This window comes from Lathyrus oleraceus, chromosome 6, assembly GCF_024323335.1.
Source record: "Lathyrus oleraceus cultivar Zhongwan6 chromosome 6, CAAS_Psat_ZW6_1.0, whole genome shotgun sequence".
NCBI classification, from domain to species: domain Eukaryota; kingdom Viridiplantae; phylum Streptophyta; class Magnoliopsida; order Fabales; family Fabaceae; genus Lathyrus; species Lathyrus oleraceus.
Window position 1 is genome coordinate 326,374,004 of NC_066584.1, and position 72,089 is coordinate 326,446,092.

The 72,089-nt window shown below is 37.1% G+C and overlaps 1 protein-coding gene across 2 annotated transcripts; it reads left to right on the forward strand.

Moving 5' to 3' along the window:
* Positions 1 to 12,107: 12,107 nt before the first annotated feature.
* LOC127098168 (PWWP domain-containing protein 1) lies at positions 12,108 to 37,988 on the forward strand. 2 transcript variants are annotated; one of them, XM_051036677.1, is made up of 5 exons: positions 12,108 to 12,305; positions 12,390 to 12,620; positions 12,695 to 13,639; positions 17,857 to 18,168; positions 35,963 to 37,988. In XM_051036677.1, the coding sequence occupies exons 2-5, from the start codon at positions 12,440 to 12,442 to the stop codon at positions 37,837 to 37,839; spliced, it is 3,315 nt and encodes a 1,104-aa protein (XP_050892634.1). In that variant the 5' UTR covers positions 12,108 to 12,305; positions 12,390 to 12,439; the 3' UTR covers positions 37,840 to 37,988. The 2 variants fall into 2 exon arrangements, with proteins under 2 accessions (XP_050892634.1, XP_050892635.1); XM_051036678.1 differs by having other exon boundaries at positions 12,110 to 12,305; positions 17,881 to 18,168.
* The last annotated feature ends 34,101 nt before the right edge of the window (positions 37,989 to 72,089 follow it).

The window sequence follows — 72,089 nt, forward strand, 5'->3', positions numbered from 1 at the left end:
TTATTTTTTCTCTTCACTTTAGAGTGCGCTTTTGTAATAAAGCGCCCTCTAAGGTGCGCTGTCTATTCCAGTTTTTGGCGTAGTGTAAACTAGGTTCGACTCCTTTTAGCGATTAGGAAGTACTCCAGGCAACAAATATCCCCAATAGAGTCGCCAACTGAAGCTAGCGAAAATATACCCGAACGTATCACATGCTCGAACATACAACAAAGTCACCATCGAACTTTATTTATTACTGAAGGAAAGGGAAAACATCGATAAAACCAAGGGGAAAGAGATATATTGGATAAGGAAGTTGGTTATGCAAGGGGAATGTATTAGCACCCCAAACATCCATGGTACTCCATGGGAACCGTTTTGATTGTTCTCGCTCGAATATGTGTGATATCTAAAGATTACTCGCAAAATAATGGGGAACAGGAAAAGAAATAGATAAAGTGATCGATGAGGACTGAGTCCCTCATGCCTATGTATCTTCATAGTTCAATGAGGAATTCAGAGCTCCGTAGTTCAAAGAACTAGTGGTGGGAGATGAAAAGTATTGTGATAACAATATTGGTCTAAACCAAAGGACAATGTTGTTTAAACTCCAACAAGAGGTGAAAATATGAACCCAAGAGTAAAACTGGTATGAACCAACAAGTGAGGGGTCCAAGACATGGTATCACTGTATTGGAATAACCGAAAAAGAGAGGAATTAGGTATTTGGGTACAAGCCAAACATCTTTTGGTTCCCAATTTGACAGAAATTGAGCGTAAAGAAATAATATGTTTGGATCAAAGAATGGGGTATATCACATGAAGTGAATGAAGGTAAAATATGAATGCATCATGAAAATGAATGGAATGAAGTGACCAGAGTCACATTGAAAGGTTTAAGTAACCAGTGACTGAAAAGGTATAGTTTGAAACCAAAGTCAAGGTATATTGGAATCCATAGGAGAAATGAAATTTGTACCATAGAGGGAAGGTGGCACAAACCACAAGTGAGGGGTCTAAGACATGGTATCACTGTATGGTTGGCCGAAAAAGAAGAATTAAATGTCTGGGGACAATCCAAACATTTATAGGTACAAATGCAGACTTTTCACTAAGTGTCTTAAAAGGGTATATATGTGTGTCCAAAGAACGTGTATCTGATTTCAAAGAAACAATATGTCATTGGAGTGAACAGTTTAATGATTGAAAGATGATAATGGATTATGAAAGATCTGAGTGGTGCCCTAAGGCAGAAGGAGGAATAATTAGAAGTATGCTCACCAAGGATTCACATCCTCGTGCCTACGTATTCTCATTATGCAATGAGAAAATCAGAGCAATCATAGTTTGTGGAACTACGAAAACAAAGAAAGAGATTGAGAGTGATGAAAATTATAACTTGTACCAACATAATGGCAATATGGGAATCCATAAAGGAAAATTTTCTTTGAATCAAAGAGCAAATAGACTTACCAACAAGTGAGGGGCATAAGGCATGGTATCACTGTATTGGAATGATTGGAAATACAGAGAATTAAATATCTGGCAATAAGCCGAACAACTCTTGATTCACAAGGTGGACTATTCATTAGGTCGTCCTAACAGGATGTATATGGAACCCAAAAGAAAGTATTGGTTGGCACAAGGAAAAGGTATATCACTTGCTGGGGAACACACAGTTCGAGATCAAGGAGAAAAATGTATCTTGGATCCATGAAGGAATAAACTATGAACCAGAGAGCAAAAGTAAACCAACAAGTGAAGGGCCCGTGGCATGGTATCACTATAGTGGAATAACAAAAAACAAAGGAATTAAATGTCTGGAAATAATCCAAACAGCTATTGGTTCACAAGGTGTACTATTCATTAGGCGTCCTAAAAGGATGAACATGGAAACCAAGGAAAAGTAGTATTCGATCTCAAAAAGATGGTATTGATTGATGAGTGAAGATTAGGGATTAATAAATAGGGTAGGATCGATAAATAAGTTAGCTCACGAAGAAACTGGGTTCTCCTGCCTACGTACCCTTATAGTGCAATAAGAAAATCAGAGCTTTCGTAATTTAGCTCATTAGGGCTGAAAACAAGGTGATTAAGGAGGCAAGAAGAGATGATTGATTGGTTTAAAGAGTGGAATATACTTGATAGTTATTGGATAAGAACCACACTAAAGTCTATGAGTAAAGATGGATATGATAAGCAACGGGACAAATGTCCCGCACCCTAAGATATCCAGAATGAGTGTAGGAAAGCTCTAGTCTCATTCCTTCTTTACTACTTAAGGCTCGTGAAATATAATTCTCATCCTAACTTTTAAGTTGCTAGATGAGAACCTTTGTTGTTGTTTCTTGCAACGATGAAACGAGGAAGACTTAACTGTTGATTGACGAGAATCACACTAAAGTCTATGAATAAGGGAGAACGCTTTGAATAGCTAGGGGTTACGTCCTGTACGCTAATTCGTTCTAGACAAGGATAAGAGAAACTTTGTCTCATTATTCCTTATTACTTAAGGCTCATAGAGTGTGATACTTCTTATAAATGACAAGTTGTTGGAGATGAGTCTTTGTTATCGCTCCTTGTGTTGATGTTGTTTTGTATGAAGAAGACTTGGTAGTGTATTCGTTTCGTATTGCACTAAAGTCTATGAGTAAGGGTGAACGCTTTGAATAGCTAGGGCATACGCCTCGTACGCAAAGTCATTATAGACAAGGATAAGAGGAACTTTGTCTCATCATTCCTTATTACTTAAGGCTCGTACCATACGATTTGAATCGTATTTACCAAGTGTTAACCTTTGATTTATCTTGTATAACATGCTATTTGATGTGACTGATGATGCTTTGATCGAGAATCTGACTTAAGGCTTCGAGCTCCACAGCTTATCGACAAAGTCTTATTAAGTGACCAATGGTCTTTTGGTCACTCAATTTAGATTGTGGGATTATACAATATCAAAAGATTTAATTAATCAAAATTACTTTTGATCAATTTGAAATCGGGGGTTTTGATGTAATTTGGAAACTAGGTTAGAACCTAATCTAATGGTTAGAGTTGAATCAAACTATCTTAGGGGATCATGTTATAGTTAGTCAAAGTTGGACTAAAAATCTATGTCAAAATTTTCTAAGGGAACATGCAATTATATAGTCAAAATACCAAAATAACCCCTAAGGGGTAAAATGGTCAATTCACAAAAATAACCAATCATGAACACAATTTAATTTCTAATTAAAGTCTAATTATAACCTACAAAATGATTAAATCCTAAGATCTATTTTAACCTAATGTTCAAGAATTAACTAAATTCTAAAATTAACTAAAATCTAATTATTTTCTAATTTCTAATCTAATTAAAACTATATCAAAAACCAATTAGAAAATTATACAAAAATCTAATAAAGTCCTAAATTCTAATTAAAATCTAAAGCCTAATTAAACCTAATGAAAACGCTAAAAAACAACTATCAAAAATATCAACACAAAATAAAATTAAATAAAATGTAATTAAAATGGTGATTAGAATATTGGGCCAAGGGGGTGCAGGCCCTGAATATAGAGTGCAAAATTCAACAATAGGGGCTTTGGACCCAACAGAATAAGCCCAAGTACTAAGAAGTGTAGTTGGATTCAACAAGTATGTTGCTAAGCAAAACATGAGCGTGGAAAGCAAACTATTGAGCTTAATGGTTAAGTCCAACAAAATTTGCAAAGGAAGTGTAAAAATTCAGCAAACTCATTTTGTCTTCTATACACATCAACTTCCAATTTCAATGTCAAAAAGAAACCACCACCGGAGCTCCGACACGACAATGCCGGAGGCGGCAGAGTTGGCCGGAATCAAGAAAAGACACCATTTTCCTACTCCTCTCAACCTCTTCTATACCAATCTCTCATCTATTATAATCATAAGTTAAACAAATTTGGAAATTGAGTCATTGAAGTCAAGAACCCTAAGCACAAACCACCAAACCTTGGGGTTTTGATTCTCTGCTACACAAACTACATTATGGTATCAAAAATTTAGCAAACAAGGAAGGATAAAAAATCGCCGACCTGCAAGACGGAGGATTGTCTTAGAACTTGCTGAAATTTGAAGGTGATGAAGATGAAGAAGATGGAGTGAAAACCAGAGGTATGCTACTTTGAACCTTTAATCTTTTACTTCTACTATGAGCTCCTCCTCTTCAAGAATCAACTCTGAAAAATTCTGAATTGAATTATTGTTGTTGATGTTGATTATGTGAATGTAGGGATGATTGTTGAGTGCAAGAGGTTTAGCTCAATTGATAACACAAACTTAAATGTGAAGCTTGCTCTGATGGTGGTTTGAGCTTTGGTGTAGGGAGAGGAATTATAGAAGATGAAGTGAGAGAGTGAAAGTTGAATTTGCAATGAGTAATTTGAGAGAATTATGATTTTGATTTTCCCCCTTGATTTGATGAGAGTGGTGAGTTTATATAGGTTATAGGTTTGGATCAAATAGAGGTTCATAGTTAGTTTTATGAGGCTTGGGATTGGTTAAATGAGGCTTGGAGTTAGTTAAAATGGTTTGGAATTTGGTTTGGTATTGTTATGAGTAACTCACAAATGTCGATAAGGTTGGTGAATTAAAGTGTTAGGAGCTTGGTTAAATGCATGAGTGATATGGTTAGTTGCTGCATAATTATGTAGAGGTAGCAATGTGTATTAATGCAAGCATTGGAACTGGTTTAGAGTGCAAAGAAAACTGCATCACTACCGAAAAATGCAGCATTTTGGCTCATTGTCCCAGGTTAATCAGTTAACCAATATATGTTAATCGATTAACATCACACATAATGGTATTTTTTGGCTATTGGAAGCATTTTAATCAATTAACCAATATATGTTAACCGAGTAACATCAAGCATAATGGTCTTTTTTGGCTACTGTCCCAGGTTAATCGATTAACCAATATTAGTTAACCGATTAACATCATGCAGAATGGTCTTCTTTGGCTACTGTCCCAGGTTAATCGATGAACCAATATATGTTAATCGATTAACATCACGCATAATGGTCTTTTTTTGCTACTGTCCTAGGTTAATCGATTAGCCAATATATGGTAACCGATTAACATCAAGTAAAAATGATTTTTTTTCTTTGTTTTGATGCATGGGCTCATGTGTGAGGCATAATGGCTTGTCTTTTTTTTCTGGTGTATGATTTTGCAGGATTGGTATGATTAATGCTTGGTGTACTTGTTGATTTTGGTCTATTGAACATTTTGTACTGCAATGACTGTTTGAACTACGTTTTGTACTTGAGTAAATTTGAATCAATCTTGAATCTGATTTCTTTAACTTGAATGAACATTTGTACCATGAATCGAATAAATCAAAGACCAAGATAGCCCCTAGTAACCCTAATCCAATGTCACGATAAAATCAATACAACTACCAACGTATACCACAAATTGGAGTCCCACATGATTTGACCCATTAAGAAGTGAGCCAACCGATATTGTTGTGTCGGTACCACTTTAATGAAACCGTTGAATTAATGATAAAAATACAATTATAAACAAATGTGCTATGATGGATGGATATGCAGATGTAATGGGAAATAAGCCAGACAAAAAAACTGCGAAAGGTAGGGCAAATTTTGGGGTACGACACTCAACACCTTCAAACAATTTCTCTAGGATGTCTCATGCTTCCTTTGTTGAGTATGCATCACTAACTTTCTCAAAGTTGTCTAAATCAATGGATTGATGGGTAATAAAGAGACCTTTATAATCTTTGTTCTTCAAACATTTATGTGCAACCTTTTGTCCATCTGTAGCATCTTCTCTAATTGGTGTCACTCCATTCTTCATAAGATCCCAAATATCCTGATAACAAAAAACAATATTCATCTGCTTATGCCAATTCTTATCATTCTTACCATTCAAGATTGCAAGACTAGTTGAAAAATGCCCGTTCGGATGAGAATTTAATGGGTTATGCTTACCAAAGTCACAACTAGTGCTCTAGATACTAGCTATTGGAATTAAAAAAGAATCAATCTTGGAGATAAGCTGAATCAAGCTTGATTAACAATAACCAATCTTTCTGATTGATCACCTCTATTTTTTTACTCGTCACTTAAGTGATTCAACCACACATTGGTTGCAAGATGATTCTGACGCACAATAATTTGATGAGATGAGATAATTTGAGAGAGAAAGGATAAAATATGAAATTTATGGTTTTGGGAGAAAAACTAAGAATTTTATTGAATAAATTTGAGTTACTATTCGTCGTTATACAAACATATAATATTTCCCTATTTACAACCGGGATTACTTACACCTTAAGTAATCTCTCTAACTACCACAAGTGTTATAAAAAAATACTAAGTTTAACTATATCAAATTTAACTCTTCGACAACTACATACTTCGACTGCTAAAGACTGTATTCGATTACTACTATATCGAATACATTTGACTTTGACTACGTCGAATCTACAACATGCTTAACACAAATAATTACATATAGAACAAAAATGTAGTTCTCTTTTTTCAAACACACAATTTTATATAAAATGTCATAACAACCAAACTTATAAGTTGTAGTAACGATGAAAATGTTATAGTTTAGTTATATATTGTTATGAGCTAAAGAGAAATAGGAAAAGAGAAGAGATAAAATATTATAAGTTCTGCATTATGTTATTCACAATTGTATATTTACAGTATAGTATAAGAAACAAAGGTAATCTCCAACTTAACTATCACCTTCATAATATGGATAACAAAGAAGATCTCATGAAGGACACCAACTGGAAGATCAACAATCACTAACAAACCTCACAAAATATAAAGAATGATAAAATGAGAAATATTACAGAAAAATGAGAAAGACAAAGATAAAAAAGAGTGAAAGGGTGGAGACAAACATACATTTGAATGTGACCGACATGCATGGCGAAAACCCCAAATTGAGAAGATCAATAATCACCAATAAACCTCGCAAAACATAAAGACAAATAAGATGAAAAATATATTAGATAAAGATGAAGATAAAGATTAAAAAAGATAAACGGGTGGATACAAACATACCTTTGAAAGTGACCATCATGCATGGAGAAAAAAACCCAAATTGACGAGAAGATCAAACATGATACAAATGTCGAAAACAACATCAACAAGAATTCGATCAACAATAAACTCAAAATCAATTGGAAACCACGAGTTCTAAGGTGAATAAAATGCAATATTGATGCATGCCTAGATACAACAAAAAATTAGAGGTTTAGGCATTATCTTTAGAAATAACAAGGGGGGAACCATGACAGCTTACACCTGGTTCATAAACGACGACAATAACCCCATGATTGCATAAAAAATGAATTTCAACAAAACCATTGGCATCACTATTGATTGTTGCTTCATAAATGTGACTTTCAAAACAGATAATAAAAATATAACAAAGATGACGAACGATAAAAACTAGAGTTTATTTTTATGAAAGAAATACAAACAATGTTGCCCATGTTTTGGAAAAAATCAATTTCTTTTCCCACGCTTATGGTGTGTGTGGCACCTCTAAAAAGCCAAAAATGGCCTAATATCTTTTCGGAGATGCACATTCGAACACACCAAATCCCATTTTTGTCAAAAATTAGTACGGAGATGCATTTGTGAATATTTATTGGGTGAATTCGAAGATACATCTCCGAAATATTCCATGTATGTTTTTTTTAGCAGAAACACTGTCCTAAATTTGTATTTTTTTTAAAATCCAAAGTCATTTTAATTTGACTAATATTGACATTATTTGATTCAAACATTAATAAACACGAATATCATAGAATAAGGTAATGCATTTATTAAAAAACATCCAATCATATTACAAACATTATTCTCAAAGTATGAAAAAAAATACAAAAACATCCCAAAATACAAATAAAAGCATACTTTACTGCGTATGCCTAATCCTAACCTCTGCCTCCTCCTCTGTCGTTGGTAACCTAAGGCATTCAGTGCCTTGGTAAGAATGGAATGTGCTAGAGCATCTGCATAATTGTCACTTCTCTCAAATAGCCCAGACTATATGCCCTCCAAAGTAATCCGCATAATATTCAGACATATCGACAACACATCAATGACACAGTCATCGCTGATCTGCTCATTCTATAGTATCTCCTCACGAGCAGGCCTAAGTGAACGTCCATGAGCGTTCGGTGTCATGGCAGGGTGTGAGACACTATATAACCAAGTCATGTAATCATATGTATAAGACCACTAACTTGTGGCTAACATACTCTGATACTCCTCTGGTACCATATGGCTCTCGTAGTCCGCATGTATGTCATTAAGATATATATAAACTATGTTGTTAGGAGCAAACACAAAGGAGGATCTCAAAATGATATTCACATGTCCAAATTGACACATATATCATTTTGGCATATACCTGCCCATCAAATTCTCCCCACATGCTAGCCATCCGGAGTAAAATGAAATGGGGTCGAAGGGAACAGTGCCCCGATGAATGCCGTATGGTGTCTAGTCGATGTCATCATGCTGAGTCCGATCAATATACACATGAAACAACCACACAATATCATTCAATTTCCACGGGAAATATAGACGAACATGTGGCCAATCCTCAATATACTTTAACACACAATCAAACCCGTGCATGTGGTGAAAGTGAGATATGGTCCATCCATGAATATGAATAAGAAAAAAAATTAGTAACAAATGTAAAAATAAAGTGGTTTTAATATTAATAGTGGATATGGACATTACTATCAGCAGGGTGCATGAGCCTGCCATTTGCTTCGTCGTCCAAAGAAAACTCTCGCTTAGATTATAGTATAGGTATACCAAACAGACGCCCCCCAGTTCCACTTGTGAATGGCCGATGAGTCGATGAAATACTTAAGGTATGTCACATCGACATAGATTGTACTTTTGTCCAAAAAAATGGATGTGCCAACCAATATTAGGAGGAAACACCTCAAAACACACTCCATGTGGTACCTGTAGCTCATAGTCGCCGACTCTCTCGGCCAACTCCAAGTTTTTTCCCTAAAGATTATCTAAGTAAGAAAATTTGGCATGTGCACCTCTGGTGCTCTCACGCTGCATCATGACATTCATTGGTCCAACTCCCAAATAAATGACAATCATCTCATAGGTTTCATCACGTTTGATCCTGGAATGATCAAGTAACCCCCTAATGGAAAGATGTAAAAGCTAAGCAACATCATCCAATGTGATCATAATTTCAACAACGGAGAAGTGGAAAGACGACGTTTCCTTATGCCATCTATCAACAAAAAACCCTGCTTGCCATGGCTAGTCGTATTGTACCCGAGGCAACACATGCTTGCAAGATCGAAGTACTTGAGGACACTCTATAATAAATGATCCTTGTGTTGATAAAGCTTCAAATTCTTTATATTGTGGTTGGCATACTTCGAACAACTGGACTCATGTTAAAACATAAAAAACAAAACATCACTCGTAGGGCAAGTGTTTAAAACTTATAAATAACAATCGTTAACAAAAATACCTCTCCAGCCCATACATGCCCAATAACACGATCTCTATAGTATATTAGTAAGGAGGTGTCAGATGACCCTTATAAAAAAAGGGTATGCAAGTGGAGGAACATCATCATGTGCAGTAGCAGAAACTTCCTCCCGATCTACGTGATTAGAGAAGACGTGCCATTGAGATAAGGATAATTGTGACAGACGACTCCTAAAAATTGATGCTCCCCCTCACGAGGCATATAGACGGTTCCTCGCCTAACTCTGGCATGCTCATTATGAAGCATAGTCCTTTCATGTTGAACAGACACATGTTGGGTTTCACGACCGAGTCTCAGTCCGTCGTCGTTGTTTGCAGTCATTTCTCATGCGTGCACTAATATAAGGAAAATACATTAATTTGCATCTGAGACAATTTCAAATATGCGTCTTCGAGACCAGTAGGATTTAATTCAGAGACACATCTCCGAAAAAGCTTGTGTCTGCATCAATGGTAGAAAGTGGTACCAGTATTTCCCTAACAACCCAAAATGCAATCAAATCCATAGTGCACGTCTATAACAACCATGTATTACAAATTTAAATATTACATAACACATTTATAACAAACTATTTTACCTAATACATTAATAAAAACTCAAAAGTTAAATGAGAAACTTACTTAAAAAAATGTCGAGGATGAGTGATGATGATTAAATGCTTGAAGTAGAAGTAATGTTTATCCTTGAAGAAGTTTGAAAAATTGACTGAATGTATGTTGCTCATGAGCTTTAATGGTATCTCAATTTTTTTTCCAGAAAATGAAGAAGGAGATGAGGGAGGGTCTGACACATAACATATATACATTAAATACGCTCGAAGATGCATCTCCGAATTTTATTTTAAATTTAAAATTAAAAATTATTTCGGAGATACATCTGCGAACAAATCTTAAAACAAATACGAAGATGCATATCCAAATTAAATGTTAAATAATAAAAAAATAATACATTCAAAGATTTAGATTTTTTTTTTAAAATAACCCTGTTTTTAAAAAAAAATACGAAAATAACCAACTTTTCATTTTTTTCCCCAAAATAACCATGTTTGGGGGAGGAGGCGCCAGATGCATTGGCGCACATGCATTGGGCCTCATGAAGAGGCGCCAATGCATGTGGCGCCTGCATGGCCCTCCAAGAGGAGGCGCCAATACAGTTGGCGTGCAGGCAAAGAGGAGGAGGCGCCAATACAGTTGGCGCCTGCATGGCGTGTGTGTTTATTTTGAAAATAAAATTTATTTTTGCAACCAACAAAAAACAAACACACAACCTTTGGATCAATAGTGAAAGACATTACCATTGCACCAAAGACCCTTCATGTTAATTTATTTCATCATATATTTAATGAGTCATTGTTCAATTGTATTTTTTAAATTGTATTAAAATAAAACACAAAATAATTTTATTAATAAAACACAAAATACATTATATATTAGTAATGTATTTTGAATACATTATAAAATAGGAGTAACATATTTTGGCGCCTGCAGCCAACAATTATTTTGTATTAATATAAAAAATATATTGTTCTTTTTTCATTTTATTAAATTTTATCTCTATTCTTTAATTTTTAAAAATATTATATATTAATATATTATTTTATATTTAATGAGCCATTGTTCAATTGTTTAAAAAATATTATTTAGGACGAAGAAAGTATCTCATTTAAGTTATGCACGATTTTTAAAAAATAATTGATAGTATTTATTTTATTATTAAAATAAATCTGATTTATTATAATGTTTTATTTTTAAAAAATATATTGTTCTTTTTTCATTTTATTAAATTTTATCTCTATTCTTTAATTTTTAAAAATATTATATATTAATATATTCAAATTAATATTCAATTATTTTGTGTTTTATTTTATAATGTATTTATATTTTATTAATTTTTTATATATTAAATATTTAAGTATTATTTGATATAACTTAGACATGTATTAATATATTATATTATTTATAAAAAGTAATATAATATTTAAAAATATATTATATTTAAAATAATATAATTTTTCAATTATATATAAAAAAATTATGAAGTTTTTATATTAATTTTTACACAAAAATTCAAATAAAACTTCATAATATTTATTATAAATACAATTAAAATATTAATACATGTAAATATATAATTTAAAACACAAAATATATGATGAAACAATTGAACAATGACTCATTAAATTTAAAATAATATATTAATATATAATATTTTTAAAAATTAAATAATAGAGATAAAATTTAATAAAATGAAAAAAAAATAATATATTTTTTATATTAATACAAAATAATTGTTGGCTGCAGGCGCCAAAATATGTTACTCCTATTTTATAATGTATTCAAAATACATTACTAATATATAATGTATTTTGTGTTTTATTAATAAAATTATTTTATGTTTTATTTTAATACAATTTAAAAAATACAATTGAACAATGACTCATTAAATATATGATGAAATAAATTAACATGAAGGGTCTTTGGTGCAATGGTAATGTCTTTCTTTTAGATTCCGAAAAAACATATAAAAGTGTGAAAATAGATTGAAAATAAAATAAAATATCCGTTCAAGACATAACACTCATCTCTAATAATAATCTTTGCAAAAAAAAATAAATAGAAAAATGGCGAGGAAGTAGGAATCCCAAATTCAAAAGCATTTATCCGCTATCACTCATTCTCTCCGAGCATGCCTTTTAACTTCTAATTCAACTTTTAGATTCACAAGCTCACTCGTTCTGCTCTCACAGGGAGAAGATTTTCCATCTCACACACATATGGTACGTTTCCGGTTTCTTATTCTTTTTCAGTTTCTCCATTTCCCATCTCCTTCTTTAATCTTCACTCACGACCCACCGTCACAGATACCAAACCGCCGCTAGTTGGTTCGAATCTCCATAACCGTCAAGCTATCATGTCGTCGTCGGAGCTTGGTTCGCCTTGCGACGAACGCATTTTCATGTTGCCAGCGCTCAATTCGACGAAAAAGTCTAGGGTTAGGGTTTTTTCCGAGGACGATGCGAGAATTGCAACCGCAACTTCCGCCGTTGATCGGTTCGACCTAATCAACAACCACGCTGAATCTCACGTGTCAGGTAAAGCAACCTAATTAGTCAGATTTCGTGGTTCTGATGGTAAGTCTTGTTATCTGAACTTGATGATTGTGTAGGTTTTGAGAGAGATAGTGGAATGGCGAGGAATCTAGGACACAATTTCGAAGTTGGGGATTTGGTTTGGGGGAAGGTGAAATCGTACCCGTGGTGGCCTGGATTCATATACAATGAGACTTTTGCATCTTCTTCAGCGCGACTTTCAAAGAAGGAGGGGTTTGTGTTGGTGGCTTTCTTTGGTGATAGTAGTTACCGTTGGTTTGATCCAACTCAACTTATCCCCTTTGATGCGAATTTTGCTGAGAAATCAAAGCAATTAAACTCAAAATCTTTCTCCAATGCAGTGGATGATGCAGTTGATGAAGCAAGTAGGAGAAGTGCTCTTGGCCTAATGTGTAGATGTAGGAACCCTGATAATTTTGCTCCAACCAGTGTTGAAGGGTACTTTTCTGTTCAAGTGCCAGATTATGACTCTGGAATCTATTCTGAAGCTCAAATATGGAAGGCAAAAAATGATTTTAGACCTTCCGAAACACTTGCTTTCATCAAGCTATTGGCTGTTGCTCCACATGGTGGCGATGACAGAAGTTGTAACTTTGCTAAGAGTAAGGCCATTGTTTTTGCTTTTCGACGAGCAGTGTTTGGGCTGCATGATGAGACTCATGCTGAGGCTGTTGGAACGCAGCCATTGTGTCATTCTAATCCTCAGGCCAGTCCCCTTGTTCAACCTGTAATGCATTTCAAATCTCAAAAAAGGAAGGAAAAAAATGGTTTTGGACCCCTTGAAATACTTGCTTTCATGAAGCAATTGGCTATTGCTCGACATTGCGTCGATCGCAAAAGCTGTAACTTTGTTAAGAATAAGGCTGCTGTGCTTGCTCTTCGACAATCAGTGTTTAAAATGCATAGAGAGACTAATGTTGAGGCTGTTGGAGGGCAACCATTGCACCCTTCTAACCCTAAGGCTAATCCTCTTGTTCAACATCTTAATCATCCTGCTAGTGGTATATGCTCTTTATCATTTTCTACTTTAATTTTAGATATCATATGTTTTTTAGTGAATACCCACCTTTTGCCTTTATACTATCACCTATACACTTCTTCAAAGTTTTATTAGGTTTTATTAAATGAGTAGATTAAGATTTAGTCTAACTAACATCAGGCTCGTTAGAGCTTAATGTATACCTAATGTACCGAAGTAGAACCCTATAACAAACTGGAAAACTGTCTAACACAGTTGGAAACAATTGTAACCACCCTACTAAACCGACTTTCACATTTTGGTCCCAAACTTAACCTACTATAGTAAGTCACAAAGAGGATTTATAAATAGATCTAACTTAGTGTAATGATTCATTCAATCTAACAAGCATAATGTTTCATTCAATCTAATAAGCATTATGTTTCTAATAGAATCTAAGAGAATCGTGAGCAACATTGAGAACTCTAACATGATATCAATTTAGCCTCACAACGGTCCAGTGGCATCATCCATTAGCTCTGATGCAATGCACACACCCAAGCGACCATCAACGCCATTGATGTTACTGCATTCTTCTTCCTTACATCCTTCATTTTTTGCTATCTACGGGAAGCTCGATGCTGAGAACTAATATGGTGCCAGTAAGTCGAGCTAGAGACCAAAGCTCACAAGCTCCATCATTATCTTGATAATAATTGCAAATGTAGATTAAAACTCAATCTCCAAAGAATTTGAAGTTTGGAAGCAACATGACCAACTCTTGTGCTTGCTTGGCTTCATATATGCTATGTTGTGTCATAGGATGCAGGCACTTGTAGCAACTCTGGGATAAAGTTCATGCGTATTTTCAATTGCATATTAATGCCAAATTACGCCTTTTGTGCTCTCAACACACACACAAGGCTTGAAAGTTGCTCAAATGTTGAGTTCCTGCAGAAAATTGGTTCAATCATAAGCTTCATTCATGCAATCTCAATCAACCTCAGTCAACCTCACATCGTGAACACTTAGATGTCATACATGAAGGACTACGTACACCGTGAACACTTAGGTTGGTGAGTCAATATCAGTCAACCTCACATCAGGAACACTTAGATGTCATACCTGAAGGACTACCTCAAGATTTTGAGTCCACTATATCCTTGATTAGTGGGAAGTTTGTCTGCGTATCTATAGAAGTTAAAACTCTTCTTCTTGGACATGAAGCATGCCTTGAAAGGTTCAAGGAACTATCCTTGCCTTTAGTCAATCTTCATCTCCCACTCTTCATCACAATACTAAGCCTGTCTCATCAGATTTTGATGACATTAAGTCAAAGAAACTCATTTAATTACTTGGTGAGAGAGGCGACAAGTCTCATTGGGGTTTTCATGGTAGATAACACAGTTGTCGTAGCTCTATTCAGTGTGAAGTATGCCACAAGTTTGACCATGTTGCTTCCATATGTTTCCAGTGGTCGTAGCTCTATTCAGTGTGAAGTATGCCACAAGTTTGACCATGTTGCTTCCATATGTTTCCATTGCTTCAAGAAGGACCACATGCCTCATATAACTCGTCCTCCAAGTTCACAAAGTTCACATAGTAATTCCTATAACTTTCCCTGGTTATCTGATACCACACAAACTTCATCAAAATTCATTTATGCATTGGAAAGTCAATTCAAGCCCATGCCTTGACCTTACAACTTTCGACAATGTTTTGGCCACATGCCTTGTGGAATGCCTCAACCATCTACCTTCTTCATGCTAGTCTACCCTAATTTCATTCAAATTCCTATGATGCCTTTTGAACATGGTTTGAGAAACTTCGAGGTCAATTACTTATGTTTGGTTTGCCTGCTAGCTAATGTGATCCCTCCTTTTTCATCTATTTTAAGCTAGAAACTTATATATACATGTCGGTGTATGTGGATGACATAATTGTCATAGGCAACAACAATAATATAATTCAACAACTAGTCACACAATTAAACTTTGCTTTCTCTTTGAAAGAACTAGGCAACCTTGACCACTTCTTAGGTGTAAAGGTTAAACCCATCACCATGAACTCTTTACTTCTTACACAAGGCAAGTAAGGCAATTACATCAAAGATCTCCTTGCCAAAATCAATATGCAAGAAGCAAAGTCACTCCCCTCTCACAGGGTTGCTGGTTCTAAGCTCTCAAATGATGGTTTTGACCCATTTTCTGATCTCACTCTTTATAGGTCTATTGAAAGTGCCTTACAGTATGTTACAATTACTAAACATGGCATCAGTTTTGTTGTAACCAAAGTGTGTCAATTCATGTCAACAACCCCTTGAGTCACATTGGATTGCAGTCAAAAGGATCCTCAAGTATCTTAAAGGTACCATCATACGAGGACTCCACTTAAAGCCTATCACCAACCATACCTTTCCTCTATTGGCCTATTGTGATGCTGACGGGGGTTCTGATTTTGATGACAGAAGATCAACTTCTGGTGCTTGTGTCTTCATTGGTCCTATAACTTTCTCATGGAGGGCTAAGAAACCACACCATCTCAAAGGCACTAAAGTAGAATTTTGAAGCCTTGCATTTGCTACCTCAAAAATGCTTTGGCTTCAATCACTTATCATTGAGTTGGGTATCCCTTACCCCATTGCCACCATTGTGTGACAATATGAGCACCATTGCCCTTCCTCACAATCCTGTTCTTCATGCCCATATCAAGCACATGAAATTGTACTTATTCTCTGAGAGAAAATGTGCTCAACCAGCAACTCAGAGTCAGTCGAGTACCTGGTCATTCTCACCAAAGCTTTGCTTCCTTCAAGATTTGATGATCTCGGGGTCAAGCTAATTGTGTGTGACTCTACTCAATTCACACCCATTTTAGCTTGTGGGGGATTGTTGAAAGAGTAGATCGATTCTAACTTACAGCAAGCTTATAAGAGCTTACTCTAGGCCTAATGTACTGTAGTAGAACCCTGTACCAAATTGTAACTAATTGACACACAATTAGAAACAGTTGAGCCACCCTAACAAGCTGACTGACGTGTGTCAGTCAGTCCCAAGCTTAACCTGCAATAGTAGCATGTCATAACAAATCTAAGACAAAATAAATCTAGCTCAGTTTAATGATTCATTCAATCAAATGTAATATTTCTCATAGATTTCAGTCATGGGCAACATTGAGAATTCTAACAGGTTCGGTTCGGTTACGAATGTGGCAGATTTGGTTAGATTAGTTTTCAACTGAAAGGTAGCGTATTGAAGTTTTTTATTTTTTATTTTCTTATTTAATCATCTAATCAGTTAGATCTTTATATTCTTGTAAAGATAGGAGGAAATCTTAACTATAGTAAAGAATCTCTCTGTTTTAGCCCACAGAATTTCTGTAATTGTCATGTTGTTTTCAATATTTCCTATACTAATCTTTGGATATAGTTAACAGATTGAAAACAATGTGGTAGTTTTGAATTAGCAGGGGAAACAAAAAACTGAAAACTGAATGTATTAAAATAGGTTGCAAATTTACATTCACATAAGACAAATCAAAACAGGTTTTCTCTTTTGTTCACGTGTTAACTGCTGATGGCTACTTTAATCTTTTATCCTTTCTTAGTTCCTCTATCTCTCTGAGATACCACAACCATGCCATTGGAATCTATACAACTTCATAATTTGGTTAAGTTTCAACTTGAATCAATGAATAAAAAACGGATATAACACATTGTGATCATCTAATCAGTTAGATCTTTATATTCTAGTAAAGATAGGAGAAAATCTCAATTATAGTAAAGAATCTCTGTTTTAGCACACAGAATTTGCTTAACTGTCATGTTGTTTTCAGTATTTCCTATTCAAATCTTTGGATGCACTTTACCAATTGAAAACAATATGGTAGTTTTTAATTACTAGTGGAAACAAAAAATGAAAACTGTATATTTTCTCAAAGCATTTGCAAAAAAGGCTGCGAATTTACATTCTCATAGGATAGATCAAAATAGGTTTTCTCTTTCCTTTTTATATATTCACCAAAAAGGTTGTGAATTTGCATTCATATGGGATATATCAAAATGAGTTTTCTTTTTTCTTCTTGTTCTCGTGTTAACTGCTAAAGGCCACATCCATATACTCATTTAAAACCATACTATTGGAATCTATATAACTTTATAATTTGTTTAAGTTTCAATTTAAATTATAAATAAAAAAAATAAAAAAATGATGCAACACTTTGAGATTATCTTTATTCAATTTTGCCCCACCAATGTTGAAGGGTACTTTTACGTTCACGTGCCAGACTATGACCCTGGAATCTATTCCAAAGCTCAGACCATGAAGGAAAAAAATGGTTTTGGACCTGCCGAAACAGTTGCTTTCATCAAGCAGTTGGCCGTTGCTCCATATGGCGGTGGTCTTCAAAGCTATAGCTTCTCCAAGAACAAGGCTGCTGTGTTTGCTCTTCGACAGGCAGTGTTTAAGTTGGACGATGGGACTTATGTCAAAGCTTTTGAAAATCAGTTACTGTCATCTTCTAGCCCCCAGGCTAATCAGCTTATTCAGCCTCAGTGTTATTCTGCTAGCGGCGGTATATGCTCTTTCCCATCTTCTACTTTATTTTTGGATATCATTATATGTTTTTTTTTTGCAAACTGACTTTTTGCCTTCCTTAGACTTATACGAGTGCCGTTTTTCAAAATTTTCTTCATTATGTCTGGTCCCTTTAATTATCTTCTTTAATCATCTAATAAGTAGTTAAATATTTACATAATAGTAAAGATAGAAGGAAATCTTAATTAGTGTGACGAATCTCTGGTAGCACACACAAGCTGTGTATCTGTCACATTGTGTTCAATAAATGTTTTAAATGTTTCCTTTACAAATCCGTGGATATTAAGTAACAGACTTAAAAAATGTGGCAGTTTTGAATTAAAAGGTGAAAATGAAATCATAATTTCCCCCCTAATTCATTCACTAATGGAATCACGTTGGACACACCAAAATAGACTTTCCTGTTCATTTATGTTCACTTTTAACTTACTAATTCCATCCTAAATGGTAAAAAAACATCCAATGAAAAATCCAAAAATATCCCTATGATTTCGAAAACACATCTTCGGACGCATCTCATGAACATCAAATTCATTCATTTGAGTCACGTCCCAATTCTATGATTACATTTATTCCGGAAATGCATTTTTGGAACCTACCACTTCTTTTGCATTTTCATTCAATTTTTGTTTTTGAATTCTTGTGCTACTGTTCATCGTCATCTCTTCCCTAGACCTCATGCTACTTTATTCATCTTCATTTTCGGGTAAATAATACCAGTATTTTATGGTCAAATGATCCATTAGTTGAAGTTCATTTTTGGTAATGTCCACTAAAAATAAATATTGAAAGGTTTAGTTGTTGGGTTAATTTTTTAAAGATTGAAATGGAAATGTAGAAGCATTTTTGGGAGAGAGATTTGTTGTCATTGTTGTTCTTCGTGCGTGTCACTGCAGTAAATTTGTGAACAAATGGAATAACAAGCTTCAAGAACTCTCAGAAGTTTACTTTCAGATTTTTGAAGGATATTTCCTGAATTTTTTGTGTGGACAAATTAAGGGTGAAACTCACTTACACATAAATTTAATGGATTTAGGACGCGTTCAGAGATGCTTCTCTGAAATTCGGAGGTATTATTGCATTTTTACGAGGGAGTGATAATAATCCATAAGGTGGGTTAAGTATTCCTTGACTGCATTAATCTTAGCATTAATAAAAAAAATAAATGGTGATCATTATTACATCCCATGTAGTGATTACACATTATGGAAACCCTAAAATGTTCACTTTATATTTTGAATTTTAAAATTCAAACGCATCCAATCTACAACAAAATGATTTAATGATTGAGCCATCCCATTTGTCAAAAATTGACCTAGATTCCAATCATCGTATCATAGGTCTAGATTCTAACATTTGGATTAACCCTATGGCATTATTTTACACCCTTTGAAGTAAGTTAGAATTTTTTTGTCATTTTTTTAATAAACCTTACATTATAAGTCATTTATAAATCAATCCCATGATAAATGATACACATTTATAATTCAGTAATAAACTCAAAATAGAAAAATTAATGCATATATATAAATGTCATATTCAATCTAACTACAATCCATAATATAAAGTGTTAAAATATACAAAATATAACTCCATTATATTTAGTGTCCATGTTCATCCAATGTCGTCGATGCTGCAACACATGTGGTGCCTCTGCTAAGATGTTATATAGAGTGGCCATTTGAGGAGTGCCATAATGCTTTGACATATTGGTAACACATCAACAACATGGTGTGCCCTTGCAAGCTTCTCCTCTAAGATCTAATGATGAGTTGGTCTCAAAGGATCTTCCTTTTCATCTTGTGTCATGGAAGAATGTGACATTATAAAACTATTTGATGTAGCCGTATACCTTACTCCATGGACAAGGAGTGGACACACAACATACATCATATGACATATTGCTTCGAAAATCTCATCAACATTCTTGTGGAGTACAACGACAAGAGCAATAACATTCTCTAGTGTCATCTAACTCATGCTGAGCTTTTTTCGGCTCAACTCTCAAATAAGTCACCATCATATCCAATGCCTCATGTTTGTTGATTCTTGAGTAGTTTAACAATTTTCCCTAGACCATAAGATATAAGAGGCATGAGACATCATCAACTGTGTTGAATGTCTCATTGATTAAAAGATGAAATGATGTCTCTGCGTGTCATCTCTCCACAAAGTAGACAATAAGTCATGGTTAATATAACCATAAAACTCTTGTATAAATCCTGCGACGTATAATTGCGTGATATCCTGAAATCATGGCTTATTAGACTGCACCAGCTTTGCAACCTTCCTATAATGACTGATAAATTTTAACGCATCACAGTATTGCAAAAAAGAAATACATCGTTAATCAGTTCAAATATTATAACACAAATGTTTTAAAAGAGTAATTAAAAGATTTATGCTACCTTTCAGTCCCATATGTGTCTAGCAACAAGATATGGATACAAAGCAAGCAATGAAAGGTCTAAGGGGGCTCATAAGAAACCCTCTAGGGCAAAATGGGCTTCTAAGGCCGTAGGGGTTTCGGGGGCAACAACAGGCAGGTGAATTTGCGAAGACGATGTTAGAGATACATGAACCAAAGATACATGAACCGGGATTGGTTGAACTCTGTTTGCATTAAACACAACCGTTCACCCATTGCTTTTGTTGCTCTTCCACTGACAAGGAAAGTCAATGGTGTTTTTCATCCTATCATTTTCTATTTTTTCTACACCAAATCATCAACAAAAATTGTTTTTATCATTTTGTCTCACATTTTCTTTTTTAAGAATAAGAAAGGTTATGTGAATCAAATATCTAGAACATAACCTCAACTAATTTCCTTTTTATCATCAACACATGGGATATGCAATTTTATATCCTAACTCTGTGCCACTTCTCGACAAAGCGATTTCAAAATTCTAACAATTCAAAATTACCAACTTTAGCATATATAATTTTAAATCTCTAATTAACTTATGTATTTCAAAATATAACTAATTAAAATATAAAAAAAGTTATAAATACAAATTAATTAGATGATTTGATAGTTCAATTAAATGACTTGATAATTCACTCAAATGATTTAATAAACAACGATGATTTTAAAATTTAAACAACTTTATTGACTTTTATATGCCAAAGCCATTATTATTATTCACAGTATCCATAATACAAAATCTAACCATTTTTAAAAATTGTAACATACACAATTTAAACTATTGTTTATGTTTTGAGTAGTTGCATTTCACCAACTTGTATTTGTAAATTAATTATTTTGAATTTTCTTATCCAATTTTGGATTTTGGATCAACACTTTAACAATTGTATAATTCAAATAATCACAAAATTGATTAGTATCTGACTATTTGTATTAAAAGACTCAAATAAAATGATAGACATATGTATTGCCAATTATCTCTAGCTATATAGGGAAAGACTCGATACTTTGTGGACTTCTTTTCTTCTAATGCATATCAAGCGAAGCATATTTGCAATTGTTATAAGCCCACATCAGACAACATATAGTTATATAGTTTGGGTTGAGCTTAACTCAACTTATCAAAACCTGTGTATAAGGTAAGGATTACCTCAATATTAAGGTCACATATGGTTTAAAGGCCAACATAATCAGGCAATAAGATATCTCCTAATCCAATAACACCAAAGGCCAACACAGTCGATGTCCGACGAGTTTGGTACGCCAGTTTAGCCAATTCCTCTTCATGAACGACCTCACCATTCCTTGAAAAACACATACACTCCTCCTCAAGAATGGAGGATCGACACTCCCTAGTCAATCAAGGACAAAGATGAGCTAAAAGCTAAGGAGACAATACAACCATGTTTGATTTTGTATAGACACCAGGACTAAGCCTACCTAAATCTTGATCGAGTGTTCGATGTCGAATATACAACCCTTTCCCTTGAGTTACTTTGACAAAATGCATAGTAACATGACTCCCTCTAGTTTCGAAAAACGACAAACGTATAATACTTTCTATTACAACTTGATCCAGAGAGCCTCGAACTTCCACTAAAATCGAGACAAGAAAGGTAACCAAGATAAGACTAGTAGGGGACATATGCATGATTCTCCATGAAGCTTGGCTTACATCAACCGCAGAAAAAAGGGTAACCCTATAGCCTAATTCTTTAAAGAAGGCTACAAATTTTCTTTTCATGTAAATTTCTATATGGGACAAGTCATCCAATATATAGACTTAAGACCCATCATTCACTAAGAAGTGACTTTGTCGCCTTAACTTGTTTGAACATTGATGTGGCAACTCGTTGAAGATATTAGCATGAGCCACCTTGGTTAGAGGGCTAATCAGGAAGTCCTCGTCCTTGAGGTGCTTCATGCTTTTCGAATAAACCTTGAATATCTTGGTACTACGCCTAAGGGAGATCATACCCTACCCCTGGGCTAAATCAACATAATTTCGTTGTGTTTTAAAAATGTGTGAGAATGGTGTCAAAGATAATACACCTTTCTTGTATTCACACCAACACTGGAAGACTTTAATATAAGCCCAACATACCGAGTGTACTTGTGAAGGAGCGATGGCTAGGTTGTACAAAATGCCCATTTCAAAGTCGTTCAATGGGAGACAAAAACCTATTAAAGAAAATAGACATCGTGAAGAGCAATAAAATACCCATAATACTTTTTGCAAATTTTCTTATCCTTTTTTTTAGAGGAAGCATTACCTAGTCTAAGGGGGGACCCACTTTACTAAAGACATGTTTTAGATATTTGTCTAGGCCTCCTTCACACACGAAGGCGAAAATGGTATATAACGTTTCTTAATCCACCCACTCAGCAGAGTTATCTCCTTGCTTTTCGGGTTATGTGTTGAAGGTTCTCCATGTGAAAAACACAAGGCCAACGCAAATATAAACTTCACACCCTGCCAAAAGCCGTGTATAACAATAGAATTCACCAAAGCATAAAGAATTGAAACTCATGGCTCTCCTCTATATAAACCCCAATAAGGTAATCATACACGAAAAGAAAAGAGAGTTCAGACTCAAACATTACCTTGAGAAGATGAAAACGATGACCCATAACTCCTTATATATTTCCCAGGGAAGGCAAATCGTCTGATCCTCGACGTTGAGAAGTGCGATCCGCATCACCAACAATCGAGATTTTTCCGCATATTGTTCAATAACACTCAAAAGCCCTAGTACTAAAACGAATCATTATCGTTAAACATAAGGACACATGTTGAGACGTACATGGGAAGCGTTGCTAATCACGATGAATGAATCCAATGCACCCTTTCAAAGACATCAACGTCCTATCAAGACTCATCTGCTTCCTTCCATTTGATCCTGAACCGAAGACAAACCTGGTAAAACCCTCGCTCTATGACTAGGAAAAAGAGCTTTGGGGCAACTGTCCTAGGCTCACAAGTCCAATAACAAGCGTTGAAGAGGAAGGCACATCGAACATGTGGACCTTCATCTCTGTTGAAAGCACAAAATCACCCCATCATCTCTCACAGTTGACATCTAATCAGACAATTATTTGCATAAGGGGTCAAGTTACCCGTGGATAATTTTAACCGCTCATGCTATATAAAGACTAGATCACACCATTTTAAATATTCAATTCATTTCCACTCATAATGCTTTTGACTCAATAATTGACTTGGATGTTGTAGTCCTAATCTTACAGGTCCACCTCTTCTTCGTTGTAACAAAAGTTTGCTCCACTATACCAAAGCCGTATTTCACCACTTCATTATACATTTATGGTTCCCAAACAAAATATTATACTCATTATGTCATTTCACGCATGACCAAAGATATATTGGAAATACTAATGTCTACCGTTTCATTTAAGTCACATTTTAGTATAATATAAATGGTTGGGTACTTATCAATTTAGTAGTTGTTTGAGTTCCACTAAAGTTGATATGTACCTAAAATTGGATCAGAAAACACTAGGTGATTGATTTCCAAGTACAAATGCACGAAGTACATCAACTGTCATTATAAAACTAATCATGTATGGGTTATGTGTATGTTGCCATTTTTGGATATTGTTGGATTATATATATGACTGGAATTGGAGTTAATAATAATGACATGACATCATGAATTAAGAAAACAATCTAAAATTAAATTTAGTTTGAAGGTGAAATGAAAGGTCAATGGAATTGTTTGAATTTAGGTTTTTTTTAATGTGAATCAATAATGAAGGTGAAAGAAGTTGTTTGAATTTAGAATTTATTTATTTTGTTTATCAAGTCATTTGAGTGAACAACAAGTAATTTAAATGGACTATCAAGTTATTTATTTAATTTGTATTTAGAATTTGTTAGCTTGTATTTTGGATTGCAATCATTGAACTAGTTTGTAATTTGAAGTTGTGTGTGTTGAAGTTTGTAACTTGATTATTGTACTCTTATGATAGAATTTTTTTAATGCTTAAGAGAGCAACAAAAATCTTATTTTTAAAAAAAGGCCACTATAATATTTTTATAACAACCACAAAAATGTTTTTTTGATTGAAAAGGATAATTTTCAGGCTAAAACGTTTTTTATTCCTTATATTTTAGTCGAGGTTAATATTGTTAAAAAAAAGATTCTTATTAGTTCTTTAGTTTGACTAACTAGTTATAAGTTAGTCTTTTTTCATCAAAATTTGGTAGTCAAAGTCAATAATTGAGTCCATCTGACACTGACATGTATTATGGAATGCTCATGTATAATTTCCATCCAAACTTTATAATGATATACCATGAAGCTAACAATTCAACCAAGCATTTCTACAACAATGCAAACTTCAAGGGTTCAGAAAAACATACTTCAAGAAATAGTAAAAACAAGGAAATGAATTAGGTAATAACCTCACTTAATTAAAACCTTACCTTAACCTTAATCTAAATCGTTCTTGTACTTGATAAATGTACCATAAAAGGCGAAAACTTGCCAAATGTATTATTAGAGACTCTACTGTGTGACTTTAGCGAATGACAAATGATATATGTGCTTGCTAGAGTGCAATAAGGGTGACTACCTCACCTTTGGCAAATTCAAGTGTGCTTAAGGTGAGTTGAAGTGGTGAAAGCCTACCCGAAGACATAAGACTCTTTCTTAGTGTGTCTGTTGAAAGTTCATGATTCCTCTCTTTTCCCTATCCTGGGAGCAAGACATTTAGAGAGGATTACTTGGACCTGGGCTAGAAAGTCAAAAGACAACTTTCCTAATCCTCTAGGAAGAAAATTTGGAGTAGAAAAGGGCAAGTCATGCTTTGATCGTGGGAGGAACAATTTCTCCCTCTGACATTCCCTGATAGTTTCTCGTAAGACACCTTAGAAGCTTCATGTATTACATGAGACATGCCGTTAGTTTTGGGTTTAAGCCTAATTAGGTGACCTTCAATGCTATTTAGACGACCACCTTACTTTGTACGCTTTGGGTGACTTACTTTTTTCAAGCACTAGCTACCCTTATTCAATCATAAATCATTTCACTTTTAGGCACAATAAATTATTCTAGTCCATAATCTCTTAAGCACGAGATCTTGAAAAGCGCAAAATGATCTAACTCAAGCAAATACTTGGGACGAATCCCTTAAGCGAAGTTAGAGAAGAGTCACTCAGGGAACACTTAATGAGGTGAGTTCCCCAAGTATTGCTTATACGCATACCCTATTTGACAATCATGCTTTTCGCGTTTTGAAGCATTTATTGCAACTAATTTCATGTTGTTTGAGTTTGTCATAGTTTGTCCCTTAGTTCTCGCTTGAGGTGAGTTCCTCAAGCGTAGAGTTTCTTAGGTGTTGATCCTTCAGTAAGGGTCCCACATATATTGTCTTATACAAAGTTAATGATCCATTAATCCATTGTATATTGCCTCATAGGACGACAAAGATCCTTCAGTGAAGGTTCAACGTGTATTGCCTCGTAGGATGACAAAGATCCTTCAATGAAGGTCCATTGTATATTGCTTTATAGAAAGGGCCAAAGCGTACTATGGGCGCCATTCGACTATAGGGCTTGGCGACTTTGATGGTGTTTATTTATTTTGTTTTAATACTAAGGGCAACTAAACTCTCTTGTATGATCGTCTGGTTACGACTAGGTTTCTTGGTACTAGCGAGTTTTGAGAGGAGATTCACTTGAGTTTTGTCTCGAGTACATATATCATTCAATTATTTTAAAACAATTAGATAATTCGTAGCTTTACGAGATATCTGATAAGTTAGGTGTCTTTCGGCTGATACTCTTCGATGACCTGGTTTGCAATCATCTACGAGTCGCTCTTGACTCTAAGACTCAAATCACCCATTTTTAAGACGAGGTTCATACAAACGACGAGTGTAACACCCTAAAACTCCGACTCATAAATAAAAGGATGAAATCCACATTTTAGGATGCTACTTAAACATAACATGCATACTTTCCAATTAATTTGAAAACTCGCAGCGGAACTCAAAATAAATAACATAAACTTTGTCTATCTCATCAAACTGAAATACTTAATAAAATCAACATAATCCAACGATTAACTCAAAATAAATAAAATTCCCCGTTCCCCAACGTTATAAATTAGAACACTAAACCAACTAAACAACGATAAATAATAAAATAAACAAAGAAAAGCTCCAAGACCATCTTCCAACTCATAACAACATTTATCCCTCCAGAGTATCTGTAGAACAATGTATAAATCAACACAAATATTAACAGTGTAAAATAATGCCAGGATAACTTAAATCACATAATCAACGACACACATTCAATTACACGGCCTTATGTATATAATGTGACTCACAACTCGACTATATGGTGTGATACCAATTTGGACGTCAGAGGTTTGTTACTGATCTCGTCCACTTAACAATGGTTCCTCAATCAATCCGTGTCCCTACTTCTGAACCTCGATTCCCCACTTTTGAACTCGGGATGATCACATGTCCCCCCCACTTTCTAACCCATGACTCACATTTTTCAACATATCGACACAATATGATGCATGGCATACAAGTAATGCAACAACTACAAAAATTATGATCTCACTTTTAACCATAAACATGTAATATAACATATATAGTAGTCCCCGCTTCTGAACTACATACCTCAACATAACACATACAATTACATTCATAACATATAATTGTATTCGCGATAACACAACTCATAAACGTAATCATAACTCACCACTTATAATTATGCAATTAGTTCAATTATCATTTCATCATTATAATAATCCATCATAATTAATTAATCACATCAAACACCCTAAAACAATAGTTAAACATTGACAACACGAGAAGACTGCATCGAAAACTAAATCGATCGCTAAAAAATGATCATTGGAAGCCACGATGACCAGGTTGTCACCTAGGTGACGACCGTTACCCAACACGTCATCCCTTTCCTTCCTCACCCATCACCCCTGTGATGATCGACAGGAAAATCCTGCCTAGAGATTATGACAGTCTCTCCGTCACCCCTTTGACGACCGTCAACTAACCTAAAGGCATGACGTGTAGCCTTTCATGCTCGTGACCCCCACCACGCTGATGCAATAGTCAATTCCTGCATTTTTGGCCATGAGAGTTCATTCGAAGCTCTAATTTCACCCCCAATACTATAATTCACAAAAAAAATAATATATACATATTATACAGTAATCAAACCATCACTTACACATCGATTAATGTCCAATTTCATCAATTAATCATGAATTTAAGAATATATTCATAAACCAATTACATATCAATGGTAGGGATAACATTGAAATTCATTCTCATTTAATATACACCAAATTCAATAATAACCAGAGCATGAATTTACACATTAAACATGACAAATAACATGGATTTCACATAATTATCATCAAACTCATGAAAACACAACAATAGTGAGTAAAACCTAGAGGAGGGTGATGATCCCTCTCTACATTTCATGTAATACACTTATATTCAAGTAGTTTTCCTTACTTGATTTTCTAACTAAAGCTCTAAGCTTTGCTATGGTTTTCTCCCCCTCTCTCAAACCCTTGTTTTGCCACTTTTTTTTAATTCTATCAGTTTCTACGCACGGACACAAATAAGCTCAATTAACCCCTTTTTAATAATAAATCTAATTTCTGAATTTAATAATTACAATTTGGCCTCAACTCCTTTCTAATTATCACACTTTACCCTGACTTTCTATTAATTCAAATTCCATCCAATCTCTCACAACCATATTATTTTCCTATATTTTAGCCACTCAAAATCAACTTGATAATTCCAATCAATTCCTACCACTCTCTATAAATCTTCCAAAAATACCCATAATTGCCAAATAGCCATATAACACATTTTATCACCAAAATAAATAATAAAAAATATTCTAAATCACTTAAATAATTAAATAAAGGTAATAAAAGTTCAATTAAATAAATTAATTGAATTCATGGCGTTACAACTTTCCCTTACGTATAGAATTTCCACCCTCGAAAATTACCTTAATGGAAAAGCTCAGGATAAGACTCCCTCATATGACTCTCTAGCTCCCACGTCATGTTTCCTCCAGTAGGTCTTCCCTACTACCTTCACTAATACAATCTCTTTACCTCTCAAGTGTTTCGCTTCTCTCTCATCAATTCGCAATGGTGATGCCTCCATTGTCAAGTTATCTCTCACTTGCACATCATCCATTTGAATCACACGTGACGAATTTGAAACATACATTCGAAGTTGATACACATGAAACACACCGTGAAGATTCAAAATAGATGGTGGTAAAGCAACTCTATAGGCCATTTCTCCTACTCTATTCAAAATCTGATAAGGACCAATGAAACACGACGTGAGCTTTAGGGATCTCAAAGCACGACCAACACCAGTCACCTAAGTGACTCTTAAGAACACATGATCTCCTTCTTCCTCTGAGTCGGTTCCATTTTTTCTGTTTTGGCTATTGCATTAGTTCTCTGCCTTTAAAGGAATGCTTTTGGTTTTTTTTATTAGCAGTTATTGGCCCATTGCCATTTTGAGGCCAATAGTGGAGAAATTTTTTGATTTGATAGTGTAAGACGTTTTATGGTATTTTGATTATGATTTAATCATAGTTTCCTCTTATCATGATAACTCTTTTGTCGGGCTTTGTGAATGTCTCATCTTCTCTTGAATCATCTTGATCTTCTCAGTAGTCTGCTGAACGATTTCTAGTCCAAGTACAACACTTTCACCAAAATCATACCAACACAAAAGTGTCCTACATCTCATACCATACAAAACTTCAAAATGTGCTATTCCAATACTAGAACTCAATCAATGACAAGTAAGTATCCCAATTAACTCATTGCTCTAACACGCAAGCTCTCAACAAATCTTCCAACGGCTGAATGGTTCTCTTTGTATGACCGTCCATCTGCAGATGATAATCAGAACTCAACAACAACTTAGTTCCCAAGACTTCCTACAAACTCCCCAAAACCTCGAAGTGAACCTCAAATCTTTATCTCAAACAATACTCGAAGGAATACCATGTAAACTGAGAATCCGTTAGGTATACACCTCAATTAGCTTCTGCAAAGGATAATTGATCTTTATCGAAATGAAATAAGCCATTTTATTTAACCTATCACCACAACCCAAATCATATCGCTTCCTTTAGAAGTCTTAGGCAAGCTCGTCACGGAATCCATAACAATGCTCTCCCATTTCCACTATGAAATGCCCAACGATTACATCAATCCTGCCGCCGTTTGATGCTTGATCTTCAACTTCTAACAAGAATAAATAAACTCAGCAACATCCTTCTTCATTCCTGGCCACCAAAAATCTTCTTCAAATATTGATCCATTTTAGTAGAACCGAGATGAATACTTAAACTACTAATGTGACCTTCATAAAGAATTCTTTTAAGCTCTGACAAATCTGGTACACAAACTCTATCGCGAAATCTCATAACCCCATTCTCATCAATTCTGAAATCTACCTCTTTATCTTGATTGATCAACATCAGTCGATCAATAAATCCCAAGTCGACTTTTGACCCTATATGATCTCTTCGAGAATATCATTAGTTAACTTCAACATACCTAACTTTACACTGTTAGGAGTCATCCCACACACCAAATTAAGATCCATGAACTGTTCAATCAAATCTAATTCTAACATATGCAAGGACTTATGACTAAAAGCACCTGCAACCACATTGGCTTTACCGAGATGATAATTCCAACCAAAATCATAATCCTTCAGAAATGCAAGTCATCTCGTATGCCTCATATTCAACTCCTTTTGATCGAGCAAATACTTCAAACTCTTATGATCGATGAACACTTCAAATCTAGAGCCAAACATATAATGTCTCCAAACTTTAAGCATAAACACCACATCAGTCAACTCTAAATCATGGGTAGGATAATTCCTCTCATGAAACTTCAACTGTCTCGAAGCATAAGCCACAACCTGACCATTCTACATAAGTACACCACCAAAATCCAACTTCGAAGCATCATAATACACACAAAAAAGATTCACTCAGACTTGGCAAAATCAAAAATTGGCATTGACGTTAATTTCCTCTTGAGTTCTTGAAAACTCTCTTCGCACTGAACATCCCACATACGCTTGCCCTATTCGAGTCAACTGGGTCAAAGGTAGAGGTAACTTCAAAAAGTCTTCAATAAACCTTATGTAGTAATTAGACAAACCCAGAAAACTCCTGATTTCAGTAATAAATTTCGGTGTCTCTCACTGCAACACGACATCTACTTTAGACGACTCGACTGATATACCACCACTAGAAATCACATGACCAAGGAAACTCACTTCACGCAACCTGAACTCACACTTGGACAACTTAGCGTATAACTTCTTCTCTTGGAAAGTCTGTTAGATAACTTTCAGATGTTCAACATGATCTTCATTTGTCTTGGAATACACTAAGTTATCGTCGACGAACACAACCACAAACTAATCCAAGTAAGGATGGAATATCCTATTAATATACTTCATGAATACACCTGGCGCATTAGACACACCGAACGACATCACTGAATACTCGTGGTGATAAATTTCGAGTTCTAAATACAGTCTTCAAAATATCTTATGGTTTCACACGAATCTGATGATAACCTGATCTCAAATCAGTCTTACTGAACACGCAAGCACCACTTAATTGATCCATCAGATGTTGATAATCAACACATAACCCCATGTTACCATCTTTCTTCTAAACCAATAACAGAAGCGCTCTCCACGACAAAATACTAGGTCTAACAAACTTATTCTCAAGCAGATCCTCTAATGTTTCTTCAACTCACTCAGCTCTGAAGCATACATTCGATAAGGTGCCATCAACACAGGACTAGTATTGGGTACTATGTCTATGCCGAAGTCAACTTTGCGCTACGACGGTAAATCACTAATATCCTTTGGAAACACCTCTGAAAAACCACACTCTATTGGTAGATCACCAATCACAATTTTGCCTTCAGTCTTCAAAGAAGCAACGTCATAAACACACATGCATTATCCATTAAGGACTCATCCACTTCCTTAGCAGGCATAAACATCTGATATTTACCTTTAAACTCTGACAACAACAAGGACTTGTCAAAACCATTGATATGAACATGGTTGAACTCCAACCAATTCATTCCTAAGATAACATCAAGTTGACTTAACAGTTAAGCAAAGTAGGTTAATACCAAAGTTCTTACCATAAATAGTCAACGTATAATTCAGATAAACCCACAAAATAGTCTCTGAACCATTAGCAGGGTATCAATGACCATACTCCCAACCATATACGACATTTGTATATTCAACTTTCTAGCACAATCAAGAGATATGGACGGATGTGTCACACCCGTGTCAATCATAGTAATCAGAGAACCACAATTAATAAAACACATACCTCGAATCAAGTTATCAAATCTAGTAGTCTCTTCTCCACTCAAAGCAAAAAAATTTCCTCCAGACTGAGCTTTCTTTGGTTTCTGGCATTAAGTACTAATGTGCCCTAGTTCTCCACAGTTGAAACAAGTCAGCATATTACTCTTACAATCAGCAATACAGTGTCCGACTTCCCGCACTTGAAATATTTCTGACCATAACTCTTACATTCACTAGCATGATGGCCCATCTCTTTACCACTACAACATTTGACAAAAGTAGGAGTGCCTCCCCCACTTGTCTTTTTCCCACCTAAAGCCTTCCAATTTCATTTATCAGCTGGAGCCCCATAAGGTTTTCCATAGTTTTGGTTCCCGCCTTTCTTCTCACTAACACTTTTATAATGAGCAGATCTATCGTAACTATCTTCATCGTAAATTATACACTTATTAACAAACACAAAGATTATACATTTCTTTCTTCATGGGTTTTCACAAGAAAATTGTCGATGTAAACCTGCAGATTCCGCCCCATTTGATACGAGAATACCATATCCATTAGCCTTTGATAGACGATGCCTTGTTTTTCAATCCAAACAACATGCCATTTTAGTACTAACTGGCATGGTTGGACATGAACGTCGTTTTGGACGCGTTGAGAAACTCCATCTTTATTTAGTTATAACTAGAGTCGGCGTCCATGAAGCTTAGAGTCTTGTGACCAGAGGACCAGTCAACGAGTCAATCAATGTTGGGTAATGGAATCAAACCTTTAGGGCATATTCTGTTCAAATTAGTGAAATCGACACACACCCGTTATTTATTTGATGCCTTTCAAACCAAGACCACATTAGTTAGACAAATTGGGTATTTAATCTCAATTTTGAAATCATGAATTTCAACAACAAAATCTATAGCGAGACAATGCCATACTACCTTGGCCTTATACCAAAGAATGTTCGAAGTGGTCCATGCGAATAATCAATGTTCTTTCTGAGTATGGCGATCAAATCTTCCTCTTCAGTTTCAGTCAAGGGGGTACCTAACTTGGTGATTTGGAAATCTTGTGACCCGATATAGACATCCTTTAGATCTTTTGTGGGTGTCACTCTTTCTTTCTCGGGGTCTATCCTGGGATCCAAGTTCATAGAATTTGCTTCTTGTGCTTCTGGTTGCAGAGCGACGGTTGCGACCATCTCCGCCCTCCTTATCCTGAGGCTATTTTGATAACATTCTTGGGCGATCTCTTGATCACCTTGGATTAGCTTTACCTTCCTGTCGGGGAATACATACTACATACTTAGGTAGGTATAAGATCAACAAGGTGACACCCAAAATTTTGAGGGCAGGGCGCCCCATGATAATGTTGTATGAAGAAGCAACGTCTATCATAACATATTTGACGTTGATCATCTTTGCGTTCTCATTCATCCCGAATACAATCATGAGGGATATATGGCCCTTTACTTGCACGAGCTCGCGTGAAAGTCTTATTAACAAATCTTGAAACTAGATCAAACTAGAGCCTTTCAAATCCATCATAGGATATGCCATCTGCTGAGCTGTTGTCATGAGGGTGTATACCTGTGGCATCCTTTGCAAGAGAAAACTATTTTAGGTTTTGACTTTCTCGAACTTGGTGCGAGTATGGCAGGTGCGTCACCAAATGACATGGCCCGTCGAATGTATCTCCAACGAGAAGAGCTTGATTCTTTATTAGTTTTACTAGACCCCATGATGAATGCCCATTATACTTGTTAAATGTTCAATAGAAGGTGAAAGCCTACTCACGCAAGAATGATGAGAGACTATTTCTCTGTGCGTGTCTATTGAAAATTTGTGATCCCTAATTTCTATCCTCGAATCAAGATGATCATCTGAACATGGACTAGAAAGCAAGGAGACAATTTTCCCACTCTTCCCAGAAGCGTGGAGCGGAAATGACAAAGTCATCCCTCAATTGCGAGAGGAACAACTCCCCCTTTCACATTTCTCGACGGTTTCTCCCAAGACACCTCAAAAACCGCATGTATTACATGAGACATGTCGTTGATTTTGGGCATAAGCCCAACTGACGTTCTTTAGGCCCTTTTCTTTCTACGTTTTGGGAGACCTGCTTCTTCCAAGCGCTCTCCACCCTTATTTTCATCATGGATCATTTTCCTTTTTAGGCCAAATAAACTATTCCACTCTAAATCCCTTCTCATGCTCTTACCTGATGTAAACAATTAGTTGCCTCCATTCTCACCTAAAGTAGCTCCAATAATGTCATTTTTTTAGATATAGTACACTCTTTTCAATATTCAATTTAGGTGAAAAATTAAAAATTAGGGTTTAAACTCAAATTCAAATTAAAAAATTGTTGGAGAATGAAGAACAATTATAGCATAAAAGGAAGAAGGAAGCTGTACCTGAATTTTGGAAGAAGAATGATGCTCAAAGCCCTAAGTTTTGTCTCCGTTATGCTACATAGATAAATGGAAGATTGAGAGTGGAGCAAAAACAAAGAAAACTTTTAACTAAAAAATAATTGAAAAGTTCATTGGGAAAATCCTAATTTTGTTCGACAATAATTTTTTTGTGAAGGCTAGTAAAAAAAGAATAAGACGCCAAAATGGAATCAGATGTATCTAATTAACGTCACTTAAATTAAATTGAATGGAACTAACTAGTAAGTTGTTAAGTTAAAGGATCAATTCAATTTATTTATTTATTTCAAGATCAATAGGAACCACAATCTGAAGATAACAGATAAAAATGTTCGATAACCTCATTTTTGAAACGTTCAAAACTTTTTAGATGTATTTTTATCGATATTTTAAAAAAAACACAGTATCTTATATATTTTTATTTGTATTTTTGAATTTGTTAGTAAAAAAAATACATCATATTAACAATTTTAAAAAATGTTGATAATCATTTTTCAAATATTGTATTTTCAAAAATGTCGATAATTATATGGTCATTTTTCAGATTTTTAAAAATTGTTTTTAATTTTTTTCTTGTTTCATTTTTTAATTTTTTACAAAGCTAGGAAAATTTGTAAACATGCATACCAGATTTTTTTTTATAAATAATCTCAATTTTATTTTATTAACTGCTGAGTTTTTTTTGCTAGAATTTCAACATTTTATTAATAATCTTAATATTCTCAATTTTAATTTTTTTAAAAATGCAAGTAAATCTCCCAGAGAGAGAAAATTTCAACATTTTTATTAATAAAAAAATAAAATAAATTATTTTTTATATTAAAAAAAATTGAGGGTGTCAGACATATAAGTGGCCCACTATATACGAAAATCTAGGAAAGACGTTTTCAAAGCCTCTCGGACATAGTTTTGTCTCCCGTAATTTTAAACCCTAGCCCTCTTTTCACATTATTTTAATATTTAGTTACAACTAAAGCTAACATGGAATTTTTTAAAATATATTATATATTGTATTGAACAAGCAATAAAAATACGTTGGATACGATACATAAATATTAAATTCAAAGTTAAATTTAAAATTATATTTAATAAGCAATAAGTATATTATATTGAATAAGCAAAAAAAAAGTTGGATTTAAAATTTAAAACTGAATTAGGATTATTATTTTTTAGATTATTCAAGGATTAAGGTTGATTTAAAATTTAAAATTACATCTTAATTTTATTAAAATTAAAAAATACAACTGAATTTATTTATCTAATTAAATTACAATTAAAAGAGTCTAAATTAAGGATCAAATTCAAAGAAAAGGCTACATAAAAACCTGGTATCCTTATAATTCTACATTAAATATATAGGTATCTTTTAATTTCTACATTAAATATATGAACTTGAGAAATAGTTTAGAAACATGTGTATTAATAATTCCAATTTATTTATAACTCCTTTTTCTTTTTTTCTTCTAATGGTTATGGTTATTTTGCTTTGTTCTCCAGTTTCTTTGAATCGTCCAGTGGTGGAGACAGAAACTTTGGGTGCTGAGAACAGTTCAAAATCTGTTAAGGCTGAGAACAATGTCATGAAGCATAAGTATATTCCTAATCCTCAAGATGAAGATGCAGGTTCTGCAGGTTCAGCTATAAAATCTAAAGTAGCTTTTGAAGATAAGGTTCAACCAAATGACAGTGGTTTTGTATCAGAAGAAATTACTTTCGATTCTACACATAATCTTCGCGAGAAGGGAAAAGAATTTTCAAAAGAAAAAACCAAAAGATTTGAACCTATTGCTGTTGCTAATAAAAGGCTTGTGGTTATGGCACTGCCAAGCTTAATTGATGAGACATCTCGTCGAATTCATCTTGAAAGCAAAACTTGTTTTGATGTTAAACATGATGGAAATACAGTACTATCACGACCTCGTGATGAACTTCTGATTTCAACGGATGAAGTTAGTGTTGATGGCGTGCCGAAGAAGATAAATGTTCAAAAGCGATGTGCAGATGATTTGAATTCTGAGACTTCTGCTGTTATAAAAAAAAGAAAGAGTTCAAATTTACAATCTACCTTAGACCATGTGGAGAAGCCTTCAACTTCTGAAACATCTGTACATCCTTCAAGCAAGGTGGATCTTTCGGCCAGTAAGCAGCCACGCGTGTGTAGTAAGCTTCTTCATGAATTGAAAGCGATTGCTTTAGATCATTTTCATGGTATTAATGGAAGAACGCCTTCATTTGTTATCAAGTTCTTTTTGCGGTTCAGATCTCATACTTACCAGAAAAGCTTGGCTTTGTCGTCACCACCAACAAAGAATGCAGTTCCTGAAGTTCATGCTACCAATGATCATGCTAGTGCTTCACTGGTTGTTAAGCCTGTAGAACAAATCATTCAGCCTGATGATTCAAACAAAGTTGCACGAAAAAGGGCTCTCGCTGACCCCCGAGAAGAAATTAACGCGAAGAGATTGAAGAATATCAAGGAGTTAAAGGCACCGGATGCAGAGAAGAAGGCAGCCACCAATGTTCCACCTGAGATTGTTAAACCAAACTCGACCAGGGAAGTTAAGCAGCTAACTGAGCGGTTTGAACCGACAGAGCTGGCCATCTATTTTCCTCCCATGGCACCTCTTCCATCTATTGCGGAGTTGAAGGCAAGGTTTGGTCGTTTTGGGCGTATACACAAATCAAGTCTCCGTGTCTTTTCGAATTTGTCTGCTTGTCGAGTTGTTTTCATGCATAAGGACGACGCAGAAGCAGCATATACATTTTCTGTAGCAAATCAATCCTTATTTGGCGTTGCTGGTGTGAGGTATTTCCTCAGGGCATTGGAACGTTCTTCGCATAATATCTCTGAAGTTGCTAAGGCTAGTGAAGACATTGATCATGCCACAAAGCACATTAAGGATCCTGCACCACAACCTCTTTCACAGCCAATAAACCAGCTCAAATCCATCCTGAAGAAATCTACCGGTAATAAGTTAGAGCGGGAAACTGGTAAACGACACAGTGGTAAAGGGACACAACGTGTAAAATTCATGTTAGCTGGCGGAAAAAGTAGTAGGGGAGAGCCATTAGTTGATGGTTGTTCACATTCTCGTGTTGCTATGGATTCTAACACTAAGAACGTTCAAAAGGTCAATTCTCAACCATCTTTGCCTATTCTTCCATTTCCTTCTCAGTTTGTTAAAAGTACACCACATGATCTGCATAATTTCGACATGGCATCGAGAAATACTACCAACTTTATAAACACGGATGTGTCTACTACCAGAACTGCCATTAACATATCAAAGAAGATGATATGCCTTTTGACAAGGTGCCATGATCTTGTGACTAATTTGACGGATTTAGGCCATGGGCCATACCGTCCACTTTGACGGAATGTGGCGGACTTGGTTGACTGCGAAGAAGTTTGGATTTGTGATATGTAAATATACTCTATGTATTGAAAATGAGATCTTATTACTTACTACTCATTCTCATGTTCTTTTTCATGGAAATAGATTCAAAACATCAATATGAACTATTTCAGCGTTTAAAATCAAATTTGAAACTTGATATGTTTCATGTCAATATTTAATCATGTTTTGAGATTTTAGAACTTATTCAAATGGGTGATTGAGAGATTCTCCTGACAAGTTTTGGTTTTAACAATGTAGTATCTTTACATGTTAGACATTATTCTTTTTTTCTTGTGTGACTTTGGTGAATGGTTGTGGCACAATCAGTTTTTTTCAATGATTTTAGTTTTTGCTGTTGATCTTGAGTGTTTGCTCTTCTCTTTGGTAAACTAAAAGAAAAATTTACATTAGTATATTTTTATTGAGGTGTAGCTAGGCTACCTCTCTCGTAAAAATAAAATATTGTGGAACCAGAATGTTTAATGAACAGTAAAATAAGATCAACTTTAAGGTTAACATTTCAACGTTAAAGTCAGTGAAAAAATAAATACGCTTGAAATAATACACTTTACTATAGTGAGAACGGTTAAAATCATCTGCGTGAGGTGAGAAGCGATGTGCAGGTAGCTGTTGGATCTAATCAAATGGTGCTAGACGTTTTTGGAAGGCAAAATTGTATGTTCTTGGAAGAATGAGGGTTCACTTGCTCTCGCACTTTTCAGATTTATGGTGCTCTTAAGCCTTTTTCTTTGAGCCCTATAAAAGACCAAAAATAGTTTCCCTCCAAGTCCGTTGTCCTTGCTTTGCAGAACGGGGGTTTGCCGTGTACGCCTTAGCCTAATTGCTTGGCCTAAGTTGACGAAGAACCTTGATGGAACGTCACTATCATTGGGAACAGACACATTAAATGTCTTTCTTTGTAATAGGTAACATTTCCCAGGGAGTCTTTGACGCATGTTTCTATGGTAGTCAGTAATGACAATTCCTTTATCTCATGGTACTTGAGTACTTTGAACAATAGTCAATGAAATATCGACCATTGGTAGTGCGTCTCCCATTATCCAACATAGTAGAATGTACTGCCCTTTGTGGCTGAGACACCCATAAAGGGTTCCTGAAGCATCGTTTTCCCCCTGTTTTTCCATCTGTGAACTACAAAGGCTCTTCTTCCTTGTCTCGCCAACTACCCTCTTTCTTGTGAGCTCTTCTACACTAGTTTTTTTTATTAGGTTCATCTGTGATTCTTGTTTGGTGGTATCTGAAACGCATAGATAGGCGATCAAACCATTTCCTTTAAGGTAAATTCTATATCTTTCTTCTTGCTTTTGATTTCTATTTTTTTATGGTTTTTGGAAAGTAGATTTCTGGTGTCTCTGTTGTTCGGAATTTTTTTACTGATATGTTTGATCAGAGTGCCATTGTTTCATACTTGCCTTTTGTGTGTTGATAATATTCTTCAGAATGAAAATTCCATCTAATATGCTTTGTAAGGCAAAAAAGAGGGATAATTCTTCAATTTGGGTGGATCAGGAGACATTGGATAGCGCCATAACTTTTATCTCTGAGGGCGGTTTGGACAAGGATTTTATCGAGTTGGGACTTCCGTCTGATTGGGGAGTACTTATTCTTGAGGAAGATAAGATGGTGTGTATCAAGTATGACAAATTCCATATTCCTCTTCATGAATGTATGTTTTCCTTAATAAGTTTCCATCTCCCTTTCACCAATTTCAAGGTTGACATTCTTAATCACTTGTTGATTTTGCCTTCGCAGTTGAATCCGATAAGTTGGGATTACATTAAAGTCTATCAATACTGGTGCGAATATAAGAAGAGTGTGTCAACTTTGACGTTCTTCTTCCACCTTTTCAAAGTTTAATGTATCTTAAATGGTTCTTCAAAGGGTCAAGGCTTGATATGTCTTCCGCATTGTACTAAGATGTTTGATATTTATTTAGATACTATGATGGAATTCAAGGATCGATTTTTCCTAGTCACCTATCTCAACAAAGAAACTCACGCTAAAATATGCTCAATACACTCGAGCCACCTTACCAATGTTCAAACATATTCTCCAAGTTCTGACAACAAAGCCACTTATTATCAAAATCAAAGTCCCATGTTTACAGGATGAACGATTTGTCTCAAGAAGATATTTTCCTGAAGAGGCAGGTGGTGTCCTTCTCCGATGCTCTAGGTTATGCCAGGGGTGTTATCCCTCATGATGTGGGGTCGAAGAATCAATAAATTAGTTCATAGAGACATGTCTTATGGTGGAAACTGGCTCGAAAAAGGCAAGAAAGGTCATTTTCAGGGAGAAAAATAGGGAATCTTCTCTTTTACCAATATATTCTTTAATGATTTTCTATGTAACCTATATGTTAGTTACCTGCAAATAAGATGCAATGTGATAAAAATGCAAAAAATGAGAAGGACTCTTTGGGTTACCCCTCTCCTGTGCGGTGTTACGAATATTCTGACAGCTAGAAGGGTTTTCGACAACACGGTTCCCTATTAGTTTGGTTACCATAGACACGCCTACTCCAACACAGATGGAAATATGGGATTCATCTCACCGGGTTATGATGGAGGATGCTTTGCGTTCATCATGACCCGATGATGGAGGAATCCTAGATCTTAGTCTTGAGCTTGCAGATTTTCAAGTGGAGAGGTTGCTCGCTAAGTTTCCCCGACTTTTAGAGCAGGATTTATGGAGGCCAAGTTTCGCAGAGAATTCTTCGTCGATTTTGATCGGGTTTCCTCCTACATTGTTGGTCTACCCTAGTCTGAGGACAATTAGAGAGTTATATTCTTTCATCTCTAAAGAAGATTACTCTTATTTCTTTAACAAATCCAAAGAAGCTCTCAACGAAAAATTACTGGACTTGGATTATTATACGCTTCGAGCATCAGCCGTCCTAACCTTTGGTGATGTTGAGTGAGGAAAAGTCTTCCTGCCCGACCAACTTCGAAAGGAGAAGGAAGTGCTATAAGAACACGTTAATTCCCTTACCATCGAGCGAGACCGATTTGGAAGAGCTTAAATGGTGTCTATATTTTTTGGGCATATAGGATATTATGGAGTCTTTCGAGTACCCCGACACGCTGGATGAGAAGGTAGAGTTGTTCTACTAGAGGTGACAAAGAATAATGAAGCCTTGGTTTCTGTCCAAGCCTCATTATCTACGACAACGACCACCCTCGATGAAGCTGAACACGACCTATATGAGATGTGTATTGAGAATATTGCATTATTGAATGAGTACGCAAAGTCATTGGAGGATAGTTACACTATTACACATAACTCTTTTGAAAATGCTTTGCAGCAGATGTGATATTTTTACCCCATGAGGCCTATCTCATGAGAGCGAATATGTCTTGACTAAGCGATGGAGGAAGAGTATCCACTCTCTTTGGCAGATTAGCTGGATGCATGAATTTTTTATTGTTCCTGTGTGCTTGTACTCGATATGGTTGTATCTTCAATGAATAAGAAAATTAATTGGTTCCTGCTTTGCGATGTGTATTTTATTTTTGGTCAATTACCGTTACTTTTACCTGTTTATACAAAATTGTTTGAGATCATGCTCAAAATTTTACTAGGCGTCTTTGAGAATCTGGTTCGAGGTCGGAGAAATGTGGATTCACCGCTGCTTATGCAGTGGCTATCTAACAAGAAGGGGTTAAGCCCGTAATTGCTAATTTTATGTTTGTTGTCTTTATCTTTGCATTTGAACCATAGGTCTTAAATTGCTTTAGTCGTACACTAGTGGCGTTTGTGATAACACCCCTGAGTCATTTGTGATGAGGTTTTGATTGCTTTTGGTTGAACGCCGGTGGCATTTGCCACAACATCCATGACTCACTGGTACATTTTATGATCACAAGGAAAAGAGAGTTCAACGGAAGTTTATTTATTTATGCTATGATAAAATAACATTATACATCACAAAAATATATCTTCTTTGAATATGTAGAAAGTTAGATTCAACCAAGTGTTGTGGTCACTACGTATTGGCCGCTGAGGGAATTGATAGGGGACGTGGTAGATGGCTTAGGCTTCACCTACAAATTTTTGGTCGAATAATTTGCTTTACCTGTTTGGGCTTGATTTCATGCTTCTTAACTGCATGACAGCAGAGGCTACATTGATCTTCACAACTTTGATTTCATCTTCCTTTTGATCTTGCTCCAGAGCCTTGTATATCCTTTCCCCCCCATATAAGTCGATGTTTATCATCACCAACTCATCGTGGATGTTGTTATATTTCATCTTGAGATGAACAAGGGAAGCCACTATGTCTAAGGTTATTGTGAATGGTCTTCCCACAATACAATTATATACTCTTTTGCAGGGAACCGCCAACAATTGCGAGTCAACTGTCATGGAATCTCTTGATTCTCCCTAAGTGACCTCCAGTTCTCATACAATCAGGGACGAGTTACTGTGACATTAAAGGCTTATAGTTCAGATCGGTCACAGTGTCACAACTTCCCATTATTGAGCTATAAATTTTCAAAGATATTTGAGTACAAGATATCGTAGGAGCTTTCGTCAACAATGAGGACTCGATAAACGTCAAAATTTGTGACGATACACGTTACCACCAGAGGAATGATCTCTTTTAGTATCCCTCTTAATTTTTTGAGGATAGGTCTATTTAGTTCCCCAATTGAAGTGTCCCCCTCTTTTTTATTTACGACCATTGGCTTGATGATTTTTCTATTCATCATCCTTTTATAAAGGATCCTTGGTCTTGGAAGACCATCAGTAACATATGTGATATATTGGCGTTTCCCATTCTGATCTTCCTCTTCCTCACTTTTGATCACTTTCCCTCCTTTGGATCCAATGAAAACTCCAATATCCTATTTATGGGATTTTTCTCCACGGGGGGTGTTTCTTCTTTGACAAATCCTCTCGGCTTCTACGCCCTATCTTATTGTCTCGGACTCCATTTCGATGATCATCCCGGATGTACTTAGAGAGTCACCCTTTATTAATCAACTTTTCTATTGCATCGTTAAGATGTATGCAATCATTTGTGATGTGGACGTGACTCTTGTGGAAACAATAGTATTTGCACTTGTTTGTCCTGGTGGATTATTTGACTAGATAAGGATTCTTGACCGCGACTTCCTTGAACCCTATGCTCACACATCCTTGAAGTAATAATAGGAGTTCAGCATTGCCGGACAATGAAGACGATACTCCGAGGAGTTCAGCATTGTGAGTTTGGAACAACAGTATTTCCCAGTCTTCAGTAAGTGTCTGGTCGAGCTTTCTTTGGTGTCAGTAAACATCATCATTCGATGTCCAGTAAACGTCGAGTTATTTCCCAGTCATTGTTTAATGTCTGGTCGGTCATTGTTTGATGTCCTGTCAACATCATTGTTTGATGTCCTGTCAACATCATTGTTTGATGTCCTGTCAACATCATTGTTTGATGTCCTGTCAACATCATTGTTTGATGTCCTGTCAACATCATTGTTTGATGTCCTGTCAACATCCTTGTTTGATGTCCTGTCAACATCCTTGTTTGATGTCCTGTCAACATCATTGTTCGATGTCCTGTCAACATCATTGTTCGATGTCCTGTCAACATCATTGTTCGATGTCCTGTAAACATCATTGTTCGATGTCCTGTCAACATCATTGTTCGATGTCCAGTAAACGTCGAGTTTTCTCCCAGTCATCAGTCAGTGTCTGGTTGAAAGTGGTTCTCCGAGGAGTTTAGCATTAGAACGTCAGAGCAGCAATGTTCCCCAGTAGTACGATATTAGAGGAAATGTTTCCGTCGGACAGAGATGGAAATAAAATCAAAGGACGTTACGCGATCAGCGCGATTTAGGGGTTCAAGTGGAGAAAAGGAAATGTGGATACATTTTCTGGAGAGCGGGGTTCAAATGAAGATGGAGTTGAAGATTACATCCGGGATGAGGTCCTTAGGATCGTCTTCTGTTCATGTGTCACCTTAGGCTTTGGCGGATGCCAGTGGAGGTCGTTATAGGTGTCTTCTGAGGAAGAGATACACATGCTACCTTCCGTTGTGAAGGGTTACCCTCTGACATGTCGCCCTCAGAGTGGTTTGGTGTTAGTTCCGTCGTTGCCAGCGGAATTATCACGAGAGATTGGAGAAAAGGAGGTGCTGAGGCATTTTCTGGGGTTCAAATGGAGAAAAGGAAATGTGGATACATTTTCTGGAGACGGGGTTCAAATGGAGAAAAGGAAATGTGGATACATTTTCTGGAGAACGGGGTTCATTCTGGCGATCGAGAGTTATCGTTGTAAGAACAATAATAGTTCTACAATAGATTCCATGATTTTGATGATAACAAAGGATGAAACCAAAAATGGCACCCTAACGAAAAGTTTCTAAGTGTGCAGGGTTCTAAAGAAAGAAGAAATAAATCTGATGATGTCATCAGATGCAAAATCTCAAGTATCAGAAGCATCTGAACATGAAGTAAAGTCTAGAAGCTCTGACTCTGAACAATTGCCTTCTGTAAATTCTGAAGTTATCAGCGCCATCTGAACATTCAAGAAATAACATCAGAAGCAAGTTTCTTCAGATACACAAAGACTCTAATCAGAATTGTTAATCATGATGAAGTAACGTTTAAGCCAAGTTAAAGTTCTGCAAATGGATTTCCTCAATTAGATTGAGACGTTAATCTCCACTTCCAAGAGAGAAGATACTAATTTTGGTAAGTAGTCACTTCTAAGTGAAAAAGTCTACTGCAGAAGCTATTAATGGAATGGCGTAACTACATCTCAATATCCAACAGACTCAACGCTACTTCAACTCTACTTCAACTCCTATAAATAGAGAAGAAATCTCATTCAGTAAAGACGAAGAAATCACTAGCCAAAACTATACTGAAATCATATCACGCTCAAGAAAAACATCTTTGTTCTTCAAAGATTTTCACTAAGCTTTTGCTTATCAAGTGAAAAATTGTTCTTAAGTTTGTAATATTTGCTTTCTTAGAAGCACACTAGATTACACATCTTGTATCTTATTTTTATTTGATTTCCTCAAGTGACTCTTTGTAGTCTGTAGACTTGAGAGGACTAAGAGATTTTCTTCTCTCTTAGGGGTTGTTTGTAATCTTTCAAGATTAGTGGATTAAGTCCTTGTTGAAGGCGAAATCACCTTGGCCGGGTGGACTGGAGTAGCTTTGTGTTATAAGCGAACCAGTATAAAATCATTGTGTGATTTTCATTATTGCAAAAGCGCTTATTTTTCAAACAATTCAAACCCCCCCTTTCTTGTTTTTCTCACCTTCAATTGGTATCAGAGCTCCGGCTCTGTTATTGATTTTCAAATCAAACACTTAACCGTGTAGAGAGATCCAGTGCGAGAAAAACAAATGGCCCACTCAAATGAGAAAGATTCTTACAATGCTAAACCTCCTGTTTTTGATGGAGAAAAATTTGATTACTGGAAAGACAGAATCGAAAGTTTCTTTCTGGGTTATGATGCTGACCTCTGGGACATTGTCACAGATGGATACAAACCTCCAGTCTCAAATGGAGCTGAAATTCCCAGAAGCAAAATGTCAGAAGATCAGAAACGTGAGTTCAAAAATCATCACAAGGCCAGAACAATACTTCTAAATGCTATATCATACAACGAATACGAAAAGATCACCAACAGAGAGACGACTAAAGATATACTTGACTCTCTGAAGATGACCCATGAAGGAAACTCCCAAGTCAAGGAGACGAAGGCTCTGGCGTTGATCCAGAAATATGAAGCCTTCAAGATGGAAGATGACGAAGCTATAGAAGCTATGTTTTCCAGATTCCAAACTCTTATTGCAGGTCTTAAAGTGCTAGACAAGGGATATACGACTGCAGATCATGTTAAGAAGATTGTCAGAAGTCTGCCAAAGAAATGGAGACCAATGGTTACTGCTCTGAAGTTATCAAAGGATCTGAACAACATCAGCCTTGAAGAACTTGTTAGCTCTCTCAGAAGTCATGAGATAGAACTAGAGGAGGATGAGCCTCAGAAAAGAAACAAGTCAGTGGCGCTGAAGTCCAGACCTGAAAGACGGAAGTCAGACAGAACCAAAGCTCTCCAGGCAGAAACTGCAGATACTGACGACTCTGAACCTGAAGACTCTGATGATGAAGAAGAACTGTCCTTACTAACCAGAAGAGTTAAGCAACTCTGGAAAAGAAGGAACAACAACAACTTCAGAAGATCAAGACCCAGAGGGGATAGATCAGAGTCAACTTCAAAAGGTAAACCTAATAAAGATATTACCTGTTTTGAATGTAAAGAAACAGGTCATTATAGAAATGAATGCCCCAAGCTGAAGAAAGATAACTCTAAGAAAGAAAGCTTCAAGAAAAATGCCTTCAGAACAAAGAAGGGATTAATGGCGACCTGGGACGATAGTGAATCAGGATCATCAGAATCTGACTCTGATGAACAAGCCAACGTAGCATTTATGGCTACCACATCCAGCAGCTCAGATGAAGAATCTGAAGAGGTATTTTCTGAACTTTCTAGATCTGACTTAGAATCATGTTTATCAGAAACTCTTACCTCTCTTCAGAAATTAAAACAAAAAGTTAAAAGCATTAAAGGCCTTCTTAAAGCAAAATCTGAAGAATGTAGTGAACTTGAGACAACAATTCTAGCACATGAAGATACAATCAAATCTTTAACGTTAGAAAGAGATGGAGCTAAAACAAAAAGCTTAAAATTAGAAGAAGTGTTGTCTCAAGCACCACAAACTTCAAATGAAATTATTTATAAATATGAAGAAGCCTTTCAACAATTTCTGAAGAATGGGATAAATAGGAGTATTATGGCATCCATGATTTATGGAGTAGGTCAGAATAATAAAAGGGGAATTGGGTATGATTCTGATTCTGATAAAACCTCTACCAGTAACCAAATTAAATCGCCTTTCTCATACCACTACACACACACACAAGAACACAAATTTAAAAATGCTAGAAGACCCAAAGTTGTAAGAAACTCTGGGAAAACTAATCTGAAAGGACCCAAGAGATTCTGGGTACCGAAAGATAAGATTATCTATGTTGCAGATATCCTATGCAGCAAAGTTCAGACACCAGTCATGGTACCTGGACTCTGGATGCTCGCGACATATGACGGGAAGAAAGTCTATGTTCCAAAGCCTGGAACTTAAAGACGCTGGCTTTGTAGGCTTCGGAGGAGATCAGAAAGGAAGGATCAGAGGCTCCGGAACTATTGGTAATGGTACTCTTCCCTCTATATCTGATGTTCTTTATGTAGAAGGATTAATGCATAACTTGTTATCCATAAGTCAATTAAGTGATAACGGTTATGATGTAATCTTTAATCAAAAAACGTGTAAAGCCATTAATCAGAACGATGGCTCTGTCCTTTTCACAGGCAAGAGGAAAAACAACATTTATAAAATAAATCTTTCTGATTTAAAAGATCAAAATGTTAAATGTTTAATGTCAGTTCACGAAGAGCAATGGGTATGGCATAGACGCTTAGGCCACATTAGCATGAGGAAACTTTCTCAGCTAACTAAACTTGAGTTAGTCAGAGGCTTACCTAAACTGAAGTTTTCTTCAGATGCTCTGTGTGAAGCTTGTCAGAAAGGAAAGTTTTCAAAAACATCTTTTAAAAAGAAAAATGTTGTTTCTACCTCCAAGCCTCTGGAGCTTCTTCACATTGACTTATTTGGTCCTGTGAAAACAGCATCAGTCAATGGAAAGAAGTATGGACTTGTAATCGTTGATGATTACAGCCGCTGGACATGGGTAAAATTCCTAAAGCACAAGAGTGAGTCTCACTCTGTATTCACCAGTTTCTGTTCTAAAGTGCAAAAAGAATTTGACTCTAAAATTATTAGAGTCAGAAGTGATCATGGTGGAGAATTTGAAAATAAAGATTTTGAAGAATTATTTGATTCTAATGGAATATCCCATGATTTCTCCTGCCCTAGAACTCCACAACAAAATGGAGTTGTAGAGAGGAAGAATAGGACACTCCAAGAAATGGCCAGAACCATGATCAATGAAACAAATGTAGCAAAGCACTTTTGGGCAGAAGCTGTAAATACAGCGTGTTACATTCAGAATAGAATCTCTATTAGACCTATTCTGGAAAAGACTCCCTATGAACTGTGTAAGGGAAGAAAACCCAACATTTCATATTTTCATCCTTTTGGATGCATTTGTTTTATATTAAATACTAAAGAACATCTGAACAAGTTTGATTCCAAAGCACAGAAAGGTATTATGTTAGGATACTCAGAACGCTCTAAAGGCTACAGAGTATACAACACAGAAACCAAAATTGTGGAGGAATCAATTCATGTTAGATTTGATGATAAGCTTGACCCTGAAAAGTCAAAGCTAGTTGAAAAGTTTGCAGATTTAGAGATCACTCTGGTAGAATCTGAGAAAACTCCAGAAGCAACTGTCACTCCAGACTCTGAAGAAATTAAATCTCCAGAAATTCCAAGGAAAGTCAAGAGTCGTAGCAACGTATCTGAAGATTTGATTTTGGGAAACAAAGATGAACCTGTTAGAACCAGATCTACCTTCAGAACTTCTGAAGATATTCCTCTGGGACTAGTGTCTCTGATTGAGCCTACGTCCTGTGATGAAGCTCTTCAAGATAACGATTGGGTGGCAGCTATGCAAGAAGAGTTAGATCAATTCTCCAAGAATGATGTCTGGGATCTCGTTCCTAAACCCAGAGGCACTCATGTCATTGGAACCAGATGGGTTTTCAGAAACAAACTGAACGAGAAAGGAGAAGTTGTCAGAAACAAAGCACGACTGGTAGCTCAAGGTTATAGTCAACAAGAAGGTATTGATTATAATGAAACTTTTGCTCCAGTCGCAAGGTTAGAGTCTATTCGTCTTCTTGTATCATTTGCTATTAATCACTCTATCAAATTATACCAAATGGATGTCAAGAGTGCATTTCTAAATGGTTATATTTCAGAAGAAGTGTATGTTAATCAACCTCCTGGTTTTGAAAACTCAAATTTTCCAGAACATGTTTTCAAACTTAAGAAATCCTTATATGGACTTAAACAAGCTCCCAGAGCTTGGTATGAACGCTTAAGTAATTTTCTTCTAGAACAAAATTTTATCAGAGGGAAAGTTGATTCTACACTCTTCTGTAAAAACCATAAAAATGATCTCGTGATATGCCAGATTTATGTTGATGACATTATTTTTGGTTCTGCTAATATCTCTGTTTGCCAAGAATTTTCTAAGTTAATGCAGGCAGAATTTGAAATGAGTCTAATGCAAGAACTAAAGTTCTTTCTGGGAATTCAAATCAATCAAACTCCAGAAGTCACGTACATTCATCAAAGCAAGTACATTAAAGACGTTCTAAAGAAGTTTGATATGTCTGAATGCAATTCTGCAAAGACTCCCATGCATCCAACTTGCATTCTGGAGAAGGAAGAGGTAAGCAACAAGGTTTGTCAGAAGCTCTATCGAGGTATGATAGGCTCTCTTCTCTATCTGACTGCTACTCGTCCTGATATTCTCTTTAGCGTTTGTCTTTGTGCCAGATTCCAATCAGATCCTAGAGAATCTCATTTAACAGCTGTTAAGAGAATTCTTAAGTATCTGAAAGGAACCCCTAACCTGGGCCTGATGTATGAGAAAACATCAGAGTATAGGCTTTCTGGTTATTGTGATGCAGATTATGCAGGAGATAGAATAGAACGAAAAAGTACATCTGGAAATTGCCAGCTTCTGGGAAACAATCTAATCTCCTGGGCTAGCAAAAGACAGTCAACTATCGCTCTATCAACTGCAGAAGCAGAATATATCTCAGCATCACTGTGCACAACTCAGATGCTCTGGATGAAACATCAGCTAGAAGATCTACAAATCTTTGAGAGTAACATTCCTATCCTTTGTGATAATACTGCTGCTATTTGTTTGAGTAAGAATCCCATTTTGCATTCCAGAGCCAAACACATAGAAATAAAACATCATTTTATTAGAGACTATGTTCAGAAAGGGATAGTAACGCTGAAGTTCATTGATACAGAACATCAATGGGCAGATATCTTTACTAAGCCTCTAGCTGAAGATAGATTTCGTTTCATCTTAGAAAATCTGAACATTAAAAATTGTCCTGAGTAAAATTTGGCTCTGAACATGTAAAATGAGACTCTGATAAAAACAAATATACTTCTGCCTCTGACTCTGATACTTCTACCAAGTTAAGAAGATATCTGAGTTAGAAATCTTCAGAAATCCTTTGGTATTCCTGAAGATCAGAAACATCAACACGTGGGGAACATGCGTCTAACCCTAGAACTTCTAGACAGCTGTCAAAAGAAATCAAAGGTCAGAACGCTTGAAATCTCCTTGAGCAGTGTGCTTACTGTTGGGATTAGACATTCATTAATGAGCTGTAATCATTTTCCCCCAAACGTGCTATTTTGGTTTTTGTGCTAACGCTGGTATGTGTGTCGTTTTGCATGTGTTTTTACCCTTAGTATATAAACACTTTTCTCACATTTCACACACTTATCACTCTCACTCACTCTTAAACCCTAAACCCTCTCTCGAAGTTTTCTCTGCAACCTTCTCAGTTCTTCATCTTCTTCATCAATCTTCGTCATGAATCCTCAAGAACAAGCAGTTTTTAACTTCTCCCAACAAATGGAAGCTGCTTCTAACCCCCAAACCTCAAACACTCAAACACCCATGGTTGTAGATGTTACCACGACCCCAGTTTACAAAGAACCTCACATTTTGGAACGTGAACAACACATTCATCTTTCTACTCCCTTTGAAGGTTTGGATGTACTGTGTGAATCGCTGGTGGATTTTGAGAATTTGAAAAGAAATGGCGTTGATTTAACTGAAGATCTTCGCAAGCAAGGTTGGGAAACCTACTTCAACAGATTGTATGGTCCAATCTATCCTCTTCTGGTGAAAGAATTCTGGAGATGTGCAGATGCTGATGATGAGTTCATCGTTTCTTTTGTTCTGGGAGTGAAGATCATTATCACAGAAGCGTCTATTGCTTCTTTGCTGAATATGGAAAAAGCTGGAGGTAAAAGGATTTACAACATTCCTCCAAGGTCCAAGCGCATCACAGAAGTCATTAACCCTACAATCTTCAAGGCAAATGTTGAAGGAAACCCATCTAAGAACAAGGAGCTTCATCAGAACCTCCGAGTTTGGCTGAAGATTATCCTGGGAACAATCCATCACCGCCCAGCCTCCAACTCTTCAGATTACATTAATGCTGATCAGAAATGCATCCTCTACTGTATTCAGAAGGGTATTCCAATCAACCTCCCTGTTCTTCTCTTCAGATATCTGAGGGATTCAGTCAGAGAAACAAGGAATAATATGAAGCCCAGATCCTACATTCCTCTGGGAAGATTGCTCTCTGACATCTTCATTGAGCATGGGCTGGTAGATGCTCTGGAGAAGACCAGATGTATGGATGATCTGGCAATTGACGTTGGAAAGCCTCTGAATGCCAAAAATCTGAGGAGTATGGGAATCATCAAGGACATCAGAGTCAAGCCCACTATGAATGTGACCTGGGAAGCTCTGAAGGATCAGAGGAAGATGCCTCATGGCCTTGAAAGGTTCTTCAAGAACGAACCCAGAGACGCCATTGCTATCTACCTTCAGGATCGTCTGGATGAAGGCATTGATATCTCTGATTTCCGCCTTGAAGACTGTCTGGACTCTGTAGAAGATCTGGTCAGATACAAAAGAGGCCTTTCTGAGAAGAAGATAGCTGAGGAAGCAAGGAAGGCAAAGAAAGCCAGACTTGGAGAAACCTCTGGCACCAAAGCTTCAGCACCTCTGAATGTCTCCTCTGGTAAGTCCATTCCTCCTGTCTCTTCTGAATCTGTAATGACTTCCTCCAACCCTCTCTCCTCTCAACCAATATTTACAACCTCAGAAATACCACCTTCAATCACCAGAACCTCTCAACCTCCACCAGTTCTAAAAATTGCTCGTACCTTTACAACAACCTCTGACCCTAATCAACTATATCACCACAGCTCTTCATCATCCTCTGATTATGAATCACCCCCTTACCATTCACCTTCCTCTGACCAAGAGTCCTCTGATCAAGAACACTCTGACCCAAACTCCCCAACAATAGCTGAAATCTATGCTAAAAATTTCGCCCCACAAACTCAAACACAATCTGAAGTAACCTCTCCCCTCCGAACTTCTCTTCCACAACAAACAACCACCATCTCCTCTGAAAATCAAACTTCACTTCCACCACAAACAACCACCACACCCTCTGAAACCCAACCACCTGTGATTCAACCATCTGAACCTTATATCACTCCACCACTTATTCCCGCTGTACCTGAACCAGACTCTGACCCCTTAGATGTAAACCCACTCTATGCTTCTTCCCCAGATTCTGAACTTCAACCAGAAGCAGAATCTGAACCCCAGCCAGAACCAGAAACTGAAACTCCCTCTCTGAATCTCAGCTCCCCAAACTCTCCAACTAATACTCCTGAACCTGAACCTGAACCTAAAATTATCACACCTACCCTTGAGGAGGCCATTATACAGGTTGCAGAATCCTCAGTCCAGAAGATCAAGTCTCTGGCTAAAAATTCTGAAGTCAGTGATGATCCTAAATCTGTTAGGACACACTGGAACAGAGTTATTAGTTGGATGACCTCTGAGTCTTATAGGCTGAAGAGTATCTCTGAACAAGTCAGAAATGGCTACATCAGAGACTCTGAGGAAAGACTCCAAGAGAGACTGGCTAGAGAAGCTGAGGCCAGAAGGTTAGAGGAAGAGAGACTGGCTAGAGAAGCTGAGGCCAAGAGATTAGAAGAAGAAAGATTGGCTAGGGAAGCTGAAGAAGAAGCTAAGAGATTGGAAGAAGAACGCCTGGCAAAGGAAGCAGAACTTCTGAGAATTCAGGAAGCTGAAGCCAAGGCTAAGGCAGATGCAGAAGCCCAAGCTGCTGCTGAAGCTGAAGCTCAGCAGGCTCTGATTCAGGGGGAGTCTTCCTCTGCGATCCCTCTGATTCTTAACACTCTGAAGGAGATCAAGCAAGATCAGCAAGAGATCAAGCAAGATCAGAGTGAGCTCCGGGCAAGGATGGACAAGCAAGACGCTCTGAATGAAAACCTCCAGAATATGTTTGCTATGCTACTACAGAGACTTCCTCCTCCTCCAAACCCTTAGGCACTTAGGATTTATTTTGGTTGCCTAGTGTTTTTGCTTCTGTCTTTTCTTTTTTAGCTCTGATATTCTCTTGAATCTGATGTTTTGACTGCTGCTTGCCTTTGTGCTTTTGTTTAATGAAGTGTTTTTCTCTCTATTATTCTTTTTCTGTTTTATGCCTTTTTGATTATGCCAAAAAGGGGGAGAAATTATTAAATAGCTCTGATGAAAACTATGTCTAAAACCTTAAGCATTCTGCAACAATTGTAGAAATAGTTCTGATATAAATAGCTCTGATTAAATAATAGCTCTGATTAAATAACTCTAACTTTAAAGTTAAGCATTTGCAGAAAGTTTTCAGAAACCTAATTACTTGGAAAGCTCTGGTAAGAACTTCTGAACTCCCTAGCGCTAACTCAGGGGGAGCTTTTGTTTATCTGATCTAATATTTTTTTTTCATGTTTCATCTGATAATTTTATTTGTTTTGTCATCATCAAAAAGGGGGAGATTGTAAGAACAATAATAGTTCTACAATAGATTCCATGATTTTGATGATAACAAAGGATGAAACAAAAAATGGCACCCTAACGAAAAGTTTCTAAGTGTGCAGGGTTCTAAAGAAAGAAGAAATAAATCTGATGATGTCATCAGATGCAAAATCTCAAGTATCAGAAGCATCTGAACATGAAGTAAAGTCTAGAAGCTCTGACTCTGAACAATTGCCTTCTGTAAATTCTGAAGTTATCAGCGCCATCTGAACATTCAAGAAATAACATCAGAAGCAAGTTTCTTCAGATACACAAAGACTCTAATCAGAATTGTTAATCATGATGAAGTAACGTTTAAGCCAAGTTAAAGTTCTGCAAATGGATTTCCTCAATTAGATTGAGACGTTAATCTCCACTTCCAAGAGAGAAGATACTAATTGTGGTAAGTAGTCACTTCTAAGTGAAAAAGTCTACTGCAGAAGCTATTAATGGAATGGCGTAACTACATCTCAATATCCAACAGACTCAACGCTACTTCAACTCTACTTCAACTCCTATAAATAGAGAAGAAATCTCATTCAGTAAAGACGAAGAAATCACTAGCCAAAACTATACTGAAATCATATCACGCTCAAGAAAAACATCTTTGTTCTTCAAAGATTTTCACTAAGCTTTTGCTTATCAAGTGAAAAATTGTTCTTAAGTTTGTAATATTTGCTTTCTTAGAAGCACACTAGATTACACATCTTGTATCTTATTTTTATTTGATTTCCTCAAGTGACTCTTTGTAGTCTGTAGACTTGAGAGGACTAAGAGATTTTCTTCTCTCTTAGGGGTTGTTTGTAATCTTTCAAGATTAGTGGATTAAGTCCTTGTTGAAGGCGAAATCACCTTGGCCGGGTGGACTGGAGTAGCTTTGTGTTATAAGCGAACCAGTATAAAATCATTGTGTGATTTTCATTATTGCAAAAGCGCTTATTTTTCAAACAATTCAAACCCCCCCTTTCTTGTTTTTCTCACCTTCAATCGTCAGGCGACTGGGGTTCAAACTGGAGATCGGGGTTCATTATGTTGGCAAAAAGGAGTGCTGAGGCATTTTCTGGGGTTCAAATGCAGAGGTCCGAGGATCGTTTGCACAGAGAAAATTTCGGGGTTCAAGAAAATAAGAAAAAGAAGCAGAGAAACGTTCGGGGTTCAAGAAAATGAAAAAGAGATAAGAAAATTTCGGGGTCCAAGAAAAGCAGAGAAAAAAAGGGAGAGGATGATAATCCCGAGTGGATGTGTGGTGTTCAGACCATGGTTATCCCTGTGTTACCATTTATTTTGGTATCCAGGTCGACGTTTCAAGAGTTTGTTTCTTCGCCGCTGCTGACAGGCGCTGTTAATTATTCATCCCATCAGAGTGCAAATTGTTCGTCTGTTCTTGGTATTCAATCACTCTTCATCCTGATCATCCGAAAGCTGAGGCTATTTCGTATCGACAGGTTCACAGTGGATTGAATAGGGGCAGCTGTAACACCTCAAAATTTGCCCTCCTCTCTTGGGACTAGCATTAACATATTTGCATTTCATTTTAGGTCATTAGGCATTGCATATTGCATATCATGTGGTTACACTGTGCAAGCCATTCTCCCAAGTCTTGATCAGAAGATGAGGAAGTCAGGGGGTGAAAGCCTAGGGTTTCATTGATTGATCATGGGCCATCTGAAGATTGGGCTGTGAATTAGGGTTTCATGATTCTCAAGGGTATTGGTCTTCATATTGATTGAATTGATACATCATCATCATCATGGTTGGATGTCATCAGAAGATTGAAGAAGATTCCTTGAGATTAGGGTTTTGACCACTGGTCAACCCTAATCAGTTGCATTGGGCCAATCAGGGCATAATCAGGAGATGGGGTTTATGGAGGATATGGGGTTCATTCTTTGATTATATTGTGCTTATTGAGGCTAGGGTTTCATGCTTGAGCCATTTCAGTTGAAGGTTGAAGCTCAAATGGATCTATGCATGGCCAGATTCATCTGTCAGATGAAAAGTCAACTGTGGTCAACTGTACATGATCTGATGGATGTGGAGGTGGAAATGAGTTGGATACACTTCATTCATGTTGGAACAAGTGTTGAATGACATTGCAAAGCTTAAAAATGAAGAAAATCAGGTCAGGACAAAAACTGCCAAAAATAGCAAGTGACCTGTAACTGAAGTTTCCAAAAATGGAAAGTTTTTGACCTCAAAGCCACGTGTCCAAGGAAGCTTCAAATGAAAAATTGTTCAACATGAAAGTTGTAGATATTGTTCTCACCTTTCCAAAAAGTCCAAGAACTTGAAAATCCAATGTATGGTTTGAAAATTAGGGCTCCGTGAATTTCAAAAATGACCTGTAATCAGGAGGCCATAATTTCCACATGGTTCGTCCAAATTGCAAATTCTTTATATGCACAAACTCCATTTGACATGTACTTTCATGGTGCATAATTGGATTTTCCCAAAAGTGGCCAAGGCAAAAAGTCACTTTTCAACTGGACAGCTGAATTGGACCAGGGGCAAAATTGTCCAACTTTCAAAATAATTGGAATTTTGAGATGAGACTTTTTGCTACACCTCATAAATGGAATTTGGAGTGTGTTGGAATCATCATTTCATGCATAGGCCTTGTAAATTGAGATTTGGCTTGAAAAATGCAATGGCTAAAATTGGACATTATGCTACCACGTAGTGAAATTGAGAAATAAGCATCCAATGGGAGTGAGACAAGTTTCTACAGCTCACACATGGCATTTGGGAGGTGTGTGAGCTGTCATTGAGGTGGCATGAGCTGTCATATGGAAATTCCACTTTTACCCCTCACTTGGAAATTACCATTTTCACTAATACACTCCATTTGGTTAATGACATGATTAAACTTGGTTTAAGGTCACATATAAAAGCTTAATCATCTTCTAAACATAACAGAATTCACACACTCCAAGATTGGATCTGAAATCTCTCAAACTCTCTCAAAATCATCAAGAACTCAAAAGCTTCAAATCAAAAGTTCATCATCAATTCTCAACCATTTTTCGTAATTCCTTTTGATCTGAACTCATATCATCATCAACATCAACTGTTTTTGGAATTCGAAGGTGGAAAAGGCTTGAAACGCGACTGTGCAAAGAAGCTCCTCCAATGGTGAATCGTGCATTCGAGCAATAGGAGCAAAATTGAGCAAACCTGAGCTTCGTATCCTACTTCCTCTAGTCCATGCTGCTTCTGTTTTGCTGAATCGAGCACGAAGAACATCGCAAACTCTACTGCCATACCAGGTACATTCAATTTTCGAATCTCAAGCTAGGCTAAATTATTATGTGTATTCTATAGTGCGTTCAATGTAGAGCACAGTGATAGTTGTAGCTTAGCAAATGATGAACCATAGGAGGAGAAATCGCAATTTGAAGTTATGAACACAAACCCTAATCTCTTCGATCTGCTCGATTTAGGAACAATTAGGTTTAGATAAGTTGATATTTGGATTGTAGGAGTTGAGACGGTTCGAATGACTATAGCCTTGTCCATTTCCTTGAACTTTTGTTGTTCTTCGAATTTTTGGAATTTCTGGAAAAGTGGTCTGAAACGAAGAAGATGAAGCTGTTTGATCCTGAAACGCGTTTGAATTTTCAAAATCCGTGTTTCCCTCCCTCGCCTCTTTAATTACCAAAATGCCATTACTGAATTTCCTTTAATTAATTTAATTAATTCAAATAAATTCTAAAAAAATTGCTAACACATTAAAAAATTCACCAAAAATAGTAAAAAAAATCAGAAAATTGTGGAAATTTTTATGTTGACTTTGTTGACTTGTGTAGAATTTTTTTGACCTATTGGTCAAAGTTGTGCTTGGTAGAAAAATCATTTGCCCTAGGGTTTTCTCACATGTGCTATATTTTGCTACACTTTGCCAATTTGATCATGAAATGCACATAATGTTAAATAAATTCTTGCCAATTTTTGTGATGATTATTAACTGGATGATGTTTATTTCCATATAAATTTCATGCATTTTTGATACCTGGCCATTGAGTTATGAATTTTGGAACTTAGGTGTGACAATTTGTGTCACACCTCTTGATGTCAATTTGCTGGATTTTTTTTGATTGGCTTATACATGTTGAAATTGATTGAAATTTTGCATGATGCTTAGTTTGCATGTTAGGAAGCTATGAGAATTTTTGTGGAATTTTACATTGCATTTTCAATTTGATCATGATTTTTCATTTCTGTTGACCAATTGTGCAAGCTTGTATGATACATGTTGGTAGATTGAATATGAAATGCTCATGTTGTATGGTATGATCATGAAATTTAATATGCTTGTAGTAGACACATGTTAGGACCTCCCTGTTTTGGTCTCATCCATTTCTTTATTGTCTTCATTGAGTTATGAATTTTTGAAGTGAGTTCATGTGTTGATGTTGTGATTTGGAGCCTATAATTGTGTCTGTTTTTGTTGATTTTCATTGACATGGTTCCATTTGCCCAATTGAGCTCAAATTTGACATGGTAGACTTTGAATATCCCCTGTTTATGTGTAATTTATTTGAGAATTTTTGAAGTTGTTTTGGTGTGGATTTGAATGCAATAGTTCTGTTTGCATGTTTGATGCTTCATTTGAACTAGTTTGCCTTATTTTGTGCATAACATGAGCATGATGAATGATATAAACATGAGGCTAATTGTGTTGGCTTTTGTTTGACATTAATTTGACTTTGGTTGGTGAATACCTTGCTGTTTAGGAATTTTTCTTGCCTTTGGACCCTAGGCTTAGCCTAGTGGTCTTGTTGCTAATATTTGCTTGATTTTTCAGGATCAAAAGCATAATGCACATGGAGAATGAATCAAGTTAAATGCAATTGATGTTGTTTGATGTTTGTACACTAACATAACATTGTTTTGTAGGTGGTGGAGCTTGGGCTTAAGCTTTGAGCTTGCCTTGTTGTGCATTAGCTTGTATAGATTAACTTATTGAACTTTTGCTGTTTAGTTTTGTCTGTCTGAGTACTAACTGTGTTTGACTGTTTCCAGGTACTTTTAGTTGCTCAGTTCCTTGTGAACTTTTGCTTTGCTTTGCTTAAGCAACTTGCGTTGAGGTATAACTTCCTAACTTCATGTAGTCTGGAGACCCGGCTGTTACCGGGCCGGGCAAATAAATGTCTGAAGTCCTCCTTAAGAGGCAGTGATTGTGGTTGTTTATTTTTCGTGCCAAGCAGGTGAAAGTCCTTCAAGTAAGGCAATTGGTGGAAGGTAGGGGTATGCAGTCTACCCCCCACTATTCAGTTGAGTCTTCTCCTTGCTCCCATTACATGGTTGTAGCATTGAGATCCTAGCCCAAGATCCTGTGCAGTGCACATTGTGTCAGAGTCTCTGAGTATAGAAGGGTTCCCCCATTCTGGACCCATGCTCATTTGTCAGAAGCTCTCCCTGGTTAGGGATAAGAGCTGTGAGGTCTGATCCTCACTTCACCTCTCATCTGCTTCACCTTAGCCTCGTAATGGCAAGGTTAAGAGCAAACCCAGCCCGTACAGACGACTCGCTTCGGCAGTCAAACCTATTGTGTGAGCCACTTGTTTGGTTATAGTGTGTGCTGTGTGGATATCTGTTTGAGATGCTTGTTCTCATTTGATGTATGCTTGAATTATTTTGTATGCTTGTATGCTTGCTTCTTTCCTGGATAGGAATAGTTTGCTTATGCAAGTAGGATAGAAAACCGAACTTAGGGTAAGCGATGCATGACAACATTAGGCTCGAGTCTCAGCTCCCTAGTCGTGTGTCTTTCCCCGGTTTCTGGTTAACAATTTAGTCCCTTTCAGGGGAACTACATCGCCCTGATCCTCGTGCCAGACGAGGTATGTAGGCAGGTGGTCGTGCGAGACCACTCCGGGCAACCTTTTTCTTTTTTGCGTGCGTTTACTTGTTATCTGACTGTGTGTTTTGGTTCGGATGCCGACGTAAGCCCAGTGATTGGCAGTCGGGCTCCACGTTTGCCATTTTGTGCGTGTTTTGGGTTCGGATGCTGACGTAATTCCATCCAGTGGTTGTCGGGCTCCATGTTTGCCACCCTTGCTTGTTTGTATGTTTTGTGTTGTTTGGCGTGCGTAAGCCGAACTACAGTGGCTCTGATTCTTGTTCCAGACAAGATATGTAGGCATAAGGTGCGATACCTTATCGAGCTCGTTCCTCTTAACCCCACCTGCGTTCCCCGTGTGTGTGTGTGATGTTTAGCAACCTTTTCTTTTTTTAGAACGTGGATCCCGTCGAGTACGACGGACGTGAGGGGTGCTAATACCTTCCCCTTGCGTAACCGACTCCCTTACCCTTTCTCTTTGGTCGCAAGACCATTTCCTTTCCAGGTTTCTCTGAGCGTTTCCTTTCCCTGTCTTGGGATAAATAACGCGCAGTGGCGGCTCTGTGTGTGTTTTTATTTGAGTCTCGCCGGTTGATTTTTCGCAGGATGCGACACCTACTACTACCGCTACTTTTGTGAAGCCTCCAAGGTACTCAGACATGGTATCATTCTTTCGCTGGGTAACCCCATTGGAACTGAGTATGGCCATGGTCGCGGATTGTCTCTTTCAGGCGGTGAAAGTGCCATAGAGTTCATTCCATGAATCTATGCTCCCACCCAGGAGGGTCTTAAACCACATCATTGCGACTCTATTCAACGTTAGCCTAAAAATATTGCACTTTACCACCCATTGAGCATGGTAGTAGCCCAAGAAGTTTTCTAAATGCTCAAAGTGCTCATTTGGATCTCCAATTTTGTCATAGCTTTGTAATTTCTCTAATGACCTCGAAATCCTACTATCAAGTATGCAGGAAGACGACAAGTTATTTTTCCTTTATGAAGCTGGAGCGTCTTCATCATATCTTTCTCTTCTTTGAGGATGTTATGCTAATGAATGATGGGAACAAAGAACCTTAGAGGGGAGTATGGATATTTCTCCCCTCTTCATAATTAGGTAGAAGAATTCTATGTTTTTAATGTCGGTTACAAGCTGGAAAACTCATGGCCTCTCCCCATGATGTTGCTCTCTCATGTATAACAACTTGATTGCTCTGGAATACTGCCTTTCACATAGTGATACTTCTTGGTGTAACATGCTGGCTCTCTTCAATTCTAAATAGTCTCTCTACTAAGAATTGTGAATTATGTTGGTGCAACAAATCATAGATGTTATTCAACACAACTCTCTATATTCTAAGGTTGGCATGTAACAACTGAAGGCATGGGAGTATTTCTTATCCAGATAATACGAATTAGTTAAAAATAATATGTCTGAGTTGTATCGTGAGAGCTTCTTCCCACGTATCCTATTCACCTACCTAAAACAAATGGCTTGGCTTAAGACACGTTTGGACTAAACGCAAGGGTATGGACTCCTTGCCCATACCTCCCTTCAATATATATATATATATATAAGGATCACATTGAAAAATAACTCCAATAATAAGGATAACATTGCAAAACTTCCTCTACCCCTTTGTAACCAAATACCTTAAACTCACAAAACTAACCCACTATTATGCATAATACACTCAATTTTCCTATCCATGACCTATTCAAGCTAAATATGGTAGAAGAATCAGCGAGGAAGGTGCAAAATCCAAAAGTTACACTTTTAACAAGTTAAGATGAGAGTATGCATACCTTTTGAAGAATAGAAATGAATAATGGAGGTGATTATTTATTCGTGTTCAAACACCTTATGGGAATTTCCTCTCTCTTCAAACGTCTTCGTATTCTGGAAAAGCTAGGTTTTGTCTTCTCTTGTGTTCTTGTTTCAGCTTTGGAATGAAATGAAAATAATGCTAGGGTTCTGTCATACCCCAAAAATTACCCATCATTTTTCCTAAAAAAAAAAAAAAAAAAAAAAACGAAAAAAAAAAAAAAAAAAAAAAAAAAGAAAAAAAATTTAATTAATTAATTAATTAATTAATTAAATAATTAAAATAAATAAATAAATAAAATATAACAAATTATTTTGGACTTGGGTCTCCCTCATTCCAAGCCCATTACCCACGAAATTAGTCTATAAATACTGAAGTTTCAGTAGGGGAGTTACACTTGGAGAGACACTTGGAGTTTACACTGGGAGATTCACTGGAGAAAGAAGGAAGAGAAGCAAAACACTCTGAGGTTTCCTTGGAACAATACCTTGAGGAAAAAGAAAGAGAGAGAACAGAGAAGGACGGATAGAAACTTTGGCATAGGAACCCTGCCTACCCGGAGAATTCAGAGTAAAGAAACCCTGAAGGCAGCCCATCTGCACCGAAGCCATCGCCGTCCAATTCCCGCTGCCTAACTTATTCCGATACTACAAGTGGTCAATCCCTTCAACCTTGAATTGGCAAACAGGTTTGCGTATCTCTATTGTTTATACTTTCAATTGGCCATATCTACATATATAATGTATCATGATTAAATGTTGATATATAATTTGCTTTCGTATGGGAATCTAAATACGCCTGAATACCCTGAATGTTTGACCATGTTATTCCTGTGACAAAATGCCATAAAATTCAAAGTTCCTAACATGGGGTTGTTTTCAAATTCAAAATCCGTGGCCTTCGCTAGGCGAGGCAGAGGCGAACGAGACAGTACCTGATTCTTCTAGTCTGTTTTTTTTATGTTTTTATCATAGCCATGCATTATTCATCCTATCCTATTTATTGTTGTGATATTTCTCCGGTGTAATCTTCGATTGCACCCTGATTTGGTGTTCTGACATGTTTCTTTTTTTGAGTTTCGTAAAGGTTCACATATCCCAGGAAAAGGTTATTGGCTAGGTATTCCACTTTATTTGTGGGATACCCTTGTGGAGTTTCACCCTAAATTAATTTTTAATGTATTAATTTCTAATGTATTAATTTTTTAATATATTATTTTTAATAATTTTAATGTGGAGTTTCATCCTAATTATATAATTAATTGTAAAACTTGGCCTTTGAATAAGTGATCTTGGACCTCTCTTTGTTGCCTTACGATTACGATATTACGGTCATGTCCCGCGAACGTGGGGATACCCTTAGCAAAGACCCTTCGGTTAAATCATCATAAAATAAATTATAGTCCCTCGGATGTTGCCTTCGAATATACAACTTTGTCCCTCGATGACCCTCCGATGTTGCCTACGGTTAAATGATGATAGTCCCTTCGAATGCTAAGGTATCCTCATAATTGTTGCCTTCAATGACCAATCGATGACCCTACGATGACCCTTTTACATCCAAAGGATAAAACTACTTATTTCTCAATAATAAGGACAGTTTTACCCTCATAAGGATAGGAAATACTCATAAAGACCTTGGGTCGGTATAACTCTTAATTGTTGGCTCACAATCTAAAAACAATTTTCACACCTCACACCTTTCAAAATATCCTTAGAAAATCACCACTTGGTATATATTCATACTAGAATCATTACCGAGTTATATTTTTCTAAACAATTTCCAAAACTAAACGAGATAACTACTTTGTATATATTCATACAAGAATCATTACAAAGTTAAATTCTCTTTTCAAAACAATTTTTCTAAACAATTCACAAACACTTTTTTTTTAAAATAATATAAGTGATCGAGCAATTAAGAGCCCATGGATAACCATGGATACAAAGGGTGCTAACACCTTCCCTTTGTATAATGTACCTCCCGAACCCAAAATCTAAATTAAGGTCTTTCCTGTTCTTTTCCACCTTTCCTTATTGGATAAAAGAAAAGTCGGTGGCGACTCTTGCTAACCGCGACATTGCGATTAAAACCACAAAAAAGTCCAGTTCACCGTATGACAGAACTGGCGACTCTGCTGGGGACCCTAAATATTTAAAAAGAGAGGTTACCTTAAAAACAAGATCACTTATTCAATTTGTCTGATTTATTTTTAAGGGATTGCTTGGGTATGTTATGCTTGAGTGAAAGATCCTACACCCGGATCTAGTGTACCTTAGGTAAGTAGCAAGAGATCATCGCGACTGTCCGGCGTATACTGGAATGGTCAAAATGATGGCTACGGTTAATGTGGCACTTTGGATGTCCTGATGTTCCTCATGTTAGTTGAGGAAATATTTGGCATTCGCGTGGTGTCATAAAAGCATTAACCAGACCTTTAGAACCCTAATTGACTCATCCTGGCCATTAGAAAGTAGTGAGATAACTGGCTTCGGTTCCGACTGGAGTTGGTTGAGACTCGATACTACACTCTTTGAGATTGGACTTTAGGGAAGCTTCGGTCAACCACTTGGTGTTGCACTGAAGTGGACTTAAGGAAAGGTCAATGATTTGAGATCCTTCTAGAACCCGGTTACTATTCTAAGACAGGTTGAACCAACCAAACTTCAGTGGGGAGGGTATTTACCTATGGAACTCACGCAAGCCTTAAAACCTAGGAATGATTGTTGTGTGACTTGCTTGTGCTTGTTATTTATCTAACAGCATGACATCATAACAACATAACATCATAACATCATGGCATTGTACTAACCATTTCAAGGATTTAGGGATTTAACTCTGCTAAAAAAAAAACAGAAAAAACAAAAACAAAAGCAAAAACAAAAGAGAAAAGAAAAAAAAAAGCTCTTTTTGTTAGTTTATGCAAAGTTAAATCCCGAAAGTCCTTGAAAACATTTCATACATTGCATTGCATCGCATAACAGGTATTCTAAAGGATCAGTGTTCTCACGATTTTCCTATCAAACAGATTCCAGCAGATTCAAACAGATTGAACAATGGCTCTCGAACAAACTATCAAAGATCTCCAGGCCCAGAATGCTCAATTCCAGGAAATGATGCTGAGCTTATCTAAGGGGCAGGAAGAACTGAAAGCTCTTTTGATGGAGAAGAAGAAGGACCAGAAACCTGTGGGTTACATCAACCCGGGGAGAAGGCTTAAGGGACAGGTTACAGGAGTCAAGATTAGAATTCCGAAGGATTCAGAAGAAGAGACCGAGAATGATTCGGAAGATGAGAATCCTAATCTCGTCAATTCTGAGGACGACGATGAAGATTATGAACATGAACAGTACTCTCCGAAGGATGATAAGTACAAGTTGCTGGAAGAACGTATGCTAGCTATGGAGGGGCAGAAAGTGCCCGGTCTGGATTTCGAAAACTTGGGTCTGGTCTCTGATGTGGTCATTCCCCGCAAATTCAAGGTTCCCATTTTCACTAAGTATGATGGTGCCTCTTGTCCTCAGATGCATCTAAGGGCTTATGTGAGAAAGATTCAGCCGCACACTACTGATAAGAAACTGTGGATCCATTTCTTCCAAGAGAGTCTGTCTGGCACACAGTTAGAGTGGTATTATCAGCTTGAGAGCTCTAACATCCGCACATGGACTGATTTAGCAACAGCTTTCTACAAGCACTACCAGTATAATTCTGAGTTAGCGCCTACTCGGCTACAGCTACAAAATATGACTATGGGCTCTAAATAAAGTTTCAAAGAATATGCTCAAAAGTGGAGAGATTTGGCTGGCAGAGTCAAACCCCCTATGACTGATCGAGAGTTAGTGGACATGTTCATGGGTACACTGACTGGCCCATTCTACAGCCATCTACTGGGAAGTTCCTCGTCAGGTTTCACTGAACTTATCTTGACAGGTGAACGGGTTGAAAGCGGCATTCGAAGTGGAAAGATACAGGCAGCTACTTCTGCAAGCACCAAAAAGTCCTATCAGGGAAAGAATGAATCAAATGCTGTGTACAGTGAGAGGAAGCATAACAAGAAGAATCGTGACCATACTGTTGGGGCAGTTACAGTTGCCGCACCGCCATCTCAGAACTTCCAACACAGACAAGACAGGTCGAGAAGACAGTTTACCAAGATCAATATGACTTTAACCCAAGCACTGCAGAGTATGTTAAAGGCCAATTTGATTACCCTCAGAGGCCCTCCTGCAAATCCCAACACTACTTCTCCTCGTTATAATCCCAACGCCAGGTGTGCCTATCACTCCGATAGCCCCGGGCATGATACGAATGATTGCTGGTTGTTGAAGAACAAGATTCAGGATATGATCGACGCTGGAGAAATTGAATTTGATCCTCCGGCGACCCCCAATGTCATCACAGCACCTATGCCTAATCATGACCAGAATGTTAATGTTGTGGACGACAATTCTCACGTTACTGACGTTGCTGATTTAGCATCTCCTCTCCTGATCGTTAAGAAGAATTTATTGCAAGCTGGTTTATTTCCAGGTTGTGCTGAAGATTGCGATCTCTGTGTACTCCGACCCAATGATTGTTTGAAGTTGAAGAACGGCATTCAACGGCTGATGGATGATCGTACGATTCTATTCGAAAGGGTTCCTAAGGTGGACAACTCTATTGAAGAGGTATCTGTGATTGCTAGGTCCAAAGCTCCAGTGAAGATTACCGCTACTAGAGTGCCTGTGAAGATTACCGCTGAGCCCAAAGTGGCTCCCCTGATTATTACCGCACCTGGCCCCGTGCCATATTCCTCCAGCAAAGCTATTCCGTGGAACTATGGAGGCGACGTTTACATCCATGGCATAAAGCAAGTTGGTAGTTCTGCTAATCCTAATGATATTGTGGGGACTAGTAAAGTTACTCGAAGTGGAAGGATCTACTCCCCAGAAATCTCACCTCCCGCTCCCGAAATTCGAGGAAAAAGACCAGTCAATCCTCCTCAGTCAGAGACATCGGTCGAAGTTACTTCTGAAGATGTTGCCAAACAGGAAATGGAAGAGATGCTGAAAATCATCCGTAAGAGCGATTTTGATGTAGTGGAACAATTGGGGCATACTCCGTCTAAAATCTCAATGTTGTCCTTGTTATTATCCTCTGAATCCCATGCCAATGCATTGATGAGATTCTTGAAGACCGCTCATGTGCCTCAAGAAACATCCGTCGATCAATTCGAACATTATGTTGCTAATTTGACTGTTGACAATGGCCTAGGCTTTTCCGATGCTGACCTGACGCCAGCAGGAAAGAATCACAATAAAGCTCTGCATATCTCCATCGAGTGTGAGGGGATCACCCTGGCTCATGTGTTGATCGACAACGGCTCTTCCTTGAATGTGCTCCCGAAAGCTGTACTCGATAAATTTGACTACAAAGGCATTGAACTGAAACCTAGTGATGTTGTGGTGCGTGCTTACGATGGTGCGAAGAGTGTTGTCTATGGTGAAGTGGTTCTCCCTATCAAGATAGGACCTCAAGTCTTCAACACTACCTTTCACGTGATGGACATTCGTCCCGCCTACTCCTGCTTGTTGGGGCGCCCTTGGATCCATGGGGCAGGTGCGGTAGCTTCGTCGCTTCATCAAAAGCTGAAGTATCCAATAGCAGGCATGGTTGTCACTGTATGTGGAGAAGAAGAGTATATTGTCAGTAGTGTGCAAGCCTTCAAATACGTTGAGATGGATGGTGAATTCTTTGAGACTCCTTCTCAGTCATTTGAAGTGGTTCCTCCACCCAGTCCTGTCCTTAAGCCAATTCCCCTTGTGCCCAAGGTTGTTCGTGCTCCCCCTGTCATGATCTCTCTGAAAGATGCTCAAGCCGCGATTGAAAATGGTGATCGTGCTGGTTGGGGTCAACTGATCAATGTACCGTACAAGTCTGATAAAGCTGGCCTGGGGTTTAACTCTGGAAAGATAGTCAAAAATCAGATTAATGCTGTAGAAGATGCTGATAGTGATTGCGACTTGGATAGCTGGATTTTCCCAACAATTGGTGACGGACTCAACAATTGGAAGACTGAAGACATTATCCCGATTTCCTTTAGTCAGGAGTAATTGTTATTGTTTATTTTAGAGTTGCAAATTTTAATTTTCTTTTACAATCAAACTTCTTAAAGCATTATGTCTATGCCCGAGGCACAATGGCTAATTTGTTAGGGTTTTTTCATTTTCATAAGCATATTCATATTCAATAGATCAATGGACTTTTTGCATTCAAATATTGCGCTCTTTATCTTTCCTGTCATTTTTCAAACAAGCTATGTTTCTTGCACACACTCACGTAACAATTTGCCGATCCATATCCACTCTGGATCCTGTTGGTAATGACTCTGCTACTGTTCATTATGACTTTGAAAATCCGATCTACCAAGCCGAGGATGGAAGCGAGGAAGATTGTGAAGTCCCTGGAGAACTTGCCCGACTACTGCAAGAAGAAAAGACTATACAGCCGCATGAGGAATCAATTGAAATTGTAAATCTGGGTACTGAAATAAACAAGAAAGAAGTCAGAGGTTTCTTGGGGCACTCGAATTACATTGCCCGATTCATTCCACACTTGACTGCTACCTGCAAACCCATCTTCAAATTACTGAGACAAAATCAAGAGATGGTATGGAATGATGAATGCCAAGAAGCTTATGACAAAATCAGGAAATATCGCCAAGAACCTCCAGTTCCGATGCCACCAGTTGAAGGAAGACCTTTAATTACGTATTTGACCGTGTTAGAAAATTCAATGAGGTGTGTTGGGGCAACATGACGAGTCTGGTCGAAAAGAGCATGCCATATACTGCCTTAGCAAAAGGTACCGACTGTGAAACAAGATACTCACAGCCCGAGAAAGCTTGCTGTGCTTTGGCCTGGGCTGCTCGCCGACTAAGACAGTATATGTTGAATCATACCACCTTATTGACTTCTAAGATGGATTCTATCAAATACCTATTTGAGAAACCTGCTGTCTCCTGAAAGAGTTATCACTGACAATGGTACTAATTTGAACAACAAGATGATTACTGAACTCTGCACGCAGTTCAAAATAAAACACCATAACTCTTCTCCGTACCGGCCAAAGATGAACGGCGCCGTGGGGACTGCTAACAATATCAAGAAGGTCATGCAAGAAATGACAGTAACATACAAAGACTGGCATGAGATGTTACCCTTTACTCTTTACGGTTATCGCACTTCAGTGCGCACTACGACAGGGGCAACTCCGTTCTCTTTAGTTTATGGAATGGAAGCCATCTTACTACTGGAAGTTCAGATTCCCTCTCTAAGAATCATGAAAGAGGCGGGCTTAGATGAAGATGAATGGATTCAGACTCGACTCGATCAGATAAATTTGATGGATGAGAAGAGACTTGCGGCTGTTTGTCATGGGCAGATATATCAGAAATGCATGACCCAGGCATTTAACAAAAGAGTTAAGAGACAGGTGTACCAACTTGGCGACTTGGTGATCAAGCGTATCATTCTACCACAAGGTGATCCCAGAGGCAAATGGACTCCCACATACGAAGGGCCATTTGTGGTTAAGAAGGTATTCTCTGGTGGAGCCATGATACTCGCTACTATGGATGGTGAAGACTTCCCACATCCCGTGAACGCGGACATAGTTAAAAAATACTACGCATAAAAGAGACCCGCTAGATCGACGTATCTAGGCAAAAGTAAGGGCATCCCGGCGAACCAAAAGGGTTCGGGCAAAAATTAGGGATATATAAAAAAAATGTACACCCGGCAAGTCGAAAACCTGAAAAGGCGGCTTGGGCAAAAAAGGGTATCCTGGTGGACTGAAAACCTGAAAAGGCGGTCCAGGCAAAAATTAGGGATTAAAGCGTATGACTATGTCCCGTTCTCAGTCAACTTTCATCCAAGTTCGAGGGACTGACCAAGCCAATCACTTCTATCCGACAGCAAGGGATGAGATGCTCGAAGACATAATGACAGTAGTAGGCTTAAAATCAATAGGACTTCTTCCACATAGCTTTCTCTTTGTTTTCGACAATTTCCTCTTACTAGGATTTCTGTCTCCTTGTACACAAATTGCCTGTTTATAGGTCTCCTTTCAAAATCAATACAACCCTCTTTCAAAAAAAAGATGCTTTTGTTTTTACTTTTCTGTTTTGGTTGCGTAAATGTCCATTGATTTAATTTGAATTAATATGTGCATTTGAATATGACTGATGTTTACCAAAAATACATGCATAGAATAGCAATAGCAATTACTACCCGACTTCAGGATCGAGGAGAAGGTTTAACCATGCTTCCAATGAATCCGCTACCAATTCTATTCCCCCAGCAAGTCTGTTATTCCTCAGAAGAAATTAGCAGTATTCCCCGGCACAGCCAGTTACTCCCCAACAGAGGTCGGCATCATCAGACAGATTGATCATCTCATCCATCCTCAGCCAAGATCTGTGGAATATTTCTACCATCAGACAGAATCAAGAACCCCCTGCCGAGAAAGGGTCATCGTTACAAATATCTCCAATCAGTAGATGGGGATTTATTTTCCCCAGTAGAGTCCCCAAGCAGAACTTCTCATACGCATAACTCATTCATTACATCCTTTCACAGCATACGCATGCATACAACATTCACATTTATTTTAGCATAACACGAAACATCTCATGCATCATGACATAGCATGAAGCTAACTTTTTCTTTGCAGGTTAATTATCCTCCTGATATAGTCAAAGTAGAAGGTTCATTCAGACAGACACCTTTATCAATCACATTCAAGATTCAGATACATATTTCAAATACAGTTCATGGGAACATTCATTCTGACAACACTTCGATATCCTCCTAACGATGGCATCTCTAAGCCCATCCCAGACATTTATTGCAAGTACAACATATACAGGTTATCAGATACAGCCTAACGTACGGTTCATTCTGATTCAGCCCAACATATGACTTCTTCAGCAACTCCAATGCGGTCTAACGTACGACCCATTTGGACCTTCAAATCCTCAGATGCTGCCTAGCGTACGGTACATTCAGGGGTGTAGTCTAGCGTACGACTACTTTCTTTTTCAGATGCAGCCTAACGGACGGCTCATTCTACAACTCGGATACGATCTAACGTACGATCCATTCTGAACTTCAACAACCCCAACGCGGTCTAACGTACGACCCGTTTGGATCTTACAACCCTCAGATGCTACCTAACGTACGGTACATTTCTGAAGTGTAGTCTGGCGTACGACTACCGCTTTCATCATCAGATGCGGCCTAACAGACGACTCATTCTGCGACGGTCTAACGTACGACCCGTTCGGATGTCCATCCCCTCAGATGCTACCTAACATACGGTACATTTCTGAAGTGTAGTCTAACGTACGACTACCCCTTTCGTCATCAGATTCAGCCTAACGTACGGCTCATTCTGCAACTCAGATACGATCTAGCGTATGGTCCATTCTGATCCTTTATCCCCAACAGCATATGACACACTCCGACTCCCCAGCGAAGTCGGCAGCCTAATGGATGACTCATTATACGGTCTAACGTACGACCCAGTGTGGCACCCATGTCTTCAAATTGGCCTAATATACGGCGCGATCTGAAGCTTTCGTCATCAAACCTCCCGGATGGCATCTTTAAGCCCATCTCCATCAAGACCAACTGTCGATTCTCAAGTGCAAATTTTTGGGGCATTCTAGTGTTCAATAATCTTCCACCTCCAGACCACGAATGGCATACACGCCATCCTAACTCTCTCGGTTCAAGAATATTGAACAGGGGCAGCTGTCATACCCCAAAAATTACCCATCATTTTTCCTAAAAAAAAAAAAAAAAAAAAAAAAAAAAAAAAAAACGAAAAAAAAAAACGAAAAAAAAAACGAAAAAAAAAAAAAAAAAAAAAAAAAAAAATTAATTAATTAATTAATTAATTAATTAAATAATTAAAATAAATAAATAAATAAAATATAACAAATTATTTTGGACTTGGGTCTCCCTCATTCCAAGCCCATTACCCACGAAATTAGTCTATAAATACTGAAGTTTCAGTAGGGGAGTTACACTTGGAGAGACACTTGGAGTTTACACTGGGAGATTCACTGGAGAAAGAAGGAAGAGAAGCAAAACACTCTGAGGTTTCCTTGGAACAATACCTTGAGGAAAAAGAAAGAGAGAGAACAGAGAAGGACGGATAGAAACTTTGGCATAGGAACCCTGCCTACCCGGAGAATTCAGAGTAAAGAAACCCTGAAGGCAGCCCATCTGCACCGAAGCCATCGCCGTCCAATTCCCGCTGCCTAACTTATTCCGATACTACAAGTGGTCAATCCCTTCAACCTTGAATTGGCAAACAGGTTTGCGTATCTCTATTGTTTATACTTTCAATTGGCCATATCTACATATATAATGTATCATGATTAAATGTTGATATATAATTTGCTTTCGTATGGGAATCTAAATACGCCTGAATACCCTGAATGTTTGACCATGTTATTCCTGTGATAAAATGCCATAAAATTCAAAGTTCCTAACATGGGGCTGTTTTCAAATTCAAAATCCGTGGCCTTCGCTAGGCGAGGCAGAGGCGAACGAGACAGTACCTGATTCTTCTAGTCTGTTTTTTTATGTTTTTATCATAGCCATGCATTATTCATCCTATCCTATTTATTGTTGTGATATTTCTCCGGTGTAATCTTCGATTGCACCCTGATTTGGTGTTCTGACATGTTTCTTTTTTTGAGTTTCGTAAAGGTTCACATATCCCAGGAAAAGGTTATTGGCTAGGTATTCCACTTTATTTGTGGGATACCCTTGTGGAGTTTCACCCTAAATTAATTTTTAATGTAT

Excerpts from the sequence above, each read along its gene's own strand:
- LOC127098168 (XM_051036677.1), top strand. The coding sequence starts at position 12,440 with ATGTCGTCGTCGGAGCTTGGTTCGCCTTGCGACGAACGCATTTTCATG. Across the intron at positions 12,621-12,694 it reads CGCTGAATCTCACGTGTCAG|GTTTTGAGAGAGATAGTGGA; the intron begins GTAAAGCAACCT and ends ATGATTGTGTAG. Across the intron at positions 18,169-35,962 it reads GTGTTATTCTGCTAGCGGCG|TTTCTTTGAATCGTCCAGTG; the intron begins GTATATGCTCTT and ends TTTGTTCTCCAG.